The 72,089-nt window shown below is 35.1% G+C and overlaps 1 protein-coding gene across 1 annotated transcript; it reads right to left on the reverse strand.

The window, feature by feature from the left end:
* Positions 1 to 15,487: 15,487 nt before the first annotated feature.
* On the reverse strand, positions 15,488 to 21,447 carry LOC123552145 (growth hormone secretagogue receptor type 1-like). The gene is made up of 4 exons (XM_045341569.2): positions 21,329 to 21,447; positions 20,616 to 20,719; positions 19,530 to 19,664; positions 15,488 to 18,855 (listed from the first exon to the last, which is right to left on the reverse strand). The coding sequence occupies exons 1-4, from the start codon at positions 21,339 to 21,341 to the stop codon at positions 18,163 to 18,165; spliced, it is 945 nt and encodes a 314-aa protein (XP_045197504.2). The 5' UTR covers positions 21,342 to 21,447; the 3' UTR covers positions 15,488 to 18,162.
* Positions 21,448 to 72,089: the final 50,642 nt, after the last annotated feature.

The raw sequence follows: 72,089 nt of genomic DNA on the forward strand, positions 1-72,089 counted from the left end.
GTTTTACATCTCATAGAATATTACTGTGTCGCCGTACTAGCTTTTGTATGGGTTCGGTAGAGCTTTGGGTTGTATTTGGGACCCTGGGGTTGGTAATAAGGATGTAACAGATACGATCCTGTATGATATGATCCTGTAATTATATATACGCATTCGTACACACAAATCTAATCAATAATGAACAAAATACATACAATTACATCAATCGACCAATACAATTCAATGAAACACATATAAAGGTAACTATAACACATGTTTACCTGTAGTTATATAAATATACAATCACAAATAATGGATTTCATTTGATGGGGCACAAAATGGCATTGTTTACGTTTTGAATGATGGCGGAGAAAGCGGAGAGTGGTGTGATTGGTTATTGACGAGTGAAAACGTTAATCGAACTAAATGGGATAAGTGACGGAGTGACTATCTAAGGCTCTAAATACGACTACATATTTTACTAATTAAACTATTTGGAATACACTATTCCTGCTATACAACGGGTTCTTTTAGAATACGGAGACTGACAATTGACATGTTGAAATATACTTTTCACAAAAAGACCTATTAAGCATAAAGATGCTAACAGGGACCAAAATGTACAAATGCACCCTACGACAACTGCACTAACCAAATTTGCGCGAGAAAGACGCCATTAGGATGGGGGAGGTGTACCTCCTAATTTATAACAGATGACAAAGCATGTAGTATTGTTCAGCGGATCAATCAATTTGATTAATATTTTTCATATACCTTTCTATAAATGGCCCTTTCGCAGAGCTGTCATTATGGTTAATTACCTATTTTGAATTCGTGATTCTAATTTAGTTTTGTACTTTGAGGAAGCAGAATATTTTTACATTTAATTACAAGAAAAATCAACATGTATTTTTGATCATTTCATCAGCAGGTGAGTATGTATATTTTCATCGATATTTTCCCCACAATTTGCGAGCTGCAGATGTGCACATGCCACATTCATATCACAGGCATTGCAAGATAGATACAGCAATATATCAGTGTCGTTTTATTATTAAATTTTGTTAACAATTAACAATATCAACTCGACAAACGAATGCAATATACTACAATGTTTCCCATTGTAACTAACAGTGTTACATATCATGTTTTTATTTATGAAATTATACTTAATGTAATTAATTGTTGCGACATATGAAAGTAGGCGTAGACAAAACTGAAAACTTGATCAGATTTAAGTTTTTACATATTGATTTATTTTTATTTTGTTGAACGTCGCACCGACACAAGTTTTGGTCATTCGGCGAATTACCAGCTTTGAAGACCCCAGGTGGTCCTCCCGGTCCGTGCATTATTTCATCACGACGTTCCGTAAGCCTGCTGGATGGCTTCCTCACATGAAGAATTTAACGCCCCAAGCTCGAACATCAGTGAGGGGCAAGTAATTTGAAGTCAGCGATATTTACCACTCGGCCACGGAGGCACCTTAATTTAAGTTTGCTGATAGGCCACAAAACAAGTAGACTCAAGATATTGACTATTTTACATTTATGAACTTGGATCCTAATGTTATCATATTGATGGAAAATGTAATTCTTAGAAACGTTCACTCAAATACGCCGGAAACATTATTTTGCGACAGACAAGACGTTATATTTGATTTTATCGCTAGAACCTGCTGGTAATGATAGACAAAACCAGTTTAATGGTCTTTAATTAAAGATAGACCCTAAAATTTTCAAGTCCTTGAAGTAACCAAAAATGATTTTACAAATGTGAAATTTATGATAGTTATGTTAATATCAATAACAGAAGTTTTAATACCGGTATTTGATTTAAAGCTGCGATCCACAAAGAATGGCAGCCCTTGCCATAGGCCAGTACTTATAAGCTGAGATATCTATTAGTTTACTTCCATTGCAATTATACAATTGAGTGGAAAATGAAAACAGTTTAAGACATAATATCATATCTTTTTGCACAACAAAAACATTATTTCACAAACAACAAAAGAAGACACCGGGTATGAAAATATCGCAGAATGCACAACCTGCACAGACCCTAGTTCGCCTAACGGCCAATTGTTTTGTTTTTGTTGGGTTTAACGTAGCACCGACAGTTATAGGTCATGTGGCGACTTTCAGCTTTGATGGTTGAGGAAGGCTCCCGATACCCCTCCGTGCATTATTTCGTCAAGAGCGGGCACCTGGGTAGAACCACCGACCTTCCATTAGCCAGCTGGATGGCTTCTCCACATGAAGATTTTAACGCCCTGAGTGAGGCTCGAACCCAGATCGGTGAGGGGCAAGTGATTTGTACTCAACGACCTTAAACACTGAGATAAATTCACAAGTTTTAATGTGTTGCAAGATAGATAATAAGCCCACCCACTTAGCCCGATAGAGCGCAGATCTACGCATCACGTGATTTGAGGTGTATGTTTCCGTGACACTCATGTCCCTTGGGATCATAACATTTGCTCAATCTTTCTGTAATACAGATTTAGATTTTCTTTATGTTATGCCGAAATAGGGGGCGATGGTTTTGCACATTTCATTACCTCAATCAAACCATGTCTGCTATGATTTTACTTGGCTGTACTCTATGCAAAGGATTTTATATGTTTCATTTATAAAAGAAAATCCATGTTTAGTTTCTCTATATACCGTTTCCACAAAAATTGTTTCAAGTCTTCCATCGTTCCATTATACAAGTCAGTCTTGATTTTCCTTCTAAAATTCTTGTATATATCCACGTTCGTTTAAGGAAGTGCTAGTATTGCCAGACAATTCGCATTATCCGTTGTCATTTTCCAACAATTATCGCGTTGTCGCCCTGTCCAAAAACATATACACATGCGAGTATATATGTATATATATATGCGAGATTTAACAATCCTCGCGAGGTTTTTGAGTCGATAATTATCGTCTTAATTCTCGCATGTCTTTCTTAGTTCTCGCATCGGGAAATTGAAATTGCGCTTAAAGAATGATACAAAGTTGCGAGAATTAGTAAAACCTCGCATTGTCGCCCGGTGATAGGGATTTTTTTTTTACTACATCACCGTTGATGAAATTTTCTGCTACATCGTTGAAAAAGGGAAACTACGGAATCCGGATAGTGTCCCACTGAATGCCGACGAAATATTGTCTAAAAGTGAGTATGAAAACAATTTTCTACACACCGTCGGGAACATTGGCTGAACTTTGCCATTTTTGGCTTAAAATATTAGCTGTGAAATTAGGAAAAAGTGCTTATAAAATATTTATTTTGGGTAAATAACTGCAAATAAAAACTTTTTTGATAGAAAATGACACCATCTGAAATTCTGTATCAAAAAAGACATATATGTTCGTCCGCCTGTACGTAATTTAGGATATAAGCTGTATTTCCGTATTTTTCCGTACGGAAAAAGTCCGCGTTTTTCATTAACTTCGAATAATTCTAGAATGTCCAAACACAAGATATTTTAATGAACTAACTTTTATAAATTAAATGTAAAAATTGTCTAAACAGACATGTAATTTGTATACTTTTACAAACTACGGTTTCGTCGTGAGACAGTCTCAAAATGTACTAGTCTGGTATGCAAGACATAAAAAATACATGCGTATCTTTTTAACATTGAACAAAAAAAAAACATTCAACAAAGGCATATACAGCTATTCCTACAATCACAAATTAACCTTCACCTTTTTAAATGGACATTTTAAGCCATGGTAAACAAATATGTGCAATAGTCGAAGTACATATTTAAAAATTGCATCACCGTACAGGTTTCAACGGGTCTGTTATATTAAATGGGAGAAAAAACACTTTTAAATTAAATGGACGCCCCGAAACTAAACTAATCGCCGTAAAAAGGGCAACATCACAACTATTTGAGCCGTGCCATGGGAAAACCAACATAGTGGGTATGCGACCAGCATGGATCCAGACCAGCCTGCGCATCCGCGCAGTCTGGTCAGGATCCATGCTGTTCGCTAACAGTTTCTCTAATTCCAGTAGGCTTTGAAAGCGAACAGCATGGATCCTGACCAGACTGCGCGGATGCGCAGGCTGGTCTGGATCCTTGCTGGTCGCATACCCACTATGTTGGTTTTCTCATGGCACGGCTCATTTAGAGATAGGCTAAAACATGGTTTCAATGCCATTTGCGTAAAAAGTATGCATTTGACCTTTTTAATAACTGTATATCGGATGATAATCCACTTTTGCTATTATTTAAATATGTTTTCAAGGATACACATTGTTTTTGAACACCTTCTTTACCTATAAGTGGAAGATATAGTAAACCATCATCATTAGAAGTCATGTTGTGATTTTATGTTCTGAAGTTACATGCAAAACTTGTCGTATGTGATGACGAGTGCGTCTGCCCGTCCATCATAATTCGTGTCTGGAGCATAGCTTAATAAACATTGAAGGGATTGACTTCAATCTTGGCATATAGGTAGAAGACGATGAGGCTATATATATATGTGCAGAGCGCATGCACCAGGCCGGTAGGCCAAATGTCACAACAAGAGGTCAGATCTGTTATATTTTGTGTCCAGAGCATAACTTCAAAACCGTTCAAAAGATTTACTTCAAACTCAGCATATGAATAGGAGGCGCTGAGATAATGTACAGAGCCCAGGAACTTGATTGGTAGGTCACGGTTCAATGTCACAAAGTTAGTTCAAATGGCAAAGCTGTCCTTTGTATTTTGTTTCCAGATCACAACTTCAAAACTATTCAAGGTATTGACTTTAAACTTTGGATATAGGTGGGTAATAATAAGACGATTTGCGCAGTGCGACAATCCACACCACACCCCTCACATATACATTATTAGCCACCTCCCTACACACAAACAAACAAACAAACACTTAAGATAAGATAAGATAAAGATAAGATAAGTTTTATTTAAAGTCGGCAAGAAGGCAACATTACAACACAAGCTCTGAAGAGTTTTTGAACCGACTGTAAACTTCAGTCACCGCCGCCGCACAAAACACCCTAACCCACACCAACCGCCACATTACACCCCCTCTGACTCACACATCCCAAAAAGTAGGTCCTTTGTATTTTGTGCCCGGAGAAAAACTTCAAAATTATTTATAAACATGGAATATAGGTGTGTTGTGATTAGACGAAGATTTAAGGAGTGCAACAATGCACGTAACCCTCAACATACAAATTAACCTCCCCATCCTGACTAGTTACTTCATTTCTTGTGCCTTGCTCTTCCATCACCATCGCCGTACGAAACACCTCAATCCCAACCAACCGACACATAACACACTCCGCCACCCACTCCTACACTCCTCGATACACAACCCGAAAAATACTTCTTTAACCTTTACTTCCTCCTCCTTTAATCTAGTACTTCGAGCATATATTGCACCGCCTTGCCGAGCTACTTGTTTAATAACAAAACAAATAACATATATTATATGGTGGTTTATTTCTGCCGTTTCGTTCTGTGACGTATGTAACGCAATAACATTTGATAGCATTCCCGATGTAACTTTTTCATTGTTTCATCACAATGTAAGAACTGAGCATTAAAGCGGAGACAGGTTTATTAGCGAGCTGAAAGTGTTAGCCCAAAGGACCTGCTTTAGAAGCCAACTTTACGGTAACGTGAATGTATTTCTACACAGTGATGAATTTGAGAACATTCACCGGAAGTTAGGAAGGCGCATTTAGTGGCGAGGAAGTAGTTTCTCTACAGTGAAGAGAGAATGTCATTCGGCCGCTCAAATTATATATCGACTGTTTATGGCACATTGATATGGTAAAAACATGGTCGCCATGACTTATTTTCTCTAAATGTTTTGTCGCGGTGAAACTCAGGTGATCGATATAGAACCATCATGACCCATTTGTTTTCAGAAAAAATATCTCGAGCGCTCGACACGGCATTTTAACTCTGGCGCTCAAAATCTTATCTCGAGTGCACATCTTATTTCGATCGCACGACAATTTATCTCGAGAGCACGACATCTTTTCTCAAGCGCTCGAAATCTTATTTCGTGCGCACGACACATTATGTCGAGTGCTCGAGATAACTTAATCTAAAAAGATATGTGTCCTAAACATACCACCATATAAAAAGATATATAATGTTATTTTCAACTTATAAAAAGGGTTTCGTTTTTGTTCAGAATACAATACGAGGGGTTGCAAGACACGCGACATTAATGTCCTATTACCTAAACAGGACTCTAAGTTAAGACCTAAAATAATAATTCAAGTTCTGTCGCGAGTACCGCGTCGAGGCTCAAACCTGTAAATATCCAATCAATAGCGTAGTGTAGCACCATTGGAAAGCAGAACAGTATGCCATTTCTAAAAGATAAAAGGGTAAGGGTAGATTTCCTGGAAGCACAGAGCACCCCCAAACACAAACATAGCAAAGTAGGCCCTTTCCATGATCCAAAAAATTGGAACGCAATTAACCCTTTTCTGATAAACACGTTCAAAGGCGCTTTAAATAGCGCAAAGGCAGCCACTCATGGTGCCATATTCATTCTCTACTAGTACAGACACAGAGTGATCTGGCCAGAGGGACAGAGTGAGACAAAGAGACATATTGGGACATTTAACGGTGGTGCGACATTTAACGGTGCCACACTTAATACATGTCATATTTTCATTAGAGGTATTCTTAAAATTCGATTTGTCTAGAATCCCGATTGCGCAGCCAAGATAGAGTTATTTGAGCATGTGTATAAATCTAATAAACGCAATTTGCCTAATATAATTCTGGAATTGAAACGTCTTTTTTTATCTTGCACCATCCTCCCGGTAACATTTTGAACAGTCTTCTGGAGGGATATCCAGTGGCGACTATGAATAAGCTTGCAAACAAGAAAGCAGAGTAACCGACAACCATATCATCAGTGTTGAAATCATGTAGAATTCACAATATTCAGTCCTGTACCGCCCCAACCCCCAAACCCCGCTCCTACAGAAATTTACAACAGTACCTAAAAATAAGGTAAACACTTCATTGAATAAACAAAGGACATGAAAGTAAAGTGAAATAAAGGAATTCATAACGTAAACTCTTCTAATTACATGATTTGTCCTTAATTTATCGAAATATTAGTGTGAGATATATCTGGTATTTTGACAGTGGAAAATATCAAATGTCAAAAAACAAAAACCCACTCCAATAAGTTCTAATGATCGGCCCATTATCAATCAGTTTCACAAAGCTAACCTATACATGTTCTAAATATTTATTATTTTAAACTTAAGTAACAGCCGTGCAGTCTGATCTAAATCCATAAGTTTTTTTTAAACATTCCTGATGCGCCAGTGACTTCAATAAGTGGACAAGATAATGTATAGGCTGCTAGGCTGCTAGACTTCTCGGTAGCAAAATTGCTCGAGTGCTAGGATCTAAAAATGAATTTATGAGTAGACGTGAACGTTTATGTTGCATTTAAATCAGGTATGGTGACTCATTTAGGGACAGCTTGATATGTGCAAGACTGTGCAAAAAATAGCCGTGCAGTCTGATATGAACGCATGAATTTGCTTATGCATCTCTCTGACGCGGCAGTGACTTCAATAAGTGGACAAGATAATGTATAGGCTGTTAGGCTGCTAACTTCACGCACATGTCACAGGAAATAAAAAATGATTGTCCGGTAAAGGAAATATTTAAAAAATGGGCCTATTTTGATTGATATTTCATCTGATGAGAAGGGAAACAGCCCCCTTTACACACAAATGGTACTTTATATTGTAGCTAAATATCATATCTACATTTTAAGGTAGGTTAAAGGTGAAAGGATAACCCGTAGAGGTCACAGGAGATGAAATATGGAAATCAACTACAGCAAAAACAAAGAAACATAAGTTTTTGGGCCTAATTTAGTAAGTTTACACCCTGGTTCATCACATATACGCTTACTACATATGGTCTGACCTGTACGGGTCCTAGCTACTGTTCAAAATTACATTCGGGTATATTGGATATCATCTGGAGCCAGGAAATGTAATATATGGAGGAATGTTGGAGTCAAAACAGCATTATTTTTATCAATATTGGACGGTTTTCAAACCGGTTGGAGGTCCAGTGACCCGGCATATACCACTATGTTATATTATAAGATAGGTATAGGTCCTTGTTATCGAATGAGATCAAGTTTGAGTATTTTACGTACCCATAAGGGTCATGGCAGGTCCTATAAGGTCACCGGGTAGTGTTGAAATTAGGAAATACGTCAATTTTGATAATGTCTGTACGGCTTTAGACCCAGTTTTATCCCCTGTGACCATGACTTGTACATACATCATACATGCTCATGTAGGTATAGGTCCTAGATAAAGATTGAGACCCAGTACAGGGACCTAGCATAGCCCGAGGGGTCAGGGCAGGTTGAGAAGGTCACCAGGTAGTTTGAACTTTGAAAATCTGCTTATTTTGACCACGTCGGAAAGGTTTTCGAAAAAAGTCCTGGCTATCAATTGATGCCATGCCCGAGTACCTCGGATAGCCGTAGGGGTTGAGGCGGGTTCGAGTCTCCACATCCCGGGTACCTACCTATACCATATATGGATATGTTAGTAGATGTCTAAACTTTAACATTTTAGCTACTTACAAGTCCATATGATGACATCAGAGCTCATGACAGGTATCAGAAAATGACCAAACTTGTTATATGCGGTAGGTTGCTGGCCAAGACTAAGCTGGCCCGGCCGGGGAAGCCGTGAGAATTGCTCGCGTTTTCAGGACTGCATTGACTGCTCTGAAAAATTCATATTTTGAGAATATTACCGGACTTTGACCTATGACCTTGACCCCTAGCCGACCGGGTTCGAACCCGACTTGACCTGTTTCCTCTAGGTACTGGGTTGCCCTTAGGTATCGTTTATTAAAATCAGACACCAGGTAATGAAGATATGGCTTCCATGAAAAGGCCCACCCCTCTATTTAGCATATGAAGAAATATTTTCACGAAAAATGGTACACTTTTAGACGGTCCTCCGACGAAACCGTCCTCGGTAAAAATATATAAATTACATATCTGTTTAGACAATGTTTAGATTTAATTTATAAAAGATAATTCATTGAATATCTTGTGTTTGGAACATTCTACAATTATTTGAAGTTAATGAAAAACACGAACTTTTTCCATACGGAAAAGTACGAAAATACAGATTTTATCCTAAATTACGAACAAACGGACGAACAGATGTTGTCTTTTTTGTCACAAACTTTCAGATATTATAGTAACGATGTAGTTCGATCATTACGGGAACATAAGTCTCTGAAAATCTAATATGCTAGAAAATGTCGAAAAACCGTTATAAAGTAAGTGTATAATATATGAAATAAAGAACAGTCGGATTTAGTGGTGTTCAGCCAGCAGAGACTGTTATTAGAAATTTGTTTCGGTGTATTGATAAATAATACCCGGCAGGAAGAATTATATCGATCAATTTGTCCAGAAATTTAATCCCAAGCGACAGTGCGACAATGCGAGGTTTTACTAATTCTCGCACCTATATACATTGTATCATTCTTTAAGCGTAATTTCAATTTCCCGATGCGAGAATTAAGAAAGACATGTGGAAATTAAGTCGATAATTATCGCCCTAAAACCTCGCGAGGATTGTTAAATCTCGCATGTATAAATGTTTTCGGACAAGGCGTCGGTGAGGCGAGAATTAAAGTGGCACGAATAGGATTCCGTAAAAATGTCTTTTTCTCTAGCTTTTATATACTTTACTGAAGCAAAACAAGAAGTAAACCACCATAAATTGCAATTTTTCGATTAACTGCACTGCAAATGTGACGTGATTATGACCATGCAATCGGGAGTTACGCCTCCTCGAAAACAGTCACTTACACGGACCCGGCGCACGGCGATCATGTTTCATTAAGTTTGCATGAATTCATAATTGTAAATTTCTTTTATAAATTTTCATGAGCAATAAAAAAAGTCATGATGAGTCTTTTGGTTAGAATACTAAAAATGTATGAACACTTATACCATACATCTCGGACGGGGTAATCAGCGTGAGTACTTGGTCTCGGCGTTATACATTGGCGTTAACGTCCATTCGCATAATTTCCGTTTTCTCCCTCCATCTTCGCTGTCTTTCAGCAATTCTGGACCATTTGAGAATCGTGTCCGCCAAAATTTCTCAATAACTAAGCAACTGTCTTCTAATCTATGCGAGTCGATACGACATTACATGCATTATGAATAGTAATACTCACTTAGTTTAAACGTTGTTTTCTTCCGCCTCCCACGTCGGAATGATGCCATACTCTAGGTGCATGTCGCCCTGACGTGTTGCTGCACTTTGACGTAATTTTCGGCAACAAGTGTACTATTAGTGCGAACATTAGCGATCGAATTCAGAGCATGACAGATCAAAAAGCGACTGCGCAGGTTATGCGTAGCTATGGTAATAAAAACGTTCGACGCGCTAACAGCAAAAATGTTACAAAAAATGTGTGACCAAATTACAGAAAGATTGCGAATATCAACGATACATTTAACATTGCTATTTACATAATATGCGACATTTACATTTAACGGCAAAAGTCTACGTTATTTTTGAACAGCCCTCGTCTGCAAATGTTGAACCAGTACGAATTGTAGTACAATTCGGGTGTATATACAAAGAAGCAGAATGTAGAACTCTCTGCCCATACATACAAATATGTTGCCACGAACAGATCAATGTCGGCACAAGTAAAATGATGAAATGACAAACAGAAAAAAAATAAACAGTTCCGCTGACGCAACACTGCACAGCAACGCTGCTGTGAAAAAAAAAAAAGGAAAGAAAAAGTGGAAACCCAACAAGTCGCTCAACACGACAAAAATAAAAAGTTTGGAGATTCGGTTCGATTGAGCATGTTCATGGACGGCAGTGGAAACTACCGTTCACGATTTCTAGCCTTGGGATGAGCAAAACTCTATATCTGCACATTTAAACAGTACCAAAATACGATGCAGATGTGTTCATTCGGTGTTGTCCATGGAACCTTTAGTTATTCACAGAATGCACTAGCATTAAACGGAAAAAATGGACAGAACTAAAAAAACGAAGATTTTAAGGGTGGATCCAGGGTTATCTAGGATTCATATCACAGAAACGACCAAGATAAAATTAAAAAAAAAACTGTAACCATATCTAAAGACGAAAACAATGAAAGCCATAGAGCTCGTACTACCTAACCTGAAAAGCTTAACAGTACTGCTACCACAACACAGTTGTGCTGAACGATTTGAAAATACCCCAAAACATCACAATTCTGGCTGAATGTACAGGAAGACTTTTTACGACCGCAACGCTGCTGTGAAAAAAAGTTTGAGCATCCGCAGGTTGCCTATCAAGTTAAAAATGAAGATGTTGCAGACTCGGTTTGATTGAGTCTTTTCATGGACGAAACTGCATGCTACCGTTCACGCCTTCTAGCCCAAACTTGAGCAGAACATTTGCAACATTCGCATAAGTGTTCATACCACGATGTACTATTTCCTTCAACGATACACTAGAGTACAATTCCATAAAAAGCAGCGTATAGTCCCAAGGTAGAATTATAACCCCTAAATGAGAAAATCTTGTGTAACATATGATAATGCTAGATACACCTGTATATCGAACTTTCTTGTTAATATAATTATATTTTAATAACCTTATATATAGTGTTTTCTGGTTATTCAAAATTATGCTGACTTAAATTAGATCTATTTTGAACACACGCAATCAGTTCTGATAAATACCGTGCAAATGCTATTTATACTCATACTTAAATACTCTACGAATTCGCAGTCTTTTCGTGATGTGTCTACAAGGTCAATTATATCCATTTTTGCTGATTGTTCTATTTACGAGTCATTTGTTACACCGATAGGTAATTTCCGTATCTATACCATCCTGCTGATCTCTTGACAACTCACTGTCTCTGATAGTGTTTCGCATTATGCATGCTCATTATGCGGTCGTGGTTATCCTATTAAGTGCGATGTTCATCGTAATTTGTTTTTTGCGAAAAATATTCTTATACACATGATCTGGTATAACAGTAATTTCAATGTTTTGAACATCTGTATACCATTAATTAAGTGGAAGAAGTAATACTATAAGAATGTTGATTTTCTGTGTTGGCATTTTGTCTGATATTTTGTTTTGCAATGTTTCTCCACTTATTTCATTTTCTACAAGTGTCTTGCATCTCTACCGGTAAACAGAAGTCACGTGCAGATCGGATATATTTCATATCGGGTTAATAATTTTTTCGATATATATTTTGATCAAAATAAAAAGGCTGCTGCATTGCTGTCGTAGTCGAATCAAGTCAGATTATCATAGCTCTAGCTATCGATATCTTTTCCGAGACTAAATTTAGTGTTATATTGTGGTTTTTATTCTCATAATTTGTTTACGTACGTGAGGAAACCATGAAGAAGCGGAAATAGAACAATAACACTATATGGAAGAGTATACGAAAATTATGTTGAATTTGTATTTAGAAGAGCAAAGGATTTAACATGTTTTGTTGTAGGACCATTTATCTGTGTGCAAGGTAAAGAACTTAACAGGAAACGGGATGGAATTAGAAGTTTCAAGACGTTTCTAACCTTGTGAAAACAAAATACATGTAGCTATGAAAGCGAACAAAGTCTGATATTAGAGCGTACATTAAAGTACATTGTGCTTTAGAAATACCTAGCAGGTAGGCAGATACTCAGTGAACTGCATACTTCGGGAATCGAACCCGGGACCTCTCACACATAAGGCGGACACTCTACCACGTGGCTATAAAAGATAGCTCAATAGCAAGGAAGTATAAGCGCACCCTTATACTCTACCCTACTACATTTACCCTCCTCCAGTTTAGAATTCGTCCTCGAATTGCAGGAGTTTGAACCTCAGTGCGACGTTCCAAGGTGTCCATTTATCTCTACTCGTGATATATTTACGTTGGGCGCCAAATGTAACAGGCTGAAAAAACTTCAGGCCTGACCAGGAATCGAACCAGGGACCTCTCACACATAAAGCGCACACTTCCATGTCGCTATAAAGGCTAGCTAAATAGAAGGAAGTATAAGTGCACCCTTATACTCTACCCTACAACATACGTAAATTAAAACAAAATGGTCAGGAAGTTCTTAAAGACAGTGTTCGTCCTGGCAGACCGAAAACAGCAGTGATGTCATAGAACATTGCTGCCGTAAGACATCTGATTAATGAGGACGCCAGATATACGATGTTCTGGATCGTCTTTTCTTGGCATGTCAACGGGAAGAACTCATCGGATCTCACCAAGCACCTGGGTTTAAGAAAGGTTTGTGCCTGATGGGTGCCTCACATGTTAACCGAGGAGTAAATGCCAATAGGGTCAAATGTGCTGAAGAAATGTTGAAAACATTCTCAAATTTAGATAATCGCGCAATAAGATTAGACCTGGGTATACTTTTATGAGCCACATCATCTCGCGGCTGCAAAAGGGTGACCGTAGACATGTAAATGCAAACAGAGCTAAAAGTGTCAATAAAGTTTTTCTTTCTGTCTTCTTTACCTCAATGGCTACGTTTGTACAAATTCCTACACTGTCAGAAAAGTCAATCACAGGAAAGTATTGTAGAGACAAAGTACTGAAAGTTGTTAATCGAAAATACAAAAAAAAAAAAAAAACGTAATTCCAAAGACTGGTCTGGGCGGTCTCCAATTTACCCTGCTTCTCACAAAAGTGCCATCGTTCAGAACTTTCAGAAAAACTGAGTTTGTTTTCTTTTTCTTTTTTGGTTTGGTTTAACGTTTCAACATTATTTCAGTTACGTAACGGGCAGTTAATCTAACCAGTGTTCCTGGATTTTGTACGAGTATAAATCTGTTCTCTGCAAGTAGCTACCTACTTCCCCACATATATCAGAGGTGGAGGACGTATGACTTCAGACATAATGTCTTTTATCAAATCGTCACGGAGTACATATGCCGAATTCACCACCCTGTGATCCGTATATCTGCACTCACTGTTGAGCTAAGCGGGTGGGCTTGAAAAGGTTGTACAAATCAATTATTCCGCTTACCCACCAAGTCTAAGTACCTCGTGACTTTTTCTTCTCTCCAAGGCTGAAAATATAATGCCGACTGGGCGCAAATATTTATTAAACAAAACACTTGGGAGGTGGTATTTTTCGGTTACTTTAGACCATCCCTTTGGAAGACTACTCTACTTCTTACCGAGTGCAGAAGATAGTTTGAAGGAATAAACTAAATTTTAAGTCTGTACACAGACTGTACCATATTCCAGCACGATTGTCGTTATTTGTATAATGACCCCCGGAAAGGTATATGTTCATGCTTGGCGGAGTCTGGTATACTGATTACATATCTGAGTAAAATAATATCAATGCATCAGCATTCTTGACCACGTTGACAGCAGAAAATTGCAAGTTTAGTTTCAAACGTTTACAATTTGGCATAAAGAAATAAACACTAAGAGTTTTTTTCCATACATTTATAGCTTACTATAGTTTTGGAGCAATGTTTCTCTCTCAAAAAATTCAATTGTTATAGATTTCAGTCGATTATAAAAGATATAAGGAATACCAGTAAGATATCAAACTGTATTGTGTTAACTGAGTTTCCAATAGCCATTCTTTTTCAAACATTTACTAGTTTGCCTTAAAAATATAGCCTCAAAATAAGAAAAACTCACTCGTAGACATATCTAGAAAATGTTATTATTTACAAATGCTTAAAACAAACAGATCGGTGTCTGTGTACGAGGTTTACAACGAAAACCATGTGTTTGCGTACGTTTCTGCATGAAAATATTTCTTGACTTTCAGATTATTATAGACTGATTAATAGAAGAGATATGTTAAAGAAATTGTTTTATACAAACTCAACATAAATTAGCTTTCCTGACCTCTTTCACTTCTTAGCGATATTAAACGATTACATAAATGACCACGTGTTCCAGTCACTTACATGTTTTCGATCGTAAATAAATAAGAAACAAGTAGGTTTCTTACCTGTGAATTTTAAGACGTTTGTACGTTTTTAGAGAACCGCTGTTGTATAAATTGTTATAAATTAACAGACATGTTTCTGTTTGGCATACATAGAACTGAATTGAATGAAAATAAATAAATCTAAAACTTTAAGTTGTTTCTAAATCATGGGTCACCCCAGCAGAAAAAAAGACTGGTGTTCATTGTTAAAATATTTATTGTGCACTCTTTGTTTTCATGAGGTATGGCTATTTTACAAAAGTTGGTCAGGTATATTAAATGACTGCAACAAAGCATTGTTTTACAGATGTTATTCGAATCACAGATTTCAGCCATATTTGGATTTTGTGAATGTTAATAAAAATTGTATATGTTTATCACGAAAACGTTTAGCTTCTCATGGGACTGTTCATAGCCATTGGCCCAGACCTGTAGAAAAAGGAAATGTAACTTATGTAAAAAAAATTGGAGGACGAGTATAAATTTATTATAATGTGTTTTGTAAAATGATTGAAGAAAACAATTTTTGACAGTTTATTATTACAGGCGACCAAGTATGCAGATTGAATGAATCATTACAGAAATTACATAAACTTGTCATAAGAAACATAGTTAGAACAAGTTAGATTTACACAGGCAGCATCTTCTAACATTTACTGTTTGTACGTAATTTATCAATGTTTACAGCAATCTATGAAAAATACCAATAAGTATATCATAAGCCAAATTACCATGTTAGACTGATACACATTAACACATACATGTATATTCGTAGTATTGTACTTAAGTCATAAACTATGTCAACTTTAGTAAAATGAGTATTACATATATATGCATGTATAATTCACATTACTCTTTCTTTGAATGAATATATCAAATAATTATACAAACATATACATATAACGTTCTGTGCATCTAATGTCTCATTTTTTCTGATGTTGCCCTATATAGTAGCATAGAACATGACAGAAATACATAAGAAATAACAGAAATACTCATAAAACATTTTTACTCTGATAGCTCTAGAGTAGATCTTTTTCAGAGCGTATTTCAAAAGTTCGACAATAAAATGGATTTTGTTTTTGTTTTTATTGTTGTATTACCGTGTTATAATATATGTGAATTGTAATTGTGTATAAACTAATTCAAACTTTCGTAATTCAAATGTTTCGAAAAATATTTGTTTGGTACATGTGATTTCCAACGCTTTTAATTAAAATATGCAGGTGCATTTGTATATGCACGTTTATTTGAATCAATTACTGTGTAGAAATTATCTTGGCAGATATATTTGCAAAATGATCATATTGTTATAATAAATTGTCGTATACTTCTTTCACATGCCGCCATATATATATGTATTATGTATTATTATGTATTTTTGTAATGCCACATGGGTCTAAGACTTTTTGGACGAAAATAAACAAATTTGGAACGTGTTTTTTTGTAAATGAAAATCTTCGAAGTAATTACATTTAACAATTATTTTTGGAATTAACATGTGTTCACACCTTAAACATTTACATATAATTTATAAATATTTAATAAGCTATAAGAATAAGTTCCGGCACGATATCTCTCAAAGCTCTATAAAACGTTATCTAAATGACCATGATTTAACAGGAGTTTTGTTGTATAAAATCAATAACAAGTCAGTACTGGTTCAGAATCCAGGAACACTAATCGGGCACTTTTCAGGTACATGCATGCAAATATCATAAATACTGAAGTATATAGTTTCGTACGTAATCGTTATGTTTATTCATAAACATATTTAGGCTTTGTGTAAAGTCGTCGTATCTTGTTTTAATGAGATTCATATTGTTTCGTTTATTGCTGTGCTATATGAGTGAAAATGGAAACGTTTTATAGCATATTTGTCTCCGTAACTAGAAATAACTTCAAATGAAAAGTACAGTTATATGACATTAGCGGTAATCACCAAGAATAGAAAGCAGCAGCGAGTAAAAAATAGTTTGAATCGGAAAATGAGGTCATAACTATTGCTTATGAAAAAAAATGCATTCCCTCACACGACAGTGATAACATATATATGTGACTTGCATATTCACAATATAACACTAAATGAAACAATAAACAGCTATATGTATGACAGAATCTAACACTTTCTTTAACAAGGTAATTATGATGGACTGAAGTTGGTAAAACAAAGTACCGTCTCATGTCTGAAATGGAGATTATTATACAATAATTAAATCAAGGATTTCAAAATTAGCCCAAAGGCAAGTGGCTATATCATTACTGGCGTAAGAGCGCCTTCATAGCTGGAGGGCGGCAAAACTTCGCCCTCAAAGCTACAATGTTAGGTTCTTCTCATTGCCGCTTCAGTTACTATGACTTAACTATCAATATGTCCACTCGAACAATATGTTTATATTTACGTTTTGTTAAGATTTGACACCAAGAGTAAAGTGGACTTATATGTTGCCCCATCCCCTATCCCGCACTATGAGAAAATATTTAGATACATGTAAATATGAAGTTTAACATGTTACATCTGAACAGCTGCGTAAATATAGTCTGTTTCATACCTTTCCAGTTGTTTAAGGTAGTGCTTCGGGCGAGCGTTGGATGGTAAAGTATTTTTTGTAGTAGACAATTATTTTATACAATGCTACTTCCATTAAAAGTAGTGCATCGAGACTTTTTAACCAGATTTCTTAAAGCACGGGCGGCAAATTAAATGATCATATTTTAAAATATTTGCAATTACATTAATCGCAAAAATGAACAGTTTCAGGTCATTAAAACCTTTCTATTATCATCATTCATAGGAAATATGGGCTAAGTTTAAGTTATACTTAGTCTACTGTATATAAGGTTGGTTGGGAAACACGGTCTACAATTTATGATAACGATGAGCACTATGAAGGAAACTACTGGTTTTATGAGGCGGTTGGAGAGTGCATCTCGAAGCTGACGGATTGTAATGTTTTAACTATCAAATAAATCGATTGAATATAATTCTGGACAAAAGGTATGTTCTTAGTTGTTTTTTTCTTTGCATATGAATGTTAAGTATGTCTATTATAATGTATCAATACAATGTCATGTTGTTGATTTTCATTTCCACGAATAGAAAAATTAAACAGACGTGTTATGTTGTAATAAACTTCCGTGCGTAATTATATTCAATAAGAACACAAGATTTGTAAGTTCACAACAATATAAAAGCTTATACACACTCCGGATTAGTAACGAAGTTAAATTTGATTGCTACACGTTTGTCTTCAAAGTTAATCCTTAATTTATATTTCTGATCTAACACCTGTTCATTGTTTCTATCATCTGAAGTACGCCCCTGTACTGGCGAGTTATAAGGATACCCCTTTGAACTCGTATTTTTCCGCACAGTTAGTTTAGTAGAAGCAGTAGTTGTCGAAAGTTTCAACTTTCTCCTTGTCAGCAAATTGCAAAATCCCGAGCAAACAGTGTTAGCAAATAGATCACTCAAAGCACAGCGAAACTTTGTTGAAACAAAATTGTACACAACTGGGTTCAAAGCATGATTCAAATAAAAAAGGATTCTTGTTGAGTAAACAATACCCAAATACCGCTCCAATCCCAGACGTCCTATTGTTCGTGGATCTGCGAACGACAGCCAAAGTCCGGCAACTCTGAATGGTAGATGACATATAAAAAACACGGTTACTATGGATGCAATAATGTTTGCAACTTGATTTTGCCGTTTTCGTCGGTCATTTCCAGCTTGATGAATACACATATCATATTCTCCGGCCTGGTTGAGTACTCTGCAAAGGTGGCAGTTCAGCAGAAACAATGTTAAACATGGAATCAAGAAAAACAGGACAGCTAGTAGAACAATGAATATTTCTTGCCAGAGTTCGATGATTGGAATTCTGCATACCTAAAAGAAAAGAAAATATCAGATTGTTTTCTGAATCAAGAAGTGAAATAATAACTATTAGTAAACGGACAAAAACCATTTTAGACAAGGCCATCCACCCGAAAAAAACAACAGATGTTTTGTACACAAATTTGGCCAAGGAAAGGATTTATTTTGGCATGAGTATTAGTTAAAGACGAAAAGTTTTCAATATGTGTTCAGTAGTTACTGTAATAAACACTGCAGTGCCTTAACTCCTTCAATGGCTTTGGAGTCCTGAGAAAATAAAAGGAGATCACTAAATGTGTGTTAGACACGTGGTTTCTGTAAACTGCACGTCCCTATAATGTACTCCATCTTTGTACGGAGTTTCATTTCAATCCCTTCAAGACTAAAAAAAATATTATTGGGACAAGTAAATTTAATAACGGAAGATGATAAAAGAAAAAAAAATGTGACCTTTGACATTGCATTTGACAGTATTGACCTTTCTTATATTTTTTTTACTTCTCAGTAAAATAACATAGATGCAGACCTACCCGAAACGAACATTACTTATATTTATGTATAAACTGATCTTACAATGTGCTGAAATGGATGCTCCGCTTTTATTGAAGTTCTAGCATTGCATATTATTCTTGTAAGGTGTACTCATTTTCTGACTTAACTTTCTTTTTTATTGAATGATGGTATACCTTTATTGGCGTGCCGTCTAAAAATTCCGAATTCTTCACAATAGGTATGGACAACCAAGGTAGACTGAAACCCGACGATATAACCCAGATTATGACAACTATCTTCCACACTCTGATAGTTTCTTCATTTCTAACCTGAAATAATATCAAAATATATTCATCACATGGCGTTTTGTTGCGTAATACTTCTTCTTTTTTTAAATTTTCACAAACAGCACTCCAATCAAGCCTTAGATTAAATAAAATACGACAAATCTATACAAAATTTTATATATTATGGAAGTTAATGCTATCAGAAGAACAAACATTCCAGACACTTGTCATTTAGAGTTAGAGACATCTAACGTTTTACAAAACAAATAGGTCCAATACGCTGTCAGGACTATCAGACTATCTGTCTGAAAAGAATTTAACAATTTACTTCCAAAAAGGGGAAAACTAGTGTTTGAATAATGATAAAAAGCATTTGCATTAAATTTTCAGCTGGGTTATCGTTTTAAAAGATATCTAGCTGAAGATATCAGCACATATGTGCAACTCGCACATTATTAGTTTTCTTCCTTAATCCAACTTCATGGTAATCGTAAAAAAACGACCGAAGTCGATTATTCTGCCACTTTTCGTTTTTTACTATCAATAAATAAATACTATAAATAAATTTAAATTTTTATATACCACACTTAGTAAATATGTTCATTCCGGTCTAGTGCAAGTGGCTCAAGGCAACATTGATTAACGCCAAAACAAATCGCATAAATCATTATTAGCACGTAATTCTCATGATAAATCCCTTTAAATCATTTGCCAGGAAACACGCCTGCAATAACAAATTAAGGTTATAGATTTATTGACATGTCACTAGAACGAACGCACCAATCAAGTGGTAAACGCTGTTTAACTATGAAACCAGAGATCGTTAGTTTGATCCCTCGGGCTAAAAAAACCCCAAAATTTGGATAAGAGCCTTCTGTATGGGTGATTTACATCTGGGCCAAGTTCATGAGCTGAAAACAAATTGGTGACAGACAAACGTACAGGCGTACGTACATAGATCTTTGCCGCCGAAATACGTATAGAATTATTTACCTTTAAAGGATTGCAAACAACCCTGTATCTTTCGAAACTTATGGCCAGTATTGTCAGCACTGAAGCATTCGCTACAACATTTTCCAGGAATGGCACCAGTTTACCTGAAAAACATACAAACATGTTATACAAGCTGTACAATAATGATGATAAATGAAACACTCCCTAACATATGTAATGGTAACTAAAACCGAAATGTATATATATCAACTGTACAATCATTTAATTTCGTGGGTATGAAATATCAAGGTTTCAGAGAATCAGCTATTTCGTTGTACATACATTTGCAGATTCCAAATGTATAGAGGAAATGAAGGGAAAATTTTACATATTTGTCCGGACTTCTAATCGAGGAACACCCAAAGGTGCCCCTCCGTGCATTATTTCATCACGGGCGTGGACCCGGGTAAAACCACCGACTTTTCGTAAGCCAGCTGTATGGCTTCCTCACATATACAATACAACGCCCCGAGTGAGTTTCGAACCCTCATCAATTAGGGGCAAGTGATTCAAAGTTAGCGATCATAATCACTCGGCCACGGAGGCCCCTGACACTATAATTTGATAAATGATTATGCTGCTGATGATAGCCCTGCATCATGAAGTTATTGGCAAAAATTATTGTAGCCCTAAACTTCACACTTTAGCAAATCGAAATAATTCCAGAAAAGGTCATATAAGATATAAGCCGAAAAGTTCTATGTTACATTTACCTAACAACTCCATCCCTTTTCAAATATTCCTCTCTTTAACCCGATCCCGTATTTCCAATTATTCGATTCTATTTCTGTTAATCATTTCTTTTCTTCTAATTCTATCCTCCTGATTCCCGGCTCTCTTCCTAAGACAGTTTTCCCTTGAGTATTTATACCCTTTTCACGAACTGCGTCGCAATAACATGTTTAAAAGTATTTCAAAATAGCAATTTGAGAAACATGTCAATCAAAACACATATAACCGTAAACAATAGATGTAGAGTCAATCCTCATTGGTACCGAAACAAACTAATATAATTTAGATAATTAGGGTCAAATCTAATAGACAAAACATTCGACTGTGATTCATTTTGCTAAAGTTGTAAACACGAACAGTAAGCTGGCCACGTAAACAAATTAACATATCTGAACAATTAATGAAAGTTCCATCAAAAACAATAACAAAATTATCATGGCTAACCTGATCAATTTCTATTGAGAACCACGCGATATCTGAACGGTTATAATAGTAAACAAAGTCATTTAGGTCAAAACTTAATAGATAAAACATTCCGATGTTACGAAATTTGCTAGAGTAGTAAATACCAACAATGACCTACACATTTAAACAAAATGAGTCGTATTTGTAAGAATTATCAGAATTTTCCATCAAAATCAATAACAGATAAAATAAACATGATTAGTTAACTGAAAACTTTTTTTATCTTGATCAGCATGCCATGTGGCTTATCTGATGTAAATGCAAGTAAAATGTCTGACTTTAAAGTTCATCCATATGTTTTATTAATTGCTTTTAAATAAAATAAGGTGATTACTGTCTAGACCTAATACGAAGGGTATGGGAGAAGAAGAAAAATATTGTGTATAACTAGAAGACAGTGGGTCTGTTTTTTGCTCTCTACTGGACTTAAGCTTAAGATAATACTACTGATACCAGAATTGAAAGCATAGCGAGCAGATACTTTCTTTTAAAATGCCCCGAGATCTGAATTCTTTGGTGCGCTGGGTGTACCTCTTAATCAGATAGAGTATACACAGTATTATATATGTGTGTATGTATACCAGGGTGTAGGAGGGTAGGAGAGACTATTCCAGGGAGAACCTCATCCTTTAATACTCTGTTACTTTAAACACTAAATCCTGCAGTCAGCTGATTTTTAAGAGAAAGTCAGTTCTGTCAATAACTGAAGTTTCACAACTGTTATACCTTTTTTACCTGAAGAAAATTTGTATTTTAATTAACAAAATATAAATAAATAGTTATAAATTATAACTATTGTTTTACACACTCTTTGGTCCATATGTTTAAGAGCTGTTCTAAATAAGAAGGTTATCTAATTTTGAGAAACATTGTTCTTAATAAAATGGTTATCTTATTTTGAGAAATTGAGAAATTGCTGAAATAGTTCTGTATGAGCTGGGTACGGGAGTCCTCCCTCGTAAAAGTTTGCAGCTTGTACATGCCAAATCCTGAACTCTAAGAGAATTCCAACGTGGAAATTATGGTTGTCAGTTACTCTAATTTTAAGGTCTATATTTTCAACAAGCCTTGAAAAGGGGTAATTGAGTAAAAATCTTCGTAAGGGTGCAAGATCCTTGTAGGAATAATTTTGAATACATTTCTTTGGTATTTCAAAAGCCAAATAATGAACACTGGTGAGCTTTTATGATAAAATTCATCAGTATGGTCTTACAAATAATGAGTATATATATATACGCAAAAGATGGTGCTTCCCTCATCCATACATATATATATGAGATGTCGAATCATCTGTACCCTGGACCTTTCCTACGAATTTGTAATTAAAAATGATTCACGGACAAGAAACAGATTACACGAAATTTGAATAAGAGTTATGGTTTATAATTAATATGTTAATAATTCAGACAGATGAGAATAATTAAACAATTCATTTTACTCAAGCGTTAAAGCGACTAATCAACACATTGTGATTTTCAAAATAAATATCACCGAAAGGCAAAATGTCGCCACGGTTTTATATATTTACATGAAACTTAATGGTTGATAAGTTTCCTGTTTCCAGAATTATGGGAACGTTCGAGTTTTCCAAGTTTTTCTCCTTCACTTTTATAATTAGGCCCATTATTATCCTTTTTAAGTCAATTTCTTTCTTTCATGCATCTATTAATTTGCACCAGTTCGATAAAGGAAACGTTAATGCTTGTCTTATATCAAGACATTTGTTTTTCTTGTATTTATATGAATCCTTCCTCTTTATTTTGTTCAGTAATAATTTTATTATGAAAGAACAATATAGAATATTGTGACCTGTGATTATGGGTTCAGGAAAAACAGGTACAATTTCCATGCGGATCGTGCAGAAAAGAATGCCACGCCGAATGCCTAGCGTGTGAGCTAACCGATGTTTAAAAGTATTAAAATTTGGATCCTTACAAAATAAGTTTCAAAAACTATGTAAGGCAGTTATCACTTTATATAGATAATATACACTTGATGACTTTCTTAAACAAACAAAACTATATACATCTGTATACATGGAATCATGAAAATGCATGAAAACACTTCGATATCTGACTACCATTGCGTAAAAATATTTTTAACAAATTTTACAGTCTGCTAAATAACTGAACTTTAATAAGGCATTGCAGTAAATTGTAACAAAATATTTGTTAGAATCATAGGATTTAATGAGAAATTGAATCACATAACTGTTGAATCTACCATAAGAAAAACATATGAACCCTCGAAGATTCTTCTCATTTTGCATCATTATGAATCTACTTTCAAGGTATCTTAATTACAATGAAAAGTTGTCGCACATGTTTAGATTCTATTTGAAAAATTGCATGTGATTTTTAAATGAGAGAAAACACTGCATTATTTAAGATATCTCAAAATGAAACGATTTCATAAAATCATCACCAGAGATGCTTATGATTATGAAAAGCTCATACTTGAATCTTGCGAACAATACTTAATACACCTTGATACGGAAAAGGCTGAATCAAACATTAACTCTGTAAACCCAAGGAATAGATGAGGATTAATATGTAAGTTAATTAATTATTTCGTATTCCATAAAATCGTTACTCATTATTCCATTTCCAATAAAATGTTGATTCATCAGATTCATTTTGAAAGTGTTTGCATCTTAACAAATACAGTACATGTATTTACAATCAATATTACGCCTATATATACTAGGCTTTCATCATCAGTACGCCGGACTCCGCTATGAGTGTTATCTATGTATAATGCGGTTTACCATAGATATACAATAATGTTGATCAATTTATGAGACTACATCATTTTTATGCAATACACCATGTCACTCTGCAAGTATTTTAGCTCTGGTATAAAATTCATACATACATTTCGCCTCTACTAGCCTTACTGAATGGCATTACGCTTAAATGGCTGTACATGGCATCAGTACTTAGATTTGAATGCTACCTAGATAATGTGTTTTACCATATATAAAATAATAATTATCATAATTCACGAGCGAAAATGTTAAAATATAAGCAACAAAACATGTCATTGCGCAAATATTTTAGCTCTAGTATTATATTCCTTTATTCATTACGCCCCAGTTAACTTCATTACGCGTCATTTTACCACATTACTCTACATAACTGTATTTTTCTCACTGACACGTTTTGTTTGTAAGGTGCTCGCTGAACAGAATCCCGTTTTTTTTTATAAACTGGGAAACCGTTATCAGAAATCGTAGACGAATGCTTGTATTTTAGAGTTATTAGAAAAACAACAGAATTCGATGAAGAAAACATTTTTATAACATCAAACATGCGACTAAAGCGTGAATATAAGAAAAGTTGGATATTTTAAGATCTCACACCACGATGTGTGGGTTAGTCGCTTTTAATCAATCAATGAAATAAAATCATACACAATCAAAAACACAAGTTTGTAAAAGAATTTAATAAAACAGTATGTTCGGTAAACATATATAGGAAATATGCAAAGAATTTTAGTATGTAATAAGGAAAAAGTCTTTGTCTTTATTTAAGAAAATGAATATTTGCAATCTACAAAGATTTTCATCCCTGATGTCTGATGTATGTTCAATATGTATAATGTAAAAAAATAATTTTGTAAAAAAATAAAGACTGTTTATAAAAAAATGTTTTAGAAAAAATTACAAAAATAGTGATTCCGGTACGGTTTAAACTCCAGGCCTGAATAAGAGTGAAAAAGAAAAATCTTTGATCCAGAGCTGTAACTACTAGGCTGCGGAGTCAATTGATGAGAACTTGATACGAGGTTTTCACTTCAAATTACAAGCCTGCAATGAAATGTATAAATATCTCCGACCAAGTGTTAATATTACAGCTGTATATCTGTCATCTATAAATGTTGCACTCAAAGTAGGAAGTCGTACGTGATGATTAATAAGACCGTGTACTTTATATTGTTTCACATTGCTTTTTATAGAAGTAAGATATAAAATTAATGATTAGGGTACAGCGATGAAAGGTGAATTTCATGTAAGTTCAGAGTAAAATATATGGTTTGAAATTTCAAAGGCACTACGCCTGTGTAATCATAACATGCCCGTGTTGTATAACAAAGGCCAGAATAAAAGCAACCATTTTCATTGCACTTATTGGCAATTTTCTTTAATATCTCGAAGTAAAATACTATATTCTACACTTTTAAAGGTGTTTTAGACTGCGAAACTAAAAAACAAACCTTCAAGTCGGCACTACCTATTTTAGATATATGTGTAGTTAACTGAATCAAAGTACACAGTCTGTAAATTTTAATATAGTTAAAATATTAATTTCTGAAAAGGAGTTATTTTAGCTGAAAATTAATATCCTGGGTAAAATATTTTGAAAAGGGAGATATCTCCGCTAACACTATATTGTAGACTTAGATGACTATGTACAACATGCAAACAATGCACTTTTTATCGCTATGCATGCGAAAAGTATGCATAATTACTACAGCGGTCAGCAGTTGGAAGAAGAACAAACATGAAAATCAAATCAGTCCATAACATATTTTAGGTGAAATTTGTCAACCAGAGACAAAGTTTTTAACTTACTTTTCCACTGCATTGATATAACATGGACATGATTAGGATTGACAAACAGTGTACAATCAACAATTTTACTGTATAAACAGACTGTTTATATTTTTCATGGGATGGAGAAAGATTTTTCACAGACTCTATTTCTAATTCTTATGTTCGATTCCTGACTCGGACATCATTTTTTCTTAATTTCGCAGATAGTATAGAGACAAAACCTCATGTTCTAATCCAATCCTTTTAAGTAGAACTGATATGACAGTAGTTTACCTGTTACGTTTTAGTCACAATTTCCTCATTTGGCCACAAGTCTCGCAAAACGTAGACTTCACCAATACCATAATTTCACGTTTTACTGAAACGTTTACTTTTAAAATACACAAAATACATTTTTCCATATCAGATGCGATTGCCGCTATGACTCGGTTGTCATTTCTGTTTTGATAAGCTACAGTGTAGTTGCAACTAAGTAAACAACATTAATACAAATACGTCATTTTGTATAAAAATAAATACAAAAAAATATAACTAATTGTATACCTACTCCTTCAGTTACATTGGGCACTTTTGAATGTAGTCCGGATTTGTTTTCTGATTAAAATGAGTAGATGACATTGTACATACATTTATATATGATGATCATAATGCAAGGGTTTGGTTTAAGATACTTTCTTCTATGTATAGCTGTCACATTGGCAGAGCACCTATGTATTTAACAGAACTGCTTACAGAGTATGTTCCTAGTAAACAAGGTTTGAGATGGTCAGAAAAGTCTGATTGTCGTTATGTTGTTCCATATAACAGGTGCAAAACATTTCATGATGGAAGTTTCTGTAATATTGGTCCAAAACTCAGGAATGAACTGCCGTTAGCATTACTTAAAACTAAATCACTTGATACCTTTAAAAAAATCTTAAGACACTGTATTTTAGAGACTTCATGGCATTGTTTTAAATGTTTTGATACATGTAATTATTTTATATACGATAACAGCAGGTGCTAGTTTTCACATTTTTGTGAGTTTTTACATTTCACCATTTGTATTTTATGTTTGAGAAATTAACGTTTATTCAAATTAATCAGTTTCAGCTTCAGTTTTTATCAAAGAATTCCAGCGATTAAGCATTTGTTGTGTAAAATAAATGAACTCTTGAATTGAATTTCCTAGCTGCTAAAACACGACCGGGTCTGAAATTTATTGAATATACACCTACAAAATTGAGCGTACGCTCAGAACAAGATGTAATTGTTAATATAACAATTTAAAAAGCCACACTAACATAGTACAGAACAGAACAGAACAGAACATACCTTTATTAGCTCAGAACTTGTACATAACAGTTATTTGAGTATACAAAGCAAGAATAATATTCAATTCAATTCAACATGACATGGTGATATAAGCATGTACGAAGTCAAATAGCATGTATAATTTTAACATGGTTGTTGTTTTGTATATCATTCAGAAAGATGATTAAATTACAATATATATATATATATATATATATATATATATATATATATATATATATATATATATATATATATATATATATATTGTAATGGAATTCTCCCTTACAAAATGAACGTCATGAAATTATGTGACAAATAAACATTTAGCATACAAGTAACTGCTGAACTAGAGTAATCTAACTTAATACAAGGACTGTTTTTAATATTTAAAGTGTTTATATACGTCATACCTAAGTAACTTTCCTTCAAATGGACAGTTTCCTACAAAGATTCTTCATAAAAATTAGAATGTCATCATTGTTGACATTTCTCCTTGTGAGAGAGTACTCTACATTTGGATACGTAACTCTTGTCATAATTAGTACAGGAGGCAGATGGTTCTTCTAACGAATAAATTAATTACACCCCGACACGTACAGGAAGAGGTTTTTACCACATCAGACTATCTACAGACGTATTGGAACATTTCTGACGATGCTGCCTTGTGCCATTTACGGTATTTAAAAATGGCGGACACGGAACTTTGGACTACTTCTACCTTTTTTGGGTCCGGCTTTTCGTGAATGTATCTTTGTTATGAATGAAACTTTTAGGGATTCATATTTATGCTTAAATAACTTAAAGCCTGATGTAAGCCGGATATTTCACATCATTTCTAACATTTTACTATGTATGTACTATATATTGTTAGCGTAACAAATTTCGTCTACATGTATCACTACGCTCAGCGTATAATGCTCCGGCTTTTTGTCGATATGTTATTTCATAATGTATATCATGTATAATTATGTGGCTTTTCTTTTAAGCCGTGCTTGTAGTACTCGAGCCTGAAATGTAATGCACTTTTATTGTTCTCATTGTTAATTGTTGCTTTGGGCGTATCACATTACCTAGTCTTAAGCCGGGATTTTCATTGGTCAAAGCCGTTGCCATTGGCACCCCAAAGGCTATAAATACGGGTGTCTGCGTTCAGTCGGTATCTTCTTCTCAACCGTAAAACCTTGAGAAGTAAAACTCACAGACGAGACATTTCTATTCAGAAATACATTTTCTATTAAGAAAAACATAAAAAGCTCTTTAGTAAGGTAAAAGAAACACTTATTAGGCAGTCTTAACTTTATTTTAAAGAGCAGAAAGTCAAATTCATAGAATAGGCACTTTTAGCCTTACAGAACAACAACAACAACAACAATATTATGAAGTAAATACAAAACCATGTAAAAACCGAACCTTGCAGTATGCCTAGTCTGAACTACCACGTTATGGCAGAACCAAAGAGATGCATTGGTCTCCGTAATTCTACTTATATTCACATATTATAATGCTTTTGTACTGATGTAGATTCTATATATAACTGCTTTGACTGAAGAAGATCCATTGCATAGGCCTAGGTCCTCCATTGTTAATCTATGACGATGTATTTATTTCCCCGGTGTAATATCATTTCTACGATGTCATATTGTCAACTTCTGGAACGTACTTTTGTGTTATGTTTACAAGCGTTACACGATTATTATGATGTCGCAATATTAAAGAGCTATTTTTAACCGTTCATCCGAGTTCCTGTGGTAAATTGGAAGGTATTGATGTAAACCAGAAAGGAGTACCTGTATATATGCACTTCATCTAAACTGATGGTGATGTATGTATACTGGTTATCATTATGGTCCGATATCCTGACTAGATAGGACCGAAAAGTATTCCCAAGGTATATGATATATATATTGACGCATCTACAGAGATTGCCCAATATCGACGCATCCAAAGAGGTTGTCCCAGGTATATATTTCAACGCATCTGGTGTTAATCGCAACATACACTTGTATTTGCATGCTTTATCAAGGGTAGATGTTGATGTGCAAATACCAGTTATTACTAAATAGATCGGTATCCTGATTAATAAGGATGTGCAACTACCCAGGGGGTAGGTCCTTACAATTTGGTGTCAGAAGTGGGATACCTTTTCTTTTAAGGTATCCATGAGACGAACACATCCTGGTGGAATGGAGCGAATACCAGATGGTCAAGAATTGGACACGAACTCCATAGAAGTTCAAGATGTATATTAACTATACCTTTTTACTTTTAGACATATGAAGATGGCATCATATGCAGATACACTAGTTTGGCAATCGAAGACCTATGCAATGGTAGTTTTTTTTATTTTGTCTGTATCATAGGACCCTTGACACAGACTACTAATCTATTTATTCTTTTATATTTGTAAATAGCAAACATGACTGATTCCGATTCCGAAGTACAGTTCAATATTTTGAGGAAGGGGGACGATATACCTGATCGTACACAGAATGATGACAGTGCAAATGAAGTGGACCAAGTGGCCTACTACACTATGCCGTCAGCATCAGATACAGACGTAGATGATGAGGTACAAGATTTAACTAGACAAGGAAATAGTAGTAATGTTCCGCAGGATAACAATGTCAATAGTAACAAAGCTGGAAGTGGAGATATACCAGATGATGAGCAGTACATAATACACCGACAGAGTAATGTTGAAAACCGCAGAACTAGACGCAAAGTAAACTTTGACAAACATGATGACAATATTAACGATATTGGGACGATACAAAAACAGTTGCACTGACAGAAGACAGAGAAGACGTGGGACCACATCAAGGTATACAAACAACCGACAGCAATATAGTGACTCTGACGAAAGTGAAGACGACGATGGTCAGGCTTTACAGAGACCATGTAGAGTGAATCAACAACAGAAGGTAAGACGTGGCCCTAGTATCATTGAAGAAGGTAACTACAGAGGTTTCAATGATGGTTATGAACCAGATAGAGAAAATGATGTTCTTATCCGCAGAGAAAATTCAAAGAGAAACAGGTCACATCTTCCTGTAATTAAACCTGGAATATATGATGGTACTGAAGATTGGGAAAGTTATTTTTCACATTTCTTAAATTGTGCCGACCTTGGTAAATGGTCAGATGAAGAAAAGCACTTACTTTGGCATCTTGTTTGAAGGGTTCAGCAAGAACGTTTTATTTAGGACTGCGAACAAGAGAGCAAAGACTGTATGTAGTCTTGGTGCAGAAACTATCAGAAAGATTTGGAAGTACTAGACAACAGACCAGATATTTAACCAAATTTGAAACTAGAAGGCGTAATCTAGGAGAAACTGTCGCATTTTACGGAGATGATTTGAGACTTTTAGCACGAAGAGCTTACCCCGACCTTGGAACAGAGGCACAAGAGTACCTTGCCCTTCATCAGTTTTACAAGAATATAAGCCCTGATCTGAAGTATAGATGTATGGACAGAAATTGCAACACAATTGAACAAGCCGTAGAAATTGTAGAAAGATATGAATCAATCTTAGGAGTTGATGACAAAAAGAGGTCAACTGTACGTAATATTACAAACACTGGCAAGCCAATTACTTTTTCAACAACAAAGGGGGCTAATAGCAACATTACTATAGAGGGTGAGATAATGAACCAAATGCAAAACATCCTGAGTCGACTTGACAAAATGGAGACAAAGATAGAGAAGGTGGGTACGAATGAGAAAGATGACAGACGCAGGGGTGACCGTTATGAACGAAGGTTTTCTGGTTGTTTCTTATGTAAGGGTATGGACCATTATGCAAGGGATTGCCCAAAACGTGGACAGAAGTCGGAAAACTTCAGACCGCTAGCTTGAGTGGGCAATGGTTAGTGGATGATGTAAGGCCAAATGATGTAATAAACTTGTATACAGACAAAGAAAAGAGAGTTGGACATTTGCTTGATTCGGGTATATGGGACAATGGTCTTTATACATGTTGTTCCGTGTTTGGTAAACAAATTAATATGTTGGTTGATAATGGTTCATCTGCTACGCTGCTTTCAAGACGTGTATACATGTCAATAGAGTCTGGAAAGAGGCCAGAGCTTAGTCAGATAAACAACACTATGCAAGGTGCAAATGGTCATGGTATTGAAATTTTTGGAAAGATTAATGCAATGCTTGAGTTAGGTCAAGGAAGGTTTCAGGCATCTATTATTATATGTGATATAGTCCCAGATGGTATTCTTGGACAAGATTTTCTTCTTCGCAATGCTTCCAATATTGATTACAGGAAATCAACTATATACACAGATCAAACGCCCATTAGCTGTTGGATAGGTGGACAAGCTGAAGCACGATGCAGAGTAATAACGTACCAAGAAGTCACAATACCACCGTCATCACTTGTCAAGGCGCTAGTGGAAATAGAGAATGCCAGTACATTAGCTGATCTAGCTATTATGTGTGCATCTAAGTCTCTGGTAAACGGGAAGTCAACTATAGCTGTTGAAGGAGTTCTACAACCCCATACTGAAAATCCAAGTGTTTTCCTGGTAAATACGAGTGACACAGAAATTAGAATACCAAAGAATGTACCTGTTGGCATCTGTGAATCATACTATGAGACAAAGGAGTTACCCAAATATAACAACAGAAACATAAATCTAAGTGACAAAGAAAAGACAGGACCAGACAAAATGCCGGAGTACCTTCAAGATCTTTTTGACAGAAGTAAAACAGAACTGACAGAAGAACAGGCTGAGAAACTTGCTGACTTACTGATAAGGTACCAACATATTTTTGCAAAATCATCTGATGACTTAGGAATGAACACATCTGTACAGCATAGAATTAACACAGGTTCGGCAACGCCTATACGCCAACCACCAAGACGTCAACCATTAGGCAAAAGAGAAATAGAAAAGCAAGAAGTAAATAAAATGTTAGAAAGAGGCGTTATCGAGCCTTCGACGAGTAGCTGGTCTTCTCCAATAGTCTTAGTAACAAAGAAAGATGGTTCAACACGCTTTTGTGTCGATTATAGAAAACTGAATGACGTCACCGTTAAAGATGCGTACCCTATACCCCGTGTTGATGAATGTTTAGATGCTCTTTCAGGTTCCAAGTGGTACAGTTGCATGGATTTGAATAGTGGTTTTTGGCAGGTTGGATTAGACCCTGATGATATGCACAAAACAGCATTTTCTACATGCCTTGGATTATACCAGTTTTCAGTTATGCCATTCGGATTAGCCAACTCGCCATCTACATTTGAGCGTCTGATGGAGAACGTTCTCAGAGGCCTTCACTGGGAGGAGTGTTTGGTATATATGGACGATATCATTGTTCCAGCAAAACATTTGAAGAGGAATTAGAAGGTTGGAAATGTTTTCCACAGACTGGAAGAGGCCAATTTAAAGCTTAAACCATCAAAATGCGTGTTCTTTAGAAAAAGTGTCAAGTTTCTTGGTCATGTAGTTTCAGAGAATGGTGTTTGAAACAGATCCTGACAAACTTGAAGCTGTAAAGGACTGGAGTCGCCGACAAGCAAAAAGCAAGTGAGAAGTTTTCTCGGTTTTATGCTCATATTATAGACGTTTTGTTCATGACTTTGCTTCAATTGCCAGACCTTTGCACAAACTCTGTGAAAAGAATGTAAAGTACCAATGGTCAGATGAGGCTGAAGAAGCATTTAGAAGACTGAAAGCAGCACTTACAACTTCTCCTGTATTAGCATATCCAAAACTTGGACAACCATTTATTTTAGACACTGATTCTAGTGAATTTGCATCAGGAGCCGTGCTGTCACAAGAGTATGATGGGACCGAGCGAGTAATAGCATATATGAGCAAAAGTCTGAATGTTCATGAAAGGGCATATTGCGTAACAAGAAAGGAATTGCTGGCAGTTGTTGTAGCACTCAAGAAATTTCATACATACCTTTACGGTCAGAAGGTTCTCTTGCGTACTGACAATTCGGCTGTAAGCTGGATGAAAAACCTGAAGACACCTACAGGACAAATGGCAAGATGGATTAAAGAGCTAGGTGTTTAGACCTTACAATAGTTCACGGAAGGGAAAGAAACATTCAAACGCCGATGCTCTATCGAGGGTACCATGCAAGGTGTGTCACAAGTATGCTGCTAAACCAGAAGACATTAAAGAAATTGAAGAGCTCGAGCAATGCTCAAATGACTCAGATTTCCATGCTTGGCTAGCAATCATCTGAGGGTAGTCACTAGATCACAGACAGAAACAAAACATATGCCAGAATTGTTAGATGGGTGGGATTCTCAAACACTACGACAGGAACAGATCAATGATGACGACATTGGTCCAATCTACAACTTAATAGAGAGTCAACAAGACAAGCCTGCCTGGCGGGACATATCAGACGCTTCACCACATACGAAAATATTATGGACGCAATGGAACAGACTTTCAATCAATGCAGGTATGTTATACCGTACAATAGAAACTGCTCAGAGGAAATCTATACAGCTGATAGTACCTGAAAAGTATAGAAATGAAGTCATTACACTCAACCATGACATACCTACTGCAGCTCATTTAGGACAAAAGCCTACACTGAAGAGAGTACAACAAGACTTCTTTTGGCCAGAAATGAAAACCGACGTTCAAAACTATTGTCAACGCTGTGACATATATAGTGCAAGAAAACCAAGCAGAGCATCAAACAAGGCTCCTCTCGGTAAGCGCATCACAGGTGGTCCAATGGAAAAGGTGTAAATGGACATACTGGGTCCATTTGTAATATCAGAGAAAGGAAACAGGTATGTCTTGGTGATGTGTGATGAATTCACAAAATGGACAGAGGCCGTAGCCCTACCAGATCAAGAAGCTCTTACAGTAGCAAAAGCGTTTGTTAACGAATTCATATGCAGGTTTGGAACACCGTTACAACTTCATACAGACCAAGGCAGGAACTTTGAGTCCAACCTATTTAAACAGATGTGTGACCTATTTAAAATTCATAAGACAAGAACTACAAGCTTCAGACCGCAAGCCAATGGTACAGTCGAACGGTTCAATAGAACTCTTACAACTATGTTGGCAGCATACTGCCAGTCGAACCAAAAGCTATGGGACGTTCATCTTCCACAGGTGATGATGGCTTACCGAGCTACTGAGCATTCTACTACAAATATTTCACCAAATATGATGGTACTGGGACGCAATGTCATTTTACCCAGCCAAGCTGTTATTGGGAGACCAGATATGGAAAATATAGATGAATTAGATAGCAATGAGTATGTATCTGATCTACAGGACACACTTCGTGATTGTCACAACATAGCAAGAAGAAAACTTAAAAAACAAGCAAAATACAGGAAGAAATACTATGATTCCAAAGCCAAATCCAGGAGACTAGAAGAAAACCAGCCTGTCTGGTTGCATGATACAACTAGAAAGCCAGGTGTGTGTAACAAACTTACAAACAATTGGAAAGGTCCGTATCTAGTGGTTTAGACGACTTGATGATTTGACGTACCTGATTCGCACTTCAACTAAAATGGTACCGAAGGCGGTACACATTGATAGACTTCTTCCCTACCGAGGCACAAATCTACCACGGTGGATTCGAGACTTGAAACAGATTACTTGAACAGACATGAGGCAGAAGACAAAATGATGATATTTACTGTTGCAAGCTTTAGTTGCCTTATATTTTTCTTATATATATGCTCTAAATGATATGGTTTTAACTCGCCTATGTTTCATACGCTTGGTAGCGTACGGTGATTTAAAGGCTGATGTTGGATTCGCCTTTGTGTTTCATATATTTGGAATATATGAGTAACAGAGCCCAGGGTGGGTTCTGTGTCATTTATGTATATTGGAAATATACATGTGTTAGTCTTTACTTGTTGCGCAAAAGTAAGACTGTTAACTTACCTCACGGTTGTGATAGGTTGGGTAGATGAGGTAACCATAAACTCTTAGATGATATATACAAGTCTTAACATCATTAGTTATAGCAGCGGAAATATTTTCGACGTTTATAGGCGACGCGTATTTTTCGTTTCCTGCGAAACTGCTTCGGTAGCACACTTCAGTCAATAAACGTCCAGCGAATCCATAACAATAATACCAATCTAAACCATTTGGATGACAGAGTCAGTGACCATAAAGGCCTATGCAATGTGGATCCTTTAATGAGTAAAGGATGGCCCAAGTAACAAAGTTCTTTTACCACTATATTTTCAGTATGGTACTCAACTGCTGGTCGTGTGGCCTAGGGTTTCCAAACAAGGACCGCTTGAGGAACCACTTTATGAGTAAGCCTCATCGCTTTTTGGAGGTCGTCTGTGCGTGGTGCTCTGCCAGAATTAGAAGCCGATAGATCTGCGTGCACACATTGTCTCCAAGCATCGAGCTGTGGCGAAAGAGCATGGAAATGACTTTCCATCAGTTGGAGAAGCGTTCTACGCAGCGGTTTGAACCTAGGGCCTTCCGGACATGTATGAAAGGAGTCCCTGTCGAGTCTCCAAGCGTCCTGATCATGAAGGAGCAGTTTTTGAAGGGTAACGCTCGAACACCTGACGAGTGGCAGCGAGGTTGGGAGAGGCATGGTCCCCACTCTACAGTAAGATACAGCACCACTGAAGTCAGTAAGCCAGAGGCTGGATCTTACTCTCCAACAAAGCCTGAGATTTGGACGGTCCAGTCAGTGGAAATTGGAGGCTTCGTTTCCAAGGTAGTTGCATATGGTGGAAGTGGGCTGCATCATCGTCTTACCCTGGAAAGTGTGGAGCAAAGGTGCCGGGACAGACTGATGAGAGAGTTATGGGAGCGATCAGGGAGATACCAAACCTCCAGCCCAAGCAGTGGTCAACATCTGAAGTAACACCGGAAGTGGGCAAGATCCTCAAGGCGGTTGACTCGAGGGGATGACGGTGATAAAAACTGAGGTCAACCGTTGGAAGCCGGCAGACTTGAGCTCCAGCCCACCTAGAAAAAAGGCTATGCGTTGTCACCTGCATTATCCTTCACATCACCAATGCTGTCTATGCCGCCTCTTCTTTCTCCTTTGCATGAGCCGGACCTGGACTACAGTTTCAGTGAGTCAGAGTCTCCTGATGCCACCACTACGACCTCTACAGCAACCAACACTTCATCCATCACTACATCTAGTACTTTAACTACTGCTCTCACAGGAACAACTGCCACGGGTACAACAATGTCTTCTTCATCAGCTGCGTCCACATCATCGTCTGGTACCACACAGTCATCTTCTTGTGTAACGTCTTCTGTGTGTTCATCCGTCTCTACTTCAAGCACTTCAACCACTGCTCTCTCAGGATCGACTTCTTCAAGTATGACGATGTCTTCTCCATCAACTACATCCTCATCATCCTCTGGAACCACTCAGTCATCTTATTGTACAACGTCTCCTTCTGTCTGTTCATCCATATCTGCCGTGTTCTCAACTTCTGGCACTACTGGGCTACTGACCACAGCTACTTCTACAGTTACTACTACAACAACCGTGTGCTCTTCTTCATCATCTGGAACAACACCCCGTACTTCATCAGTTAGACAGAAGTCTGTAACTTCCACTGTTTCATCATCATCTGTTTCTGGCAAGAAGACCGAAGTCATTTCTTCCATGGACAGCGCTTCAGGACTTTTCCTTCCTACTGTCTCTCTGCCAAGATTATCTTCCTCAGTTTTCCTATCAAATGATGTGACGAAGGAACCAGAAATTTATACTGCCACTCCTACTACCACAGATTCCGACGGTGAGATACCTACTGCTGAGTTAGCATCTCTTCTTCTTCTTTCTGGTGAGATGCCGCTTTTCCCTCCTGCCCGACGTGACTGGGACACTGCACCATCCATCGACTTACCAATACCAGGACCAATAAGAACTTGGCCACCTGCCGACTGGAGAACCCTCTCACCGACAACCGCCTTCTTATGTGGCAGACAGTTTCTACATCATTAGCTGTTCAATGGGACATGCCTTTTGACCGAAGCTTCATCATGGATGCCTTCCAGTTTCTCGCCCTTCCAGGAACGAAGGAGTCTGATCTTACTTCAGCTGAATCCCGTCTTCGTCATGCAAACTTCTCCATTGTAAGGAAAATTTCTCAGAAGAAACCCGTCACTGGATCCATTTCTCTTATCGCTATCTACGAGTCCGGATATCCAAACAGTTTCAGTGCACAGCCAGGACCTTATCGCGACTTCCTTGCCAGCTTGAGCCATATTCCAGTTCGAATATGAACATTTCAGCCTGAAATAAAAGTTTTAAAGGCGACGTAATTTATTACGTAGTAACATTATCAAGTATTATTATGGACTTTGTCAGATACAGGAGTATCTAATTCTTTAAGGTGGGGAGCGTGTAATGGAATTCTCCCTTACAAAATGAACGTCATGAAATTATGTGACAAATAAACATTTAGCATACAAGTAACTGCTGAACTAGAGTAATCTAACTTAATACAAGGACTGTTTTTAATATTTAAAGTGTTTATATACGTCATACCTAAGTAACTTTCCTTCAAATGGACTGTTTCCTACAAAGATTCTTCATAAAAATTAGAATGTCATCATTGTTGACATTTCTCCTTGTGAGAGAGTACTCTACATTAGGATACGTAACTCTTGTCATAATTAGTACAGGAGGCAGATGGTTCTTCTAACGAATAAATTAATTACTCCCCGACACGTACAGGAAGAGATTTTTACCACATCAGACTATCTACAGACGTATTGGAACATTTCTGACGATGCTGCCTTGTGCCATTTACGGTATTTAAAAATGGCGGACACGGAACTTTGGACTACTTCTACCTTTTTTGGGTCCGGCTTTTCGTGAATGTATCTTTGTTATGAATGAAACTTTTAGGGATTCATATTTATGCTTAAATAACTTAAAGCCTGATGTAAGCCGGATATTTCACATCAATTCTAACATTTTACTATGTATGTACTATATATTGTTAGCGTAACAAATTTCGTCTACATGTATCACTACGCTCAGCGTATAATGCTCCGGCTTTTTGTCGATATGTTATTTCATAATGTATATCATGTATAATTATGTGGCTTTTCTTTTAAGCCGTGCTTGTAGTACTCGAGCCTGAAATATAATGCACTTTTATTGTTCTCATTGTTAATTGTTGCTTTGGGCGTATCACATTACCTAGTCTTAAGCCGGGATTTTCATTGGTCAAAGCCGTTGCCATTGGCACTCCAAAGGCTATAAATACGGGTGTCTGCGTTCAGTCGGTATCTTCTTCTCAACCGTAAAACCTTGAGAAGTAAAACTCACAGACGAGACATTTCTATTCAGAAATACATTTTCTATTAAGAAAAACATAAAAAGCTCTTTAGCAAGGTAAAAGAAACACTTATTAGGCAGTCTTAACTTTATTTTAAAGAGCAGAAAGTCAAATTCATAGAATAGGCACTTTTAGCCTTACAGAACAACAACAACAACAACAATATTATGAAGTAAATACAAAACCATGTAAAACCGAACCTTGCAGTATGCCTAGTCTGAACTACCACGTTATGGCAGAACCAAAGAGATGCATTGGTCTCCGTAATTCTACTTATATTCACATATTATAATGCTTTGTACTGATGTAGATTCTATATATAACTGCTTTGACTGAAGAAGATCCCATTGCATAGGCCTAGGTCCTCCATTGTTAATCTATGACGATGTATTTATTTCTCCGGTGTAATATCAAATTTCTACGATGCCATATTGTCAACTTCTGGAACGTACTTTTGTGTTATTTTTTACAAGCGTTACACGATTATTATGATGTCGCAATATTAAAGAGCTATTTTTAACCGTTCATCCGAGTTCCTGTGGTAAATTGGAAGGTATTGATGTAAACCAGAAAGGAGTACTGTATATATGCACTTCATCTAAACTGATGGTGATGTATGTATACTGGTTATCATTATGGTCCGATATCCTGACTAGATAGGACCGAAAAGGTATTCCCAAGGTATATGATATATATATTGACGCATCTACAGAGATTGTCCAATATCGACGCATCCAAAGAGGTTGTCCCAGGTATATATTTCAACGCATCTGGTGTTAATCGCAACATACACTTGTATTTGCATGCTTTATCAAGGGTAGATGTTGATGTGCAAATACCAGTTATTACTAAATAGATCGGTATCCTGATTAATAAGGATGTGCAACTACCCAGGGGGTAGGTTCTTACAATATATATATATATATATATATATATATATATATATATATATATATATAAAGCAAGAGTGAGTGGACCAACAAAAGAAAAGAAAAAAGAAAGGGATGGGGAAATGTTACTACAATTATCCCGCAATCACGGTAATATTTGAAATAACCTATACTGTGACCGAATTATAATTTCCGACTATATAATACTTAAAATTCTTTTGAGATAGACTATAAGTTTTGACCCTGACGTATAACTGTGTCAGCATGTGCGCTTCGAATTGGCATAAATTGTCATGAGTAGTGTGTGATTCATGGATATATATTTTTTTTCTTCCATTCTTATTCTCTTGATATTATATGAAGGAATATTCACAGGAGGTGAGTTTATTTCCTATCATTAAACAATAAAGCATCTCCAATGTGGGACTAGGAATTTGAATCCAGGAGATAGAGAGAATAAAAAGGAAGAAAAGAAACCACTCCAAATCATCATGACAAGCAAGTGTAAACTTGATTACTCATGGTAGAGACCAGAACAACTACTTGCTAAAAAAGTAAAACTAAAAAAAATCTAATATAAAGTTTAACATAAAACCAATATTTGCTTATTGACATGTCAATAATTAAAATAAATAGGAAAGAATAGATGAGTTATGAGTGATATACGGTGCATATAGTCATGTACAGTTCTATACATAAGATATAAAATTGTTTGATATATTTAGTATCTTATTTTGACCTGTGTCAATAATACTTTTAAAAATGTACAAAGTTTTGATAACTGATAATTGGAATTTGTTGTCAAAATTTCTTTGTATATAAGAACATTTTGCCTAGTATAATAGTATTTTTTCAAATATTTTTTCTATCTTCTGAGAAGAAGGGACACTTTAAAAGGTAGTGAAATTCATCCCCTATGTCCATAGCATTACATAGAAAGCAGGTTCTCTGATTAAAAAGAATATTGTCCCATCTATCTGTTTCACAAGGAAAAAAGTGGTTTCCAGTTCTAAATCTGAGGAGGTAAATATATTCAGACCTTTTCAAATTGAGCAGATATGGTTCTAACTTTACGCCCTCTTTAAAAGACGAATAATTTAATCCTTTAGTTGAGTTTGGCAGACTGTCGTGCTAAGTTTGGGAATTTTGATCAATAAGAATTTGTATTACTTGGTGTTTTAGTGATTTAGTTTGTATGTTGTTCTGATTCTGCCATATATCAGGTCTTCCTATTTGGTTGAGAATTTGCTTTATACTTTTGATCCATTTAGATTCAAAGTTAGGTAGCTGGAGCATGTATTTATAAATCTGGTATGATAATTTATTTTGGTTGCCTGTAATTAATCTGTTCCAAAAATAGATCATTCTACATTTGGTTAAGACATGTAAGGGGTATCTGCCATATTCTGCATAGAGACAATAGCGAGGCGTAGATATTCTAAGATTATTAATTTTTCTCAGAAAGTCTGTGTGTAATTTTTCTAGTATGTTACTGTTTTCATATTCCCATACTTCCGATGAGTAAAGCAAGATAGGTACTACTGTATGGTCAAAGAGTTTTAATACCAAGTCTACAGGTAGAGAGAGGTTATTTATTCTTTTATATAGTAAAACATTGCTTTCTTGCCTGTTGAACCAAGTGTTTTCTTGCTGTTAAAAAACTTCCTGATTTTGAAAAGAAAATGCCTAGATATTTATAATATTTTACTATTTCTATAGGCTGGTTATCTAAGATGAATTCAAAATTTTCATCATTTCTTGATCCAAAGACCATTGCTTCAGTTCTACTTATATTGATATTAAGCTTCCAATTTCTACAATATTCTACAAAATCATTTTAAGCATTCTTGTTATTTCATGTGGTCATCTGATATTAGTATTGTATCATCAGCATAAAACAAAATCAAAATTTTCAAAAAAGTATCTATTTCACTTTCTATATCAATGAATTTAATTCCATCATGACTTTTAGATGCAAGGTGGGTTTCTAAGTCATTTAAAAACAGGGAAAAAAGTACAGGGGACAAATTTTCGCCTTGACGCACCCCGCAGTTACATGAGAAGAGTGGGGATTTATCATTATTTTTAGAGACACAAGATTTAATGTTTGAATACATGTTCTTTATGACCCTAAAAATCTTACCATTTATGTTTGCAGCCAAAAATTTTTTCCACATACCCACTCGCCATACTGAGTCGAAAGCCTGGCTGAAATCTATGAACAGGCAGAATTTTTTTTCTTGTAATGTCTTAAAATCTCAATTATAGAATTCAAAATAAAAATGTGGTCGGTTGTGGAATAATCTTTCCTAAATCCTGCTTGATTTTCTGATAATGTATTACTTGTTTTAAGAAATTTATTAAGTCTTTCATTCAGAACTGAGGTGAAGAGTTTGCTTATGCAGCTAAGTATTGTGATAGGTCTGAAATTTTCGGGAGATTTAGGATCTCCCTTATTTTTATAGATGGGAATAATTACACCATGGGACCAACTGGTTGGAACCAACACGGTGTTCAAGATAATGCTTAAGAGAGAGGCATAAATTGGTAGCATTTTATTTTTTGAACTTTTGATGTATTCATTCAGAACATGGTCAATTCCAGCAGATTTATTATTCTTAAGCAGCCTTATGCATTTTTCAATTTCTGTTATAGTGATCTCTGAGTTTAAAATGTTGTCATTATCTGTTAGATCAAAATCATTTGCTATCACAGATTCATCCATATCATGGTCTTGACTATCATTCACATTTTTAAAAAACGTTATGCAGATCATTTAAATTTGGTTGCTCTGCTTTTTTTGTCAGTTACATTTAACTTATTGATAAATCTCCAATAATCTTTGGGCTGTTTCTTACTCATATTTCTAAGCTTATTTTGGTTATCTGCATTAAATTTGTTTATGTATTTATTCATTGTTACTTTATATTTTTTACAAGTATTTTTATACACTAGTCTGTTATATTCAGAGGGGTATCTGTAATACTTTGCTTTATTATAAGCTTTTTAGCAGCTTTGCATTCTGCACCAAACCGTGGTTTGTGTCTATTTTTAAAGTTATTGTGAGATACTGTTTGCTGTGGAAAACGTTTTTCAGCACTTGTTAGAAAGCTACTTGACAATTTATCTGCAATTTCAACAATTTTGCTTTGGTCGACCTGATCCTGATTTCCTAGTTTATCTAATAATGAATTAATTTCCTGAATTTCTATAGTTACAACAAAGTCCTCAGAGTTCTGTTGTTTCCATTTTGGCCTGCTATCACATTGGACACTATCTGGTTCCCTACTAATTGTATCAAAATTCAGAGAAAACTCTAATAAGGCGTGTCCATCAGAAAATAAATTGTCAACCTCCATTACCTCAAAATTTGAAAAATACAAATATCCCGGCAGAGATGAGATACAATAGTCAATAACTGATATATTTCTGAAGGTCATTTTGCCCATTCTGTCCTTCTTAGATCTGCCATTCATAATAACTAGATTACTATTTTTCATTAAATCAATAAATTTGAAGCCATGATTATTCTTTTTTCTGTCTTGAGAGACTCTTTTAATTGGTATTTTTAAAATCTCCATTTGTGCTTTTTGGTCTATGAAACTTACAGTTTCATAATCTAAATCAAAATATTCAGACAGAAAGTCATTTTCCATATAATCAGGGAGGTCTGAAGTTTTGGCATTAAAATCTCCAGAAACATAGACATATTCAAACTCACTACAAATTGATGCAATTTCAGACTCTAAAATATCAAATTCATCTTCATTATAAAATCTGTAACATAGTGGTGGTACATATACAATTCCTAAGATTATATCTTGATTTAACTTTGTTACAGTTTTATTAATTTTAAGCCACAAAATATACTCAGATTGATTCTTTATTGTTTCACAATATTTGGCAATGTCGGATTTTATAAACATTCCTATTCCTCCAGATTTTCTTTTATATTTTCGTTTCCTTGGCTTATTAATAAATTCATAGTTATTGATTTTTACTAAATACTGCTCATCAAGTTTTGTTTCCACTACACCAAAAATGTCAACAAGTAAAGGGAATTCTGGATACATGACTCTCCTTTTCAGACAGCATACATTTAGCGTTGAAATATTAAGTAACGCACTCGATACACTATAATTGTTATTTACTGAAGTGTGACTATAGTCCGTGTCTGAGTTAATCACGTGAGGAATTTTCCCACGGTCAAAAACTGGCTCGCTATAATTATTGTTAGTGTCAAACTGAACATTTCCCCCAAATTCCTACTTCTGATCTGTGCTGTAGTCTGCGGGGCCTCCGCAGGCACCGTCAGGCATTTTCGGTAAATTGCCTGGCAAACGAGTTTCTTCTCTGGTAAAATGTGTAGACTTTACAAACTAGAGAAAAACGCTATGGAGGAAGAAAATGACAAGAAAAACAAAATAATATCCTTGTCGTGCGCTGTCGAAGACTTTGATGATATTTAACCAAATAAATCATGATCTATACTTCAGTCTCACGTAATCCTTTATTAGTATTTCTGTGACGTTTAAATAATGGGAATCGGAAATAAAATGAATAAAATCATATTTTTGCTTAATCTGGTATTTCTGAAATTCTGACATGTAACAAACTCATATGGATGTAACTGCACAAGAGATAGGATAGTAGCCAATGGCGTGTTAGCAGTTTTGTTCAGTATACCTCGAAAACAAAATAATTTGTTAACGGACAAATGTTTTCACTTCCATTGTGTCACAAAATGATAGAACTGTTTTTAATTTATGTTTACATAATTACTGTACTGTTCTTCACATCTTCACATTTTTACAAATTAAATTTGGACACAAGTTATCTTTAATCTATAAAATGCGTCCATTTGTACTGGTATGGTGTATCCGACAAGTTAAAACAAGAATGTATATGAAACTTTTCTGGAAAACCTGTGGGCAAAGAAAATATATTCATCAATCAAACCATTTTTCCTGTCGGGCTTTAATACTAGTGGTGATTGCTTGTACAGCTGGTGTTTCCTGTTAAAAGCAATGCATTTTTACAATTTTATCATTACTTAAATGTCACTTGTAAAATTTTGCACAATATACATAATAAAATAATTAAAATAATATAAAACTCTACACATGGTCAGATAACGACCAGTGACAAATGAATACTTACAATATCCTTGACTAGTTGTTAAACATATTGTTGTTGATGTTTTTTTTTTCTCAATCAAATGTATGAAAGATGAGGAGGGAACGGCATATCTCCGTAGTTGTGATCAGTATACATTTAGATTCCAAAAAGATGTAATTTCTCTCAACATGTTTCTTTTTAGGTAAATTAACTTTTTAATTGACATGTTTCTGACATTTCAATGTATAATTTGAAATGCTTGTAAATATGTTATTGCGATGCATTTCTTGGGAAATGTCTACATACTAATAGGAGAGTTGATGTGCGGGCGAGTGGGAGAGATGCGTAAAAAGTGCTAAAGTTGATTTTATTTGGAACATATAGTATAGCAGAAAAGTACATTACTGGAATGGAAGAGAATAAATAATCATCACCAAGCCTACATGATTTTTTATAATTGTTGTTCTGTGTGTACAGCACGCCAACTGATTCTACTGTTTTTGTATCAGCAAATTGACAGCTAGGGTAAAGGTATTTATAGACAGAAGCGTCTGTTATATTACACCAGAAATTTTACAATACATGTAACAAAGCAAAGACTTATTCAGTGCACAAAGAGAACTGGAATTTTGAAATAAAAGCCGGACAAGAAATGTGGTTTCATAGAGGATTATATTTTCTTTGCCCGCAGCCTTTTTAAACCAGCTTCAGCTGTGCCAGAACGAACTTGAATACCTTTTCTTAATTTTAACTTTTCAGATAAATCATACCGAGATTTAATTATATACAAGATATGGTGAAATTTAACCATCACTGCTTCCTTTTCGTTTGAAGCCACGTCGATATGATTACGTGTTCATCTTGCGATGCTACTTGAAATATCAAAAATTCAGTTAGACATTCCGTAAGGAATTTGTCATAATTAGAAACATAATCCGTTGCATGTGACACTAATCAAAAAATAAATATGCGGTATACTATTTGTATCGGTTAATAAGGAATTAAAGCCAGATCATTTCAAGTACCACTGAAAAAGAAATGTTGATCTGGTCGGTTATCTCCGAACAAACACTTGATTTCCTCTTTTCCATTATCTGTAACGAGGTTGATTGTAAACATATAGTGAACAATTATTTTGTTATCATGGTATCGTTTTAACAATTACTTCTGACGAAATACCAGATTAGTGCGAATTTCTGTTAATATCGTCTTCATTACTATCAAACAAATAGATATAACGAGATAGAGGATACCTTATTATCGGCATTTTTTTTATAAAACGGTGGTTCTGTGTTATTTCCTTTTACGGATGATTAGTTTACATTATCTTTTTAAACATCGAAACCTTTTTTTCTTCTCCTATTATAAACAAAGCACTTCTATACTAAAAATGATGTCACAGTCAATTTTTCGTTTTAGTGTAAGACACAGAATTAACGCTAGATACAATGTTTTCACGAATTTTCTTTTGTCTTTACGAGCAAGAGACATTTTGATCTTACATGTAAAACACTTTTTCTTTTTATGTTATCTTGCCAGCAACATCGTGATATAAGAATAATATCATGACATCCAAACTGGCCTGTCAGAAAACATTAACTGATTCGATGAGATAAGTTGCTCGCATAATTATGTTCATATATCGGATTCTAATACCAAGTCCGGCCTTCCTCTCTAATGGAGTAGGGAATTGTTTTGCTAAAGGAATGAGCGGTCATTTTACATATGCTGGTTGTCGAACCTATTTCGTTAGTATGTACTAATAAAAGCTCATTCGAAAGGCTGTTTAAGAAATGATCATTTACGTATTTATTAAAGATGCTAAAATATAGTTCCGATGTCGCAGTATTTATCAGGTAGCGTTATTATTATTATTTTACTGTCTGCTTTTAATTACCTGTCATTAAAGATTGTGTTTTCATTTTAATGTGTAGTTTGTACAGCATGTTTTGGGAGAGTCTCTCTATTTCATGTTGAATTGATACATGATTATGTTTTAAGGTTTTATTAATTTACTAAGTTATTCAAACAAATGTTCATTTATATATTAGTGTATATATTTTTAGTTGTTACGTTAAAGATCCAACTTTTTTCACTTTCACCTTCAATTCTCTTTCATAGCAACTGTTACATTTGTCTTAGTCACAGTAATAGCCCCTTGATACCATTTGTTACTGAATACAACCCTTCTTTACCTAATACAGGAGCCATATCACACAAGTACTGGGACTTAAATTGTTATGTCTTTCAAAAAATGAAAGTGTCACAGTTTTACGTACTTTCAAACCAGTTCTAGCATTTAAACGTGCCAAAAATGTTCGGGACTTTCTAGTACGTTCTGCTTTCAAATCTTTACAAGATAGTGATGCAAATTTCTCACAGACTTGTAACAGGCGGAGATGTACACACTGTAAAGATATTGTTACTGATAGCCAGTTTCATAGTTTTTTTTAGAGTTCCTCTAAAATGCTCTACAGATTGTACTTCGAAAGGTTTTATGTATATTATAACTTGTAAAAAATGTCACAAACAGTATATTGGAAAAACAAACCAACAGGTTCCGAAACGTATGAATAGCCATCGTCATGACATTAGAAATTATGATGAATCGATGTCAAGTTATTTGTCCAATGTCGCTGTTCACTTTAATGAAAATGATCATTCTCTTGAGGATTTTTCATTTATGCCGGCTGACGTTACCGAAGAGACTATGCAAAGAAACGTTCTGGATACACAAACTTAAAACATTATATCCAGACGGTATGAATGCCAAGTGATTTATCCTGCTTAACTACTATTATGTTTGTAATAATAACAATGTTATCGTTAGTTTCTATTTGTCAGTTTTATATACATTTTATAGAAACTTTTCGTATCTTACTGATCCGATAGCCTGATGTTACAAATATACCTTTTATTGTATTTTTGTTAAATGCATTTTGCCGCTTATTTACATAACATTGTTTAGCGCCTTGGCGCTATTTTTCACGCTGACGTTACGTCAGTTCCGCTATTTATGTATTACCCTGATGATGCATTTCGGCGAAACGTCGGTGTATTAAAATTGTTATAGTTTTCCGTGTTTGGTGGTCGTTTTTCTATTATATTCTATTACCGTTTACACCACCATGGCATCAGACATTGATCCACAAAGAATCTAGAAAATTTAGCGGATAAACATATGAGAAGCAGAATGCAAGCTAGATTTTTAGAAGAATGCTGTACCACAGGAACTTCAGTTAGAATTAATGGTGAGTGTCGGAAATGATTCTTCGGACCTTCAGTCTTCAATTGACAGACTATTAAACAAGGTTAGACTAGAAATATGAGACAGACTGAATGATGATCATATGAGAAAAACAACTGAAACAAGAAGTTGAAATACTTCGTAGCAGTATTGCTTCAACGTCAACGGACGAGGAAATATCTGCTATAGACAGTAATTTGTACCAAAAACTTGCTCTAAAACAATCAAAATGATAGAACAGCACAAGCAAAAACTTGATTACTTGCTGAAATTGCAAGAGAGTGATGATAATACGGACAATCGCCCCGAAATACAGCCGCAGACAAAAACTACCAAGAATGTTCAGTCAACGATCCACGGAGATCAAGAAACAAAATGTGGAACTTGTTGTGTATGTTGCTTGAAGTATGGTATATTAAATTGTTATAGTTTTTGTGTTTGGTGGTATTTTTCTATTGTATTTTACTGTTGTTAGATGAAACTTGTTTCTCCTTTAACTACATGGACCCTTTGATGTTTACATCAATACTTTTCTTGTAAGTCATATTTTACCGCACTGAAATGTTGTTCAGTACCAGTAGAAATATAATAGATATTTTTTTCTGTTAAAAATACCAAATATATTTCACCCATATGTTTGATATATCACTACATTTTATTAATATGACTGGTGCATTTGACCTTTAGCCTGCTGGCGGTAAGTGAATTTGCCTTTGCGACTAGCGCAGACCAAGATCAGCCTGCACATCCCTGCAGGCTGATCATGGTCTACACTGTTCACTATTCAGTTAGTAAATTTTCAGTGAACACCCCTTCAAATTATAAATGGTATTGCCCAAATTGAATGATGGACCATAGCAATTTAGCAGGCTAAAGCTTAAAGATGTAATATTATCGTCTTTCAAAAAAATATTTTATCATAAAATGTAGATTTAAATCTAGAAAATTCTTACCGATTATATACAATCTGGCTAAAGATATAAACTAACATACACAATGTAAAACTACAATAACAATTAAGTGTCATAAAATAGCAGCTATTTGTTAAAAAAAAAGCATCCGAACGATGAACCGTGGTAAATTAGACGATAAATCACAAAAAGGGCTTGTTTTCATTCTGACATGCTCATTGACATATTATAATAAATATTATGCTGGACTTTATTTACCCGAGGAGCATTGTATCGGACATCATGCGGCAATTTGACGTCATAATGCTCTCTTATCGGTCCGCGCGTCAAACGTTGTTTATCGCAGAATATACAGAGATTGATTTCCTTCTTTGTTTAACTGGAAATCAAATCGAGTCATGTTAGAATTATACATTATCATTAAAGTGAAGTATATTAAACTTAACACACTGTACTGCTTCTACCAATAAAACTGTTTATCTCATGTTTGCTTAATTACTGTATATAATCACTAATACTGTATAGTAATTGTTCACATTTTGTTACACACAATATATCTTTAAGGCTGTAGGTTACTGTAACATTTGTATGTGCGCATGCCCAAACGGAAGCTAACATGACATTTTACGACAACATTTACGACAAACTTAAAGTGTTTGTATATTTGTTCTTCTGAAAAAAAAAGTTGGGCGAAAGGTTACTTATTACGGCCGTTTTTAAAATAAAAATTGGCAGTTTTATTTGTAATACCTATTTTTCCGTTTCTAGTGATAATTTGGTACTTATATAGTAAAACTTTGCTCTAAAATTATTGAAATTTCAGTAGAAAAAAACAGATTTCTTGAATTAAATTAATGTTACCATGGAAACTAATCCCGTAACCAATATATCTAAATGTAAAATTCAAGGCGTTGAAACTGATCTATTAAAGTATCACAGCTTCAGCTTTTTAACTGTATTTCAACACTATACATCATGTGAATGATAATTTCAAGCACAATGATTATTTCATAAAAATGTCAGACGAGGGGTACTGCTGTAAGTATATTAAGCTTTGAAATTTGTTTAATTAAATAAATGCAATTCTAACACGATCCGATTCATTTTCCTATTAAACAAAGAAGGCTGAAAACAGTGAACTATTATTCAACAATTCACTGTTCTGACGTCACGATTATTACGTCATAGCGTCAAACGGCAGAGCGGCGCGCTGGAAAAGTAACCGATTGAAAACGGGCAAATATTTAATGAATGCCGTCAAGGATGTACTTTAAAGTATTTGGTAACGTGTTAGAATCGAAATGATATATCTCATTTAGTGATTTGCTCTTGAATAAAATCATTGTTTGTCGTTCAGATGAGAATTATTATATCACTCGTGATATAATTCCTTCGCATCTGAACTCCAAACAATGATTTATCTAGCGACAAATCACTAAATGAGATATATTATTTCTCAAATAACACGAACATTTTACTTACTTTAGAAATAAACTCTTTTTAAACTACACTGAACGAGACAAATAAATTAATGTTATTTAATATTTTTGCTAAGAAATAACGATTAAAAGCAAGATATAAGATATTTTGAACATCTCTGTTGCCATGGTTACTTTAGACGCTACCATACAAAGTGTTTGGTATTCTGCAAATAATATTATTCTAATATTTCATGTTGATCATTATCAGAACGATAAAATTTGACGTCATAATGTTTCCTTCATGGTCCGTGCATCAGGAGCTGTTTATTGCAAATTGATCACTCGGTCTGTGGGTTCCTTCTTTTTTTAAGTAAACGTTAGTTATGGAAATACATGTATATGAAATACTAGTATTACTTCCTCTCATCAATACACTCTTAATCCACATCCACCCCACTGATAGTTTTGCTACCTTCGCAATTTATTTTTGTACTTGAGAAACTTATTTGATATATAGACAAATATGTCGTTCAAACCATCTGAAAATTATAGTTGATTCAAACTGAACAAAAATATCATTTCATTCATTTAACTACCTCTACCCAATTATTTCAAAATATCAGAAGACTGTAACTGCATATTTATCTAAAGATCTTTCCTGATTTATAACAAAATTCACTCGTTTCCAATTTCTAGATATCTGTGTTTATTTTTGTTACTTTGTTAAATTTGGTTGGGGATGCAAAATACAAAATTACTCGATGCTGTTAATTTTTATATGTTATTACAAACAAACATTTGTCAATATATATCCTTTCCGCAGCTGTAACGTAATTAAACGTATCAGCGTCTGATGGCCCTTTCACGCTTTCGTAGAATCAACATTTATAACACGAAATTCATTTTGAAAATATTTCTGAAATGTCTAGGACTGCAGCTCTCAATACAGAAATATCTTACATCCGAGGCATATACTGACACTTTCAGACATTAAAAAGGACCTTTGGAGCGTTTTGACGAAGTTCCAAATATCTCTATGTACCCTTGCTCCGTTACGGACCCCTATGGTATTTGTGTTTATCCCGAGCTCAAATATGTTTTCGTAGATGAAAAGCTGACATGTCGTGCTAAAGCCCAGGTAATTTCAAATCGTTAGAAACTGCTGAAGATTGACTCCCCATTAGCAAAAATAAAAAGAAAAAAAAATGCCCACGCGCATAAATTTTGACGGGTTGACCCCTGCGCGTGACCCCTGACTATCGACCAATCCAAAGGCGACTTTCGTTTTCATGTTTAGTGCGTATACTTTCATTTTCTTTACTCTCGGAAATAGCTGAAGGTCGAGTGACGTCATTTTCTGTGTTGTCAAAAACATACATATGCCTGGCGAGATTGCATAAAAATGTGCCCGCTGTCCTAAGGATATATTTAGAACAGACCCGGAAACTAGAAATATATTACATAATCAAGTTTAATTGGATCTGACTCACGCGAAACCGTGTTTGCGTGACAAGAAAAAGAAAAAAAAACGTATATGAAGCAAACATAGAGGTAAGGTATTTGTTTTAAAGGGTATCATATGTTCATGCCTTCTGAAAAGAAACAAAATACCATTAGTTTCTGGCATAAAGTGCAACATTAGCTTTTTTTCCAAACATTCAGAGGTTAGAATTTATTTATGTATTTAGGATCTTAAAACTGCTGAGATAGACCCAGAGTTTTTTTTGTAAAAGCAGCTGTGGGTGGAAAACATCTTGAAATGAATTATATAAAATAGATCAAATAAAATTAACATAACATGAACTCCACGAACGGATTCAAACTTAAATGTTGAAAACAGCATTGAAATTGTCTCGTCCTTCATTAAAGTTTCAAACATCAGGTTAATAGGTATGAATTTATAAGATAACAAGAGTACTTAGACTCAGGGCAGCAAATTAAAAGATAGAATAGGAAAGATTGAGACGCCACAGTTCGCTCAATACGACAAAAACAAAAATGTTGCAGGCTTGGTTTGATTGAGCCTGTTCTTGGACGGTAGTGGAGATAGATCCGTGCGTGAATGTCTAAAATACATCGAGTACACTCTTAACGTTTTTAGTTTTTTTTTATGGCTTTTTGTCATTATACCTTCTATATAAAATGATTGGACATGTTTTCTCAGCAAAGGTCAATAAAATGTTTCTCTGTTTGCAGCCTACTAAATAAATGAATAGCCGATGGTTATTGACAATGTATGTAATATTTTTCTCATCATAAAACGCGTGCTTGAATTACTGTGAACATCAAATAGTAGGGCTTCCGAGGCCGAATGGCTCTTTGACTCACTTGTCCAACACCACTGTGGGACCGAGACCTCGATTTAGATGAGATCTTTTCATGTGAGGAAGCCGTCCAGCCGGCTTTCGACGGTCGATGGTTATCCAAAGTTATACCAAGGTGCCCACTCATGTCTTGAATGGAACCTATGTCGTTCCCAACAATCAAGAGATGAAGAGTTGCCATATCACCTATTTAATTATATCGTATTTTAGATATAAATACGCAGATCAAACAGAGGAAATGGCTTTTCCCTGTTGTCACACTAACTTTAACAAAATTGGAATTTTTTCTTCCGATACCGCAGTAATATAAATGAGTAATAAAAATTAAAATATTTACACAAAAATGTTTTATTTTTTTTTTTTTGTTATTATTATTATTTCAAAGACGATAAGGCAAAATACACACAAAAAACCTTCAAAACCAAGGAATTTATTTATTTATTTATTTATTTGGGTTTTACGGTGCACCAACACAGTATAGGTTATATGGCGCCAAACAGGACTACAAAGTTTGGTTTCATATCTCATTTACATCGAAATAAAAACATGAGGTATGGAATCAAAATTTGCATACATGCTGGAATCACAGAGATACAGCAAAACCAAGTGCTAAGACCCTATTAGTCGCCTCTTACGATCATGCAAGGGTAAGGCAGTGTTTCTAATTCTTTTCATACAGAGATCGTCCCAGAACCACATGGGGCGCAAAACCAAGGAAAGAAATGTACTTCATAAAATTTAATGTGCCTTTTCCGCCAAGTGCAACTACAAAATTCTTTATCATTTGTTCGTTTGTAAACATCGATGTTCAAGATATCTGAAGCTCTAAACATGATTGAATTATTTCCGAAACGTGTAATCCTGGTCTTAATTAGTAATAGTAGACATTGAAAGGATCATGTAGTCGCGTGTTAATCAACAAATCGTTTCTGTACAGGATAAAGAGGACACTAAAGAAAGAAATGCTATGTGTCTTCATTGATGAAGCTACAGTTGCTTATTGAATCATCTCGTCAATTATTGTAGTATAGTTATTTCATTGAGCTAGAACACTTACTTCTTACGCGTGTATATTTATGGAAATATGTCACTATATATGACCCATGACGTCAAAGCCATTAAAGCAAACAGAATTAACATCTAATGTCACATACACTTACATGATACGAGAACCAAATAGCTTTGAAATAAACTTTCATATACACCGTTGTTACAGCCATACTAAACTTTATACAAAGTATTAAATAAGAAAGCGCTGTTAATTGTTCAGTTCTTAGGTAACTTAAAAATGAAGTTGCCTTGATATGTACAAAAGAAGTCACTCTAAAAATGTTGTCCACATAATTATATCGTAAAACATGCTTATATTTCATATATGATCGATATCGTGCTTAGTATTTTATGACTTTATTGATATGTATGTATCATATACAGTAACTGATGTACAATGAAGAGACTATTACAAAAATAAATTAAAAAACAATCCGCTTTCCATTTTGCCGTATTTTTTAAAGAAAACATAAATCATTTAAAATTTACTTACACATAACTTCTCCGAAGTACCATACTTCTTTTGTGAAGATATCCGCGAGTGCAGTCGGCATGCAAACAATAATTACAAGAATGTCGGCGACACACAAATTCATTAAATACATATTTACAGTTGTCTTCATTGACTGGCTAAATGTTATAACTATGGTAACAAGAATATTTCCTAATATACCAACCACAAAAATCAAACTGTAAAGCAATGTTGATGTAAGCACAATATATAACGGCGGTTCTGGTGGTAGATCATACGTTATGTTCGTACCATTTGTGCTTCCACTCAAGTTTTCAAACATTCTTGTAGAAGATATGTTTTCCATAATTATTAAACAAAATGCATCTGTTTTAAATAATCTCAACTTCTCTTGCTCGTGTTTAATTAAGCCTTCTTTTAATATGAACTTAATAGAACATTTTTTCTGTCAAAATTCTGATTAAACTGGTATATCCTAAAATGCCTTCTTCGTCTGAAGGAACATCCGCTAATATCATTGTAAGCCATCCTTTAACCGCTGAACGACTATCGGTAAATCAAAACCGCTCTCAGCTTTTATGCAATTTTTCCAATGCTTCCCAATATATCGTATCTTAGTTGAAAATCGTATAAACTATGCTGCAGACAAGTACATTGAAAACACATTCTGCATTACCCTTGAAATTTAACATCTTGTATTTAGAAGTGTCTACACGATGAAAATCATACTTGTAATAACAATCCTTATAAGTAGCTTCAAAGTTACTTTCTTTTTGTTTGATTTAACGTCGCACCGACACAATTATAGGTCATATGGCAACTTTCCAGCTTTGATGGTGGAGGAAGACCCCAGATGCCCCTTCGTGCATTATTTCATCAAGAGCTTGTACCTGGGTAGAACCACCGACCTTCCGTAAGCCAGCTGGATGGCTTCCTCAAATGAATAATTCAACTCCCCAAGTGAGGCTCGAACCCACATCGATGAGGGGCAAAGTTTGAAGTCAGCGACCTTAACCACTCGGTCACGGAGCCCCTCCCCCCTCACCCCCACCCCCACACACCCAAAGCTCCAAAGTTACTTTCCAGACAATACTTAAATGAGACATGGGTGATAATTTAGAAATTACCCTTGATAGCTAAAGTCCTTTTCTGCTGTAGGATCTATTAGTTTGTTTTGATATCCTTATGAATTGATATCCTTATAAAGTTAAAAAACACAGTTAAAAAGAAGGATTCATTTCAAATTATTATATACTGAAATGCCATAATTTTATTTTGCAATCTTTCTCATTTCGATTTATCATCATAACAAGTTTCGTTCATTTGTTTCAAATGTTGAAACAAAGATCTTTACGGACGAGTACTAGAAGAATTGTGTACAAAAACGGACATTTACAGATTGAGTAATATTACCTCTGCTTTTTATGTGCTTATTTGTACTGTAACATTATTTTTGTATGTTATCTGTTGCCAATTTGATCAATAGCTATTCATAGGTAATATTCTAATGTTGACATCCAACTATAAATAAAAATATGTATCTTGTATCTATGATGGCTCTGATATATACAGAACGACTATGTTTTAAAAAGCTGTTGAACAAAAAGTAATTATATATAAACGTTCACCAACTGAAGTCAAACGATTTATTCATGACATGCCTTTGATCACGTTTAAAGCAGAAAACATTTTATTGACATTCCAAATAACTTTTATAAAAAGGACCTCACCAAAATGAAACTACTTCGCTTCAGCGCAATTTATATCAATTTACTGGTGCCAGTTTTCATGCCGCTCTCCTTTCACAATTCCAATGATGAAATTGTTGTCATCAATCCTTTTAATATGACACTTTAAGATACATAGTTTTTCTGCTTATTTCTTCATCAGCTAAAAATAATGGTTTCAAAATCAAATTAGTCAATTAAGAAAAGCGTTAAAGACATATTTTGGCTCGTACTACATTTACTTTCTGAGCCTGAAGATGATCCTATATCGATTGCTTCTATGTTTGTATGGGAGTCCATTTCAAAATGATTACCTTCTGTACAGTACTTTTACATGTACAGGCAATGACTCTATAAGAAAATAGAAAAAGTGCATGCTACCGTCCACGCCCTCTAGCCCCGGGTTGAGCAGAACTCAACATTTACAAATGCTAAAAGTACAAAAAGCAATTTAGAGACATCCGCAGATGTTTTCAAACGGCGGTGCACATGGAACCTTCAATGATACAAGTGTTGTGGCGTGTAATTCCATGAAAAGCGGCGTTTGGTCCCCAGATAAAGTAATGGGTTTGCCCCAAACGAGAAAACAATGGGCATAACTAAACAAACTGGAATTTAGAAAGGGGATCTGAGGTTGTGGAGCCTGCATATCATAGGAACTGTCAAAAGACAAAATTAAAAAGCAAGCACCATATCCAAGGGGTGATTATACAATACACAAGGCTATGAAAGCGGGAGTATTGGAACCACCCAGGCCGAAATGGTCATGCTGAGAAATTAAACAGTACCAATAACACGACATAAGAGAGAGAGAGAGAGAGAGAGAGAGAGAGATATATATATATATATATATATACACACACATATATATATATAAGAAAACCCTTCGGCACCATAGAACACAACCAGTCAAAACAATAGAAGAGTTCAGCTAGCATACCTTTTTGAATACATATATGAGTTTAATCTATCAATAAAATGTATATCATATCGTCACCTTTAGAACAATACAAAGATGAATATGCAACAAAGCTAAACATGAAATGACCTTGAAAAAGACACACACACAAAGCGAAAAAGCGAACAACATTAATGATCAAACACAACTATTAAAACATGCCAGTTAAAGACAATATAAGAACTAAAATATGCTAAATGAACATATTTTGTGAAGCAAATAACACAACCAAACAAAAACATATAGCAATCTAGTCTTGACTGAAGTTTTGTGAAGTGTAATGAAATATGCAAAACTCCTTATCCCACCAAGTACCGGTTTAAGCAGACTTCTATTACACAGAAAAGTTAAATGGATTAAAAAAGAGAGTGATAACGCTCAATTTAAGTTAAATTATTTCGGAGGTATGGATTAACATCTCAAATTGCATAAATGTTGGCATTGGTTTACGTAATAAGCCATTGAATGAAACAATTGTTTTACACAAAATCCCGATATCATAAGTATTAAATGCTTTGCGTGTCAATAATCGTTTTATCACATGACATCAGAAATTAATTTTCATAGTTTCGTCTCATCAGCAGTAAATATGACTATGTGGAATATAAACCGGTCATAACGCAAAAACAATAGATCGGCAAGTTATATCAGGAGTAATGCTATCATTTAATTTAGTCAAATTATGCTAAATCGGGAAAAAGTACCACAATTTTGTAAGGCAATTAGTGTGTGTTTATAGCTAGTCAGTTGTCAGAAGAGCAGAATCATTTACAATGTATTTAAGTCATTATTTCAGAAACTGAAATTCCGTATCCATTATTTTTCAAATTGTCTCTTTTTTTTTGCGAAGATTGCTACTTATAGTCACATCGAATTCTGCAACAGACGCAATATTACGAATTAAAATCTATTCCTTCAGAGAGCAAACATGACAACAAAGAGCTGGAAACTGTGCCTAGTTACATGAAGCTAACAGAAAAAATATGTTGCAAAATGACATGATAGTAATGTAAAAGCACTAAATTGCGCAACTGAGAGAATCATTAATTTGATGTTCACATTTAACTTTATTCTGAAAACAATACCTTATCTAAAATGTTTTGAACAAACCAGTGAGCTAGTAAAAAGTTATGTTTGAACTAAAGTGCAGTGCACTTAAAGTGTTTATGTCCGCCGCTTTCAGTCCCATGTAAGGCTTTTAATTAACAAACATAGAAATACCACCGACAGTCTGAAAACACTATCTTGCACAAAGGGCAATAGACGGCTCTTAATCTGATTGTGCCACGGCAGCAAAATATTCAAGGAGAACTAATTAAAAAGAAACAAAAATATCTTTCAAAGTCCTCAATACTCCGTCTGCTGAAGGCAGGTTATGTTTATGTTATAGACATGTTACAGACAGATGGACTACTTTCCAAACAGTATATTTGCATTATTCATACCGATAGAATTTACAGTTTTTTTTCTTAACATCGACTTCTTTATATCGACTTCATCTCAATTATATTATTGATAATAATGACGATGTATACACCCGTCATGATATGGAAGTCTATGACTTATATAAATAAACCGACTTCACCGACATTTTCATTAGGATTTAATTACAAAAACTGACGCTTCCAAAGACACGACGTCAATAGGAATGGAGGCAATAGTGATGTTTTTCATTTCAAAGGGATGTAATCATTATTTGGTATTTCATTATTTGTCATTTAACTGTCACTGTAGTCTGTTTAGTTTTGGTTTAAAGAAATTCATTAGATAACTTTCGTTTCACTAACAAAGCTGAAATTCTTTCTAATTTCATTTTAAAAACAAGAACATTAGAAATTTTGGTTCGTTATTACTAGAAACAACTAAGTGGCCTCTACGTGGAGTTTGGTAAACTGAAACGGCTCTTACTTCTGGAGCGTGAGTAGTTCTTCTTAATATATCACCAGTTTTGACAATATATTTCCTAACCATCAGTGACAGGTGACAACTTAAATATTTTTACATCATATGACATTTTTCGATTTACATAAAATAATGTGCCGTTAGAATTATATTAGTTATTTAGGCATTCAATGTTCGTACTCTGGAATAATAAAATCAAATTTCCTAGTTATAAGAGAGTTCAGTGTCGGCTATGAAGATACAATGTTATATAATCATATATCGTATCTCATTTATCATTCTTAGAGTAGCATTTTTCTACGTTGTGACTTTCTCTTGTTCGTGGTTTGATAATAAGTTATCGTGTTACTTGAATGGCGTGACATTTTATGAACCTGGTGGATCATAAAATGTGATGCGTGGCTACCAGTTATACTTAAGATAACATCGCTTTAATTCATCCTAACAACAAATGTCAACACTAAGTTGTTGTTATGGTAACATACCGGAGTTCGTAATCAGATACCAATTTAATCTCTCGGTAATGGAATTGTAAATGTAACATTTTATCAGAACATTTTTTTTCAGAACGTATAGTTTATTATCACTTATACAAAGTACATCGTCGGCAATACATACATAGCATATTTACAAATACAAACCATCACATGATCAATGACCAGTTTATTTATTTGACCAGCAATAAACAAAAAAATCAACAAGAATTGCGGATGAACAGTATAAAACTTATTTGTATTAGTGCTCAGAATCGAATTTCTCTTACACAGTTCATCTATAAAGTACCATCTTATTTTCAGATTGAATCAAATCCAAGAATTTATACATACTTGTTCTAGCATAGTAGTATTTTAGTATTTTACAATATATTTTTTGCGTAATTCTAAATAGCATTGGGCATATGATTATAAAGTGAAATTCATCTTCTAAGTCTACAGAGTTACAGCATTGACAAAATCTTTCATTTCTAGGTAATCTATTTCTGGAATATCTACCTGTCTGAATTCTAAGCGAGTGTGCAGCGATTCTTAATCGAGTGATATAAAACCGCAATGAACTTGGTAGAATATCCAAATATACCGCGTAATCAAAAGTATTTTTACAGTTTTTATACATATCTAGCACACTGCTAGTTTCCTTATTTACAAACCAACATTGAATGAAACAGTCTATCACCCGTTGTCTGGAAATATATACAAAGTTTTATCAACCGACATGGGATTATCCCATTCAGAAGCAAATCCATAGTCTCATAATAGTGTTTTAACATTAGTCAGCCAGTTCTTGTAGCCTTTGTTACATTATTCCAACGACTGTGTGTGTGTGTGTGTGTGTGTGTGTGTGTGTGTGTGTGTGTTCGGGTTTAGCGTCTTTTTCAACAAATTTCCAGTCATATAAACGACGGTGTCTACTTGTGAATACCAATTTAAGATAATGTTATCTGTAGTTAACAGTTTTAACCAGTACTTTATGATACATACATATCGAGTTATATATAACGGGTATCTGCCTAAGAGAACATGTACTACTTCTGACATTCAACAACTGTTTACAAAACTTCAAATGTATTCTTTCTATTTCCTTTGACTTCGTATAACCCCAAATTCCAGCTGAATAATTTAAAATCGACCCAACAAATGCATTAAACAGTTGACATGATAATTCTTAGATAATTGAAATCATTTACTTCTTCTATTCTTTCACCGTTATAAGTCCAATGCTCTTTCTGCAGTAATCCTCCTCTTTTCCTAAAAACCATATTTTTTTTCAGTGTTTACCTCTAATCCCCATTTAAATTTGTCTGCAATTCTTCCGTAGATGTTCCTAAAACTATCATGTCATCATCAAATAATAACAAAATTGATACAATATCGTCAATAACTAATCCATAATCAACATTATCTTTTAAAAACAGCTCCGAATCTTCAACAAAGAGAGAAAAAAATCGGTGACATTATCTCCCCTTGTTTCAAACCTACTGCATATTCAAAATACTCCGAATAATTGTTACAATTCCTTACACATGACTTAACCTTTTGATACATATCCCTTACTACTCTTAACAATTTGCCAAACCCGCTTAGCTCAGTACGGAGAGCGTTGGTCTACGGATCGCGGGGTCTAGCGTTCGATCCCCGGGCGGGGCGTATGTTCTCCGTGACAATTTGATAAAAGACATTTTGTCTGAAATCATTCGTCCTCCACCTCTGATTCATGTGGGGAAGTTGGGAGTTACTTGCGGAGAACAGGTTTGTACTGGTACACTGGTTAGGTCAACTGCCCGCCGTTACATGACTGAGTTACTGTTGAAAAATGGCGTTAAACCTAAAAAAAAAACAAACAACAATTTACCCGGGATTATAAAGCTTCATCCATAAGGCACTTCTAGTATCAAAGCATTTTTTTTTCATATCCACATATACACAATATAACCTTTTATTTTCAATTAAGTAATGTTGAACAATATAAGTAATAAAAACAAAGCATCAGTCGTAGAACGACCTTTTCTAATCCCAAACTGAGCATCCGATATGATATTATTGTTTTCTCAAAAATCAATTATTCGTTTATTTAAAACAGTGGCAGATAACGTAAAAAAAACAACTTACCAGAGTAATATCTCTATTGTATTAACATCATTAATATCGCCTTTTTATATAAAGGAAAGATAACTCCTTCCGTCCATTTATCGGGAAAATAACCCAAATCTAAAATAGCATTAAAAATACCGCATACATTTGCAGATAAAATATCAATACTTTCAATAAGATACTCATTCATAATACAGTCACTGCCCTTGGCCTTCTCTCTTTTTAGACAATTAACAGAAAAACAGAAAAACAAGGAAGAATATCCAAGAGGGAAAGCCACATTCTAAAAACGCAGCCTCCCCAAACGCAAACCCAGCACGCGGACGAGCACACGATCAACACACACACGCACGCACACCACACACACACACACACACACACAAATCAAACACACAAGGACAAAACAAACAAATAAAGGAACAAAGTGGGGCTCCGCCTTCGAACGGTCAGTGCAAAAACACCATTACTTTAAAAGTAATATGATACAGTCACCTCCCTTACCTTCCTCTTTTACAAAGAACGGAAAAAAAAGTATCCGAGGGAACCAACATTCGCAAAGGCCATCCGTAATTCTTTCAGTACGCGTTGACGAAATCGATCAACTATCAACAACGCGTACAAAACACTTCCTACTGTCACAATGAGAATCAACCTCACGGGAGAAATATTAATCAATACAGAAAAATGTGTTATTGCTTCGTAACGTCAGTGCAAAACACTAGGATTTGCGTGTTTAAATTACCATTTCAATCAGTTTGTTATATTTTCTACAGAATTGCGTTTTTTGTTACATAATTCTTTATAATCTTTTTTATTTAAGCCTAATGAACACGTTAAATGCCTCTAGATATCTTCTTCTAGCCTGTATACAATCATTATCGAATCATTCTGCATGATTAATAACAGGTTTATCCATGAAACATGCGGACTTGATTAGTACGGATTATTAGTCAATCGATTTAAATCTGGTAATTTTGAAATAATCCCGCATGAAAAGTTTCTTTATAGTTCTAGTTCCATTTATACCTGACCTCGTTTTAACACTAGGCACATCAATTCAATGCGAACAAGACAGACGCATGATCGCTGTATTCATTGAAAGAATATATTAAAAAAAATCACACAATAGAGGAAAGTCTTTATCACGGACGCACAATTTTTGCTAGCATATGTTTACATACCACAATTAAAACCACGGCCAATTCGAATGTTACAAATACGGGCAGAGATCAAGTCATTTAATCCCAAAAATGTTACACACATTATCATTAATAGGTAAGTAAGTAAGTAAGTAAGTTTTATTCGACAATTAGTGCACATCTTAATCATGGCATAAAACAATGTATGATATACATATATAAAATGAAAACATTACAAAGCAATAGTAAAATACATGATATGAACACCAAACACCAAATACCAGGGATAACACAAAAAGATACACAAAGTTTCTCTTATTTCCTTTATGGTCCCTCTTATTGTTGGCATGACAGAGCCTTAAGTTTTCATAGTAAAACTGACAAATATTGCACTAACCTATGTGGCACATATTAAAAAATATCTAATTGAGAATTTTTTAAAAAAGACCATTCTACTAACAACTAAAATTAATTTAGAATACCGAAGCAAAAAAGACTAGATCCATAGAATTACAAGAATTACTAATAAAAACTGCATAGTTAACTGAACATTAAATGGGCTTTCATGGCCTTTTTCAATTTGAAAGGGAAAGCAATATCTCTAAGGTCTTGTGAAAATTTATTCCATAAATATATACCAGAGAAAGCAAATGACTTTTTCCCAAAACTTCCAACCTTACGCAATGCAAAACGACCTGTGTCACTGAAGATTTGGCCATAATTGGGCTCCTGGCCGGCATTTGCAAATACTCTTGACCAGGTACACCAGTTATGGATAGAATTTAAAGGAACAAAATGATCATATAGATAATCTGGGACCAAATCAAACTTAATTTTATGAACAAATATGTCTACATTAGCCATGATATAGGCAAGTGAATCTTCACCCCATAAATAAACTCCACAAATATACACATCTTTTTCAAAATGAAAAAACTTACGGTCTAGCTTTAACCAAATTATAGTGTCAAAGTGTGTCCTAAATATTTCATTTCCTGGTATTAAATTGGTTTTATAATATACTACACTTCCCCTGCTACAACGCCTGGCATTACGATTCTGAAGCTTTTATAAAAATTATGTGCAGTATAACCGGATATTTCCACATCACTGTCTTTATTAGTCCATGATTCTTATAGGAATATGATATTGTCAGAAATTAGCTTAGCAAATCCTGAAGAATGTTTCTTAGTACTCGTAAGCCCATTAATGTTTCAAGACATGAGCTTAAGCTCACCCTCGCCGAATCTCTATACCTCTGGCCTCACTGGCTTTCCATCTATGTATAATGTGTCAAACGACAGCCACGATTTCGTACCCGCCCTTTATGCTTCCTTTAGCTGTGGCAGCAGTTTCCTTCGCTTATCGTTAACCTCCTAAGAAAATTGTTCATGTATATGAAAGTTTGTGCCTTGGAGGTTTTTCGACTGTTTCCATACCATTTCCCGTTCTTTAAACAGCTAACGTTTGACTCTTCTTTGTACCAACACGATGCACTTGCTCAAATTGTATCTTTTCAACTAGCTCATTGGCAATGTTCAATTCTGCTTCCATAAATCCCCGTAATTTCTCCTCCGTCTCAGCCGGTGTCTCTGCCGCGGCCTCGTAAATATTTCCAAATTCGAGGTTATTGCGCATTGTCTGCGCCTGTAAATATGCTAGATCGTCCCTCACAGCGACCCTCTTTTTCCAACGACACAATCATTCAGAAGTCCGAGGTCAGAATCCGTGCTTTTCGCCACACTCTCCACCTTCTGCAAACGCTTGTCATTCCTTTTTTGACTGTTACGAATATAAGTCCGAAGTGTTTTCATTTCCTGATAAAGCTTATCAACCTTACCCTCTAGCGATTCCACTGACTTTAGTCGCTTATCCACAGCTGACAATTTACTATCAATACTTTTTAAACAAGTCATAAGCTCCCTGTTTGTTGGTTCCTTAGCCATAGCCATAGCCATAGCCATATCCGATGTACTAATTGCCACTGAACTGGGTGGGGATGCCCGTTTTTGTTCACAGCTTGATCAGACATTGCCGTTTCATCAAAAAGGCTAGAGAGATGCACCTGATCATTACATCCAAACAATACAGAGTTAGTTTCATTTACATTACATCCAAACAATACAGAGTTAGTTTCATTTAGGATATCACCGACACTCACCCAGTTGCCCTCCGATTAATCCGTATACCTTCCCGCCTTATTTCCAGTATTCAAACTGCCATTATTAGACCCCTACTGGTTGAAAACCAGTTTCGGGGACTATAGGAATGCGTTTTTCCGTCATTCCGTCCGTCCTTCCGTCCGTCCGCAATTTCGTGTCTGGTTCATAACTCATCCATGAAGGGATTTTAATATTACTTGGCACAAATGTTTCCCATGATAAGACGACGTGTCATGCACAAGACCCGGACCCCTAGCTCAAAGGTCAAGGTCACAATTGGAGGTCAAAGGTCAAGGGGCTTTTTTCCTGTCCGGTCCATAACTCTCCCATACATAAAGGGATTTTAACATTACTTGGCATAAATGTACCTCATAATAAGACGATGTGTCAGGCACAACTTTCTGACTCCTAGCTCAAAGGTCAAGGTCACACTTAGCAGTCATATGTTACCAAGACATGAACAGGGTCTGTTTCGTGTCCGGTCCATAACTCTGTCATTCAAAAAGGGATTTTAATATCACTTGGCACAAATGTTCTCCATGATTAGACGACATGTCGTGCGCAAAACCCGGACCCCTGACGCAAATGTCAAGGTCACAATTGGGGGTCAAAGGTCAGCAGGGCTTTTTTCCTGTCCGGTTCATAACTCTGCCATCCAGGAAGGGATTTTAATATCACTTGGCACAAATGTTCCCCATGATGAGACAACGTGTCGTGCGCAAAACCCAGACCACTAGCTCAAAGGTCAATGTCACAATTGGCGGTCAAACGTCAATAGGTTTTTTCCTGTCCGATCCAGAACTCTGTCATCCATCAAGGGATTACAATATTACTTGGAATAAATGTTCCCCATGATAAGACGACGTGTCTTGCGCAACACCCAGAACCCTAGCTTAAATGTCAAGGTTACACTTAGAGATTAAAGGTCAATATGATTTTTCCTGTCCGGTCTATAACTTTGTCGTGCAAGACAGGATTTAAATGTCAGTTGGCACAAATATTCCACTGGATGAGACAACATGTCACGCGCAAAACCCGGGTCCTAGATCTAAGGTCAAGGTCACTCTTAGAGGCCAAAGGTTAGATACAAAAATAACTTTATCCGGAGCATTTCTTCTTCATGCACGGAGTGACTTCGATGAAACTTGGCACAAATATTTACCACCATGAGACGGATTGTGATGCGCAAGAACCAGGCCCCTAGGTCAAGGTCATACTTAGAGGTCAAAGGTTAAATTTAAGAATGACTTTGTCCAGAGCATTTCTTCTTAATGCGTAGACGGATTTTGATGTAACTTGTTTTAAGAATTACCTCCCTTCGTTGTTACTATAAATAGATTATATTGTTACTTTTTTATTACTGCCCGTAGGGAAAAATCGAAACCACTTTTCTGTGGTACAACATTCATGTTACATTGAATTTTTAGATATATTTTGACCTATCTCTACCTCGTAAAGAGTTTTGTGTGGACTTATAATAGATTTTTTTAAAATTTCCCTTTGTTGTTACTATAGATAATTTATATGATAACTTTTTTTATAATTGGCCAAAAAAAATTCAGTGTGAAAACAACTGTAGTTTTTTATGTATGCAAATTTTAATCCAAGTGTTTTGTTATAACATATTGTATATATATAGTACAATATTGTTTATACATCATTGACATATATCAGTTCATTATGTTATACTGCAGTAGAAACAATTAGGTGCCTTCCAGTAGGGGACTTTGTATTGCATTCACTTGTTCAAACTGTCATTGTTCACTTTTTTCCTCTTATTCCTGCTCTTTTTACCCATATATCTTAATATTCTACACGTTATCACTTGTCCAACCTCGATAATATCATTCACATTTAAATTTCAGCAACTGTAATTTGATTTTAATCACTTTTCTCATTTTTTACTCAAGCGTAAAATACACGATTAGTCCATTGATCACGTGACCTATCATAGTTTACTTCTATTGTCGTTAGTACCGTATAACTCACGTACAGCTTGTTTTGGTTTGTCGTATTATCCGTACATATATTTGTACATTCGGATAATAATGTTGACGAAATAAATGAGGAACATTATCTTGTTACTTCCCTTGAAAAGCTGTATGATGAATTACAAGGATAACCAAATACACATGTACAACTTTGGCCCCTTTCAGTTGGATTTCTCTGGCTTTTTCGCTAATACGTTTGTCCAAGATGTTGCTGTTGGTCAAACTAAATATGCTATTTATGTGTAGGTTTCTAATTAAAAATGATTAATCAAACATAAATTTTGCACAGAGCCACTAAAAGGAAACCTGTGCTTAATTATTTTCCAATCCAATGAAATTTAGCGCAGATATTGCTTATGAAAATTACAAAGAAGTCAATGATAAAAACAGAGGAAGAACCAAATAATCAAGGGAAGTAACTGACTTATGTTCCCCATTGAAACGCATATACTAATATATTGATGTGTACGTTTGCATCACACCAAGTTGATAACTTAACTTTACATGTCGTCAGAGTCTAATAGACGAGTACGGTACGAAATGCACTACAACATGTGAATCGTTATACAAGACAACCAGAATAGCTTTAATTCATTGTATACCTATTTATTTAGTATACGCAAATTTCACAAAACATTTTAATTTACAAAAATTGTCAAATACACAAAGTCATCTGTGACGTGTGGGCGCATCAAATATACGAGAAACAGGTTAGTTATTCAGATATGATGGAATAAATCTAAAGAACGTTTTAATATCATTATGTACTGTCATTTCATATAATTACTGTCAAGCTTTTTAGCGAGTTCAGAAACACAGATGTGACATTGTATGATGAATTTAGGACAATAGCACCCGGTTTGCAGCTATAAACGTCAATGACCAGTTGCAATTTACAGGTGTAAAAATATTCTGGTCTCAAAAATACAGCTGTAAAGATTTTATAGTTGAAAGTTACAAAGTCTTGTCTCAAAATTTCATGTGTAAATATTTTTGGAGGGAGACGTGAGGATTATCAGCCATCTTTTATCCGTTTTGGCGGGATGTAAATGAAATTCAGAGAGACGCCACATCTTCGAAAATATTGGAATTTCAGCTGTTATGGAGTAAGTATAATTGCTCAACATCTAATATAGTTGTACAAGGATGTGTATTAGCACTGACATTATTCAGTTATAATATATTTGAAGCTGATGAGTTTAAAAGAAATAATTACAACAGATAAAGATATATTTATAAACAAGATCCTATGCATGGTTTCTACTTTGTACCTCTTGAATTTTGCGCCTTAAATATTGTAAACATATCCCATATTGTTCATTACTTACTAAAGTCGACTTTAGGTCATTTATTTTGCCTTTTTGAAGTAACTGCTATAATTCTTAGAGAATAACAATTCATCCTAAAATAAGAAAATGATAAACCTCAGGTCGCCCAACACGACATAAACGAAAATGTTGCAGGCTCGGTTTGATTGAGCCTGTGAGTGAGTGAGTTACATTTTACGGCGGACCGACATAAAAGGCCATATATCGCCGTAAACAAACGCTTTGAAAACTTGAAAACGTTTGTTTGTTTGTGTTCGGGTTTAATGTCTTTTTCAACAATTTTTCAGTCATATAAACGACAGTGTCTACTTGTAGCAGTGAGCACAATGCCCAACTTTATAGTGCTGCCTCACTGGAATATCACGCCGTAGACACGTGGCATGATACCCCACCCAGTCACATTATACTGAAAACGTAAACTATCTGTAAAAAACAATTTTGTATAAATGTATAAACATATAAAGTGTTAAGTAAATTGCAGAGCACGTCTAGAAACATTTATGCAAAAACGTATATAAAGGGTTAAAATATTAGTGACAAACACCAATATTGCAAAATGTGTAAAGAAAAATATATGTTTTCAGATTTTATGATAAATGCCTATCTGCTTTAAAAAGGACAAGATATTGCTGACTGAAATGTTTTCAAACAACTCTTTCAAAGATTGAACGTCATAGTATGTACTGCGCTGTGGAACGAAGTCCCCACAGTCGACTAAAATATGTTTAATAGTAAGCGGTGTCTAACATGGTACACATTCAGGTTGTTCTTTCTTTAGGAGATACGAATGAGTCAAACGGGTATGACCTATTCGACAAGGAGAAAGAAGAACTTCCTCCCTGCGAACAGATCTGTTCCGTTTGGTGCCATTCACCTAAAGTAGGTTTAACATCATGAAGTTTATTGAACGAAGCATTGTTCCATGACGATTGCCATTTAGACAAAATGTATTTCTTGACTAGTATATGGTAATTTCCTATTAGATTGTGATAATAAAAGGGATTTCTTTGCTGCAGTATAAGCATCCTCGTTTCCATGAATACCAACATGAGTGGGAATCCAACAAAATAATTTTAAAGATAGTTCATGAACCCTATGAAGAATATTTTGAATGAAAGGATTTTCCATGTTTCGGTTGTGAATTGACTGTAAAACAGAAAGCGAGTCGGAAAAAATAATAAACTTTTCTTCACTATATTTTGATATAAAATTTAGGGCCAAATCAATAGCTTTTGCCTCGGCTGAAATATTTTTGCGTTATTTGGTAAACGCAATTATGACTGATTAAGGTGGCTGATGGCCGCACAGCCAATCCCCGAATCATCTTTCGAACCATCAGTGTAAATTGAAAAATAATCCTTGTAAAGTGACTTGATCTCATTATATTTGGATTTAAATATTTCAGGATTTGTTTCTGACTTTTTAAAGGCTGTTTTCAAATCAAAGAGCCTGTTCATGGACGGTAATGGAAATGCAAGCTACGGTCCACGCCCTCTAGCTAAAACTGTTTGTACTTCTGCTTTTGTCCCCTAAAATAACGGCCATGTTTTAACACTTACAACATTTCTAAAGCTTAACTTTTAGACAAATATTTATTTTTACAGTCTTTAAGTTTTCTTACAGCTGTATCTAATTTATATAATTAGAACTATTTTACAGCTGTTAAATAAATCTACAATTGTAAAACCAATTTTGTTTTCTAAAATGATAATAACGACTGTAATTTTGAAAAAAAAAGATAAGTTGTAATATTTTGTACATGTGTTGCTTATCCGTTTTAATTTCTCTGTCCCGAAATTTTTTTAGACTAAAATGAGTAATTATAGATCGATTGATGAACGTTTCAGTCACTGAAGAGCCACCAGGTGTTATACAATAGCAGTGTGGCATTTCTTGAAACGTCATAAAACAGTTTTTACAAATACTGATTTCTAAAGACCTACCACAACCTATAGTGACCTACCTTTTCATGATCTTCGTATTAATTGTTCTGATAAAACTGGCATAATACAGCAAGACTACATATACAACATGTGTTTAATGTCTGAACATTTTATTGAATGAATGTATAGCAGTATGCACCTTTCTTCATGCATTTATAGTATAGACCACACTCTTTTCAACAGAGTAAGATAGTTATTTATCTATGTTTTTAAAATTATACAGTCATAACTCTCTAAGTCATGTAATGCGTTACAAAACATTGTTCATAGTATAACATGAAAATAACTTAATTTTATATCACATAATACACATTGATATTCTCCTCATGTTTCACGTAAATAACCAGGGACTGGCTTCTTGCAGTATCATGCTAATGTGAATACATTTTCTCTATTTCACTCTGTTGCAATGTTGTATAAGGAGTACGAAAGAAGCATATTAGCAAAGAGTTTAGTATCAAACACAGAAAACAATTACCTGAATAGACTATAAATTCAAAATATGCGTTTCATGTTTCCTTTTCCAGAATGAAATAAATTCTCTACAAATTTATATTTTGATAAATGTCGAAAGAACTAAATATGTACTAAATCCATCTTTTTATACAGTTGAAATATTTAAACATATTATGTAGCCGGAAATTAATGAAATAAGATATTTGCACAGACAGAATTGCTCAGGTTTTTCTCTATTAATGTTTTAATTAGTTAGACTGGCATCATTCCCCAGAGACCTTTATTAATAATGGCATCATCCATTAAAGTTCTTTAGTTAGACCGACATCAGCCGCTTTAATCCTTTAGTTAGACCAGCAGCAGTGGCTAGAGTCATTTAATTAGATTGGCATCGGCCACTACAGTCCTTTAATTAGACTGGCATTGGTTGCTTGACTCCTTCAGCCATCAGCGCTAAAGTCAATAACATGACTGTCATCAGTCGCTAAAGGCCTTTTATAAGACCGACATCAGTGCTAAAACCCTTGATTGCATCAGTCACTTGTCAATGAGTCCTTTTATTAGACTGGCATTAGTCGCCAGAGCCTTTAATCAAAACAGCCTTAGTCACTACATTCCTTAAATTAGACCAGCATCAGTCGCTTCTCATTTTTAGACTGGCATTAGTTACTATTGTCTCTTAATTTGACGGACATTAGTCACATGACCTTTTTTTCAGACTGGCATCTGTCTTCAGAGTCCATTAATTATACTTTTTGTTCCTTCTCTTGAGATGGGAACGCTTTGATTCGATAACTCAAACTTGACTGAGCAACTGACCTCGAAAGCTGTTGTCATTACAAGCTTGCCAATCAAACTCCGTGACCATAGAAATAACCACTGACGTTAAAATTATTCTTTCCTAATTGAGGCGACTCTCTGGTTGAACGCGCTCCGCGGATTACATATTACTAAACCCGAGGATGGTTGATTGATTCTTTTATTTCCTCCATTCTTGAAGAACATAACATATGTACAAACAGACATATATCAGCAAAGGGGGGGGGGGGGGGGGGGGGGGGGGTCCCAGTTAGGTGTCTGCGCAAAATGTTTTTTGATTTTATTTATAATTTGTGGTAATATACCTACATGTATTAAGTTTCATTAACAAGTGTTACTGTTACCAGTTTTGACTTACTTTTATAGATATTCACATTTAAAGTGGGTGGGGTAATCTGACATCTGACCAGCCAGGAACACAATTTCTGTTACTTTTTTAAAAATGGTTCTTACTTTTTACCTGAAACTTTCATGATAAAATAACTATGCAATGGACATTCACACAACATGTTGCATTTTAAATTGTACTGAATACTTTTTTCAGCACAGAGCCACAAAGTGGTCTAATCAAATTTACTGATTTTCAATGGACGAACTTTACCAAAAAGCTAAAACATTTTTCATTAGTTGAGATATTAAGGTGTTATTTTCAGAAGATATTGTAAACTAAATAAACATAAAA

The sequence above is a fragment of the Mercenaria mercenaria genome, chromosome 4 (genome assembly GCF_021730395.1).
Source record: "Mercenaria mercenaria strain notata chromosome 4, MADL_Memer_1, whole genome shotgun sequence".
Lineage (NCBI taxonomy): Eukaryota > Metazoa > Mollusca > Bivalvia > Venerida > Veneridae > Mercenaria > Mercenaria mercenaria.

Excerpts from the sequence above, each read along its gene's own strand:
- LOC123552145 (XM_045341569.2), bottom strand. Across the intron at positions 19,665-20,615 it reads TTGTTTGCAATCCTTTAAAG|GTTAGAAATGAAGAAACTAT; the intron begins GTAAATAATTCT and ends ATATTATTTCAG. Across the intron at positions 18,856-19,529 it reads TAGACGGCACGCCAATAAAG|GTATGCAGAATTCCAATCAT; the intron begins GTATACCATCAT and ends CTTTTCTTTTAG.